A 72089-nucleotide genomic window follows, 5' to 3' on the forward strand; every position below is an offset into this window, starting at 1 on the left:
CGTCTGTCTACATCTGAACCCACCTCAGGACCGGACAAGCGGGACTATAGAACTTGCGACTTTATCTGAGATGGATGCGCGTGCCGTGCTGCATTAATGAAGAGGGGGACATTTTAGTGATGCCAACATCCAGAGAGCATCCGTGTTGTCGTTACAAGCGCGCGTGGTGAAGTTGGATTGCGGATCGCTCATTGTATCGAGCTTGATACAGAATCCGATGTGTTTGGATGTGAAGACATTCTCTTTACATCGAGCGATTCGTTTCTGTTGTCTCTGACACTGTATGGGGATGCGTGTCAATAAATCATCACTGATTGTTTCTATGCATATTTAGCTTATTAGACTGCAGGAGACGGGGATGAATTGATGATACTCGCGTTTGCAACTACGGACTAATTTTACTGAAGATCCTAAGAGGAATAAGAGATCAAATATCGTCAGAAACCATCTCGGTTTTTGGAATAGAGTTCTTCAAACTGTTCTTTTTTTCGCTAATTTGACTAGCCAAATTGTGCTTCGTGTGGACATATGTAACTTAACAGGTTTTATTCAAGTCAGTGTTTGGTTGAATAATTCTGAATAGGTCATATTAAGGGTTAGAAAAATTCTAAAACTTGCTAATACGCTGGAGAAGCGTCAAGAAGATGTTTCATGAATTGTTGTAACTGCTTTCTGGTGTCTACGTCGTGTCATTAGGTCCATGCACCTCCTCATCAAAATCAGCTGACCATCTAAGGGCGTGAAGTTCTTTCAGCCTTCTAAATATCAGCTTCTACTTAATTCAAACAGCATTTCAACTTAAAGAAGCATGGATATTAAAACCGAGTCTGAAGATAACCTGGACTGTGATCGGCCCGTGTCCATTGAAGTGTTCGCCAGCAGGTCCACGCTCCATGGCATCTCACACATGTTCAGTTATGAGCGCCAGTGCATCAAGCGATGCCTCTGGATCATGTTTTTCCTGGGCTCGTTCTCGTTCCTGGTGCTCGTTTGCGTGGACCGCATCAAGTTTTACTTTCAGTACCCCCATGTCACCAGCCTGGACGAGGTCACCGCGCCGATGATGGCGTTTCCGGCCATCACCTTCTGCAACCTGAACGCTTTCCGCTTCAGCCGCGTGACGCGCAACGACCTGTATCACGCGGGAGAGCTGCTCGCGCTGTTAAACGGCAGGTGAGTTGTATGCAAACCTGTAAAACACATTTTTAAATGACTAGGACAGTGACAACGTTTTTTTTAAAGAACAGGACAAACGTCAAGTGAACGCTTGAAATATATTATTTAGTTAGGATGCTTTACATAGTTAGCACGTGAAATAGGCTACACATTAACTAAACGAATATTATTGTAAAGCGTTACAATTGTTATTAAAGTCTATATATAGGCTATTTTCACACAAAAAAAATTAAATATGTTAAATTAAACGGAAAAGCAAGCAAGTGTGCATGATTTAGCGTGCAGCCAATACAAATAATAACTGTTTCCTTACCTAAAATCAGTCTCGGTTGCAGAACCACATATGTGCTTCTGAAATTATCATCTTTTTCTGTTTATTGCAGTAGTCTGTCTGTGCAATATGTGGCCGCTCCCTTTAAATTTATTAAAAGCATGTCACTCATTCATCACGATCTAGCAAGGTTCCAAACACACACACACACACACACACACACACACACACACACACACACACAAATTAAACGATGAAACTTTTCGTTAAAAAGAAGTTAAGAGCATAGAACTTAGCACTGGACAAAACACGGTGACTGCAGTGGTGAGTGTGTGTACTCCAACCTAAACGCATCTGATTGGCCATTGCGTTTTATAAATCATCAAACATGTCTGTGATTGGCTACATTGCTCACCTCTGTGAAAATGCATTATAAAATCATTTGTTTTGTGCTCCTGACACCAAATTGGATATCTTGATGGCGGGACAATAGGCTACTTAACTACTAGCTACATTATATTTTTCTTCTTCTAATTATTATTTTTTTTTTCTGTGTTTGAGGAATTCAGAAAGAGCACCAAGCAACATTAATTGGTTTGAATGAAAGGTGACTTTCAACAGAAATTCACTGTCCACTTTTAATGGTTGACAACCATTGTTTTTTTTTTTTTTTTTTTTTTTTTTGTTGCTATGCTAAAACTGTGGAGTGCTAGAATGCCTTACTTTAATTACTAAATAACTAAAGTTTGTAAATTAGATTCAAGGAACATGTAAACAATTTTTACTAATCCAAATGTTTTACTTTCGTTAAATTCTGTCCTGCTATTGCACCATCTGTATACATTTTTTGTTGACAGCAGTTCCTTTGTTAATTAATTTTTTATTTTATTATTATTATTAATTTATAAAGACCAAGATACAGTATGCTCAAAGTCTGGATTACAATTGTTTGGAGATGTAAAATGTTATAATGTTAATAATATATATATTATAAATTATTATACACACTTTATCATTACACAACATTTAGGGAAGCATATATTTTATATTTGTGAATTAGCTTTGTGGTTCTGTTAAATTTTCACAAAGATTATTTCAAAACTATCTGAGAAAGACCTTTAATTTACTCTTGTTTACATTTGTTTCGTTCCATATTTGAGCTGTTTTTTTATTTTATTTTAGTTAATTCATGAGGTTGATGGCATTGTGAAAGATCCATTTGATTAAATCTTATATTTTGAGTATTACAAAATGAAATATTAGCCTACAAATATTGTTTTGTAAAGCTGTCTTCTAGTGAACACATGAAACAGAAATTATATTTAGTTGTTGACACAGAGGTAAATTAGATCTGTTTTATCTCAAGGTTTACGTCTGTATGATTCTCGAGTCTGGCTGTTGTTTGTCAGAATTGGACTGTCATCAGACACTCTTTGTAATTCAATCCGAATCTGTATTTTAGCTTTGATGGGAGTTGAAAACGTGAGCTGTAAACATTCTGCCTCGTTGAAAATGAGAGGAGAGTTAAAGCGTTGACTAGCCTGTCTGTAAATGAAAAATGATTTCATCCCCTCAGGTGTTGAAAGCCCCGGTGAGGGCTGAAGTGAATTATCATTGATTCGATGTAACTGATCACACCATGTGTTGTGCTCGCGGCGAAAGCGCAGCCATTAGAGAAGCAGAAGTTTAGCTCCGAGTTTGGATTCTTCTCTCAGACGTGTGACTGTCACTCCGTGGTCAGAGACGCTCCAGAACTCATCGAACACATCAGTGTCTCTGTTGGCAGTACAATCGGTCTCATCGCTTTTCAATAACAACACATTTGGCAGGAATGAATAATTGATGCTGGGTTTAAACTTTTATTGAGAAGTCACCCTTTGCTGGATTACTTTTTAGACATATATTGCATTCGAAGGCTTTCTGGTGTGCTTTTTATTCTGAACAGCTCATATGTCAGTTCCAGATCGAAGCTACATGCCTGTTCTTTGACATTTTGGTTTGTTATTATGAGTATTAAGGGGTCTGAAATGAGGAGTGTAGATTTTGGTGTCTTGTGGAGAAACATCTGAAAGGAAGAGGACAACGTCTCCACTTACTCCCCATTTAGACTAACTGTTGTGTAGGAGAAACATTTTAGATATCTTATGTTTCCATCCTGAAATAACTACAGTGTTCTTTGGGTAACTTATAAAGCATATAACAACTTCTAGTTAGAAGAGCATTAGTCTGTCATTTACATCATTTCTTCTATAAAGGCATCGCTAAGGAAACGTGACTACAGATAGAACATAGCAACCAATTGGAACCCAATCACCATGGGAACTGGAAGAGCATCTAGGCAAAGTTTCCACACTTGCAAACACAGCCAACTATCTTACTTAATGACCAAACGGATAACCAATTTGCATACTATATTTCATGAATAGTATACAAGATTAGGGTTAATGCAATCCTAATGTTAGTAGGTCAAATACAATATTGAATGTACTTTTGCTGGATTTTCAAAATGTAAATTTTTGGGATAATATTACAATCCTATTAAAGAGTTTAGCTCCAAGCGTAATCAAACACACCTAAACCAGCTAATCAATGACTTTAAGATCACTTGAATGCTACAGGGAATTGTGTTTGATTAGGGTTGGAGCTAAACTCTGCATGACAGTGACCCTCGAGTCCGAAGTTGCCAAGCCCTGCCATTTAAGAACCATTTTGGGTTCAAAATGACCTTTTACAGTTCTTAAAAGAACAATTACTTTAAGTGAAGACAATTTAATGGAATGGAAAAGATTCCATAGATGTCATATTTTCTTCACAAAACCACTGATGATAGTAAAAAACCATGGTTTTCGAGGTTTACACAGTCACACCTTATTTATAAGTCCAGTTCTAGTTCGCTATTAACAAACCATTAACTATGACTCTTGCCTTAATGAACTCCTAATTTGATGCTTTTCAATAGTTAGGTAAGGTAGTTATTAAGGTTCGGTATTGGGTAGGATAAGGGATGCAGTATATGGTCATGCAAAGATGTCATGTTCTTTATAAGTACTAAGAAACAGCCAGTATGTTAACATGCTAAAAAGCAACTTTAATATTGAGAACGGGTCGCTATACTCAAGTGTTACTCTTTACACGACAACTATGTACTAAATACATAACAATATTGCCAAAATGGTCCAAATGTGAACAAAATATTGTTCATGTGGAACTGCTAAAACAACAAAAAAAAACTGTAATATAATAGCAGAACAGTATTTTGCAATGTCATTTTGTAAAGAAACACTATGCCCCTGCGCACATACCTACAGAACGAACACGTAATACGCATCCACGTGATGTCTCAGTTTCCACAAATTTGATTTTTAATCTAAACGCTGTTGTCTTATAAAGACATGGACAAAACCCATTAAAAGCCATTTTTAGCTGTCGCGTAATCTAGTGCAAGCTGCATTATATTTGGTGAGGAATGTGAAGTATATGACTGTAATGTCATTGCAGTGCTTGTGCTTCTCTTGTAAAGCATGCATTTTTGTTCATAGTGAAGTTGAGTGTGCAGTTTGGGATGCAACCAGCTTAGGAATTTGCAGTATTCATGTTACTGTTTGAAGATCATACACTGCCCGTGATATGGCCTTGAGTAAGATGCAGTGACAGCTCAGGCCGATAGTTACTGTGGCGTGACAGGCAGACCTTTCCTGCTTTATTCTCTCTGGGATTCATCAGCAGATGTCATCACGGCTCTATTGAGTCTATTAAAGAAGTTTCACTGACAGTCACATTCACAAGCTAAGCAAAAGTGATGCCCTTAAATTTAATATGCCCTCAGTCCACCGCGCTTTAGTCTGTCACATCAGAGCCGCATTATATGTTAATGATCCCATATACAGTTTACATAAGAATTGTATGAATATGTGCATGGAAAATGAAGTACTTTAGTTTCAGATCTCTTTCTTGACTCATTATTAGACTGACAACACTAAATGTTTTTTTGGATGCTTACTGCCCTCAAGATATGGTTGTTTTTACCCCTTTAACTATCTATTTGGTGGAATATTTTTTTTTAACAGCCACAGCAGTAAATGTGAGTACTACTAGTAGTGATGCTGTATTTATTAAGCAGTGTAGTGTGAGGTCATGTGATTACTGTGATTATCTTCTAATTGCAGCAATTCTGAAACACTCGTCATTAAATGCTATATACTGCTTTTTTTTTTTTAATGGGAGGAATTGTACACTTTCTCTACTGTGCAGTGCACAGATGACGTGACCTGAAAGAGTCTGGATGTCGGTGAGTGACATTTTAGATCATCTGATTATCATCAGTTCTCTTCTCATCTCACGTTAAGATCTTTTAAAGAGCTTCGTTCTTCTTCTTCAAAGATCGTTGGATCTGTGTGAAATGAGATCAGTTGAGCTGAGTCTCTTTCAGATGTTGTCTCTATTTCAGCTTTGTGTTTGTGTTGAGGTTAAACGCCTGGAGCGTTCGGTCTGTTTATTTATTTTGTTTGCTGTCAACTAGCACCTAAGTTAACTTCTGCCTGTTTCATTGCGTAATCAGTTCTGTTCTTTTCCACCGGGCCAATATTTAACAGGTGAACGATTAATGCTGGCAGCCTTGGAGGAGCGGCTCTGAATATTGAAAAGTTCAGAGAATAAAAGGCAAAAAGAAAATATGAAATGACTAGAGCGTGTAGAGGCAGAAATGGGACAGATTGCACGTTCAAGCTTCGGAGACGGTCTGTGGTCTCGAAGACCTCAAACAGTTCCTGTGCGCGAATGCTGTTAGCTACGCTAGCTCAAAATGCGCGTGATGTTTTGTTTTGAAATGTATTAGAATGCAATTTGTAATTCAACTCAAGTGTGTTGTCATGAGGTACGCAACATTAACATAAACTGTCTTCTTCTACAGTCAGTTTTTCTCTTTCAGCTCAATTATTGTCATGAAAGAGCAACAGTTTCTCCTGCTGAGAATCTCATTGGGAAAGCAATGCTATGAATAATACGTATCGATAATATGTGATGTGACACATCTGTTTTGGCAGCATCTAATGTATTATTTTGTGTGTGTGATTTGGATAAAAAAAAAAAAGTGTTTCATACCATCAACATCTGTTTCTCAGTTGTACTTCGATGCAGGTCTAAAACCTGATGGACAGCAGCAGGACGCATATCGATTCTCTCCAGCAGTCCGAGCTGTCACAGAATGACTTTGCAGTTGTGAATCAGTGTTGCCAAAGATCTGCGTGACGTGAACACATTCACCTGAACACATTCCCACAAACCCATCTATGCACAGAATTCGACTTCACCAGAGAGAAAAAAAAAAGCAATTCCCCATTCTGCTCCGGCGGGATATTTTTGGCCTATCGATCCAGTGTTCTGTTTTGCCTGAAGCTCAGTAAGAGAGAACCGCTGCACAATATATTAGAATGTCACTAGAACAATCTCAATTTTCCAGCACAAGAGTCGCAAGCGCGACCCGTCAGCATGTTCTCGATTACACACAGCTGGGGGCTTTCAAGAACATGGCCTGAGATGTTCTCTTCGACATGTGGCCTTGCTGTTTTTAACATACTACACCATTTCTTTTTCTGGCTCTGTTGATAAATTAATGAATGGATGTTTTAAAGATTGCTTTCAAATACAATTGAATCTATTTAATTAATGAATTCTATAAAGCTTACTGTATTGTGTATATGATATGCAAATTTCCAAAAGCTCGTTCACTCCCAGGATTAAACTATAATGATAAAGATGTTTTACAATCGCTCTGAAGAATAGCAGTCACACCACAACTATAACAATAACAGGACCGATGAATGATATCATTAGAATCACGTTCAGAATGATCTCCTAAAGCTGTTCAATGATGAAAATATTGACAGTCAATCAGAATTTTTCCTGCTTTAAAGAGTTTGAGCATTTAAAGGGGCATCTGACATAACAGCACTTTTAATAAACAAAATATTATCTATGGTATAGACACTAATATAGTTATTATTCTTAGTGATCAAATGTTTGCTGAACAGAAAATCTGTTGGACACTATTTCTTTGCCATCTTCTACATTAAACATAAAATTAAGGCCATGCAGGTAGGACAAATAATATTAACCAATATTAACCAGCCACTTTTCTCGATCCAATCAAATTCCAGATCCAAAAGTCCCGCCCTCCATTATTTCACATTAAATAACATTAAATAATAACTCAAAAGTGCATTGCATTAATAAGTTAAATGTGTTGTGGATGTTGTTATCATTTCATGAATGTTTATTCTGACATTTTAAACCAGTTTTATTTAGCAAATTTTAATTGACTTAAAATTGTAATTAAAAATAATTCACTTTTGGGAAATAAGGCAAGATGATGCAAACTGCTACTTCCAATTTGTTTGACACACTGTAAATGGAATGCCATGTTTAGATCATTTCATTTTTTACATTTAAGAAATTGTTTTATTTATTTATTTTTTATTTTTTGGCAACATCAATGCGAATATGGATGCTGTGCACTTAATTCATTATGCAGAAATATTTTTTTCTCTTAGAATGCAAATAGTCAGAATCTTTTAAATATTTTAATTAGCAAATACCTCTATTCTGATTGGTTGCAGGCTCCTGGCATTTCAAAAGTCCATGCCGTTTGTTTGCAAACATGTGACACAATTCTCCGCAGTGTAACTTCCTGTTGCCATAAGGTGTTGCTGCTGCGGTAAGACACGAGGCATGGCGACCGGGAGCCGAGGGGGCTTCAAAGGGATTGGAGGGCTGACAAGCGGAAGCAATTAACTTGTGTCTCATAAGCCATGTGATAAACAAGGATTTATCCCCATGTAATTAGCACTGTTTGTGAAACCGCACCGGTTGTGTGTTGATATACAGGCCCCGCTGTGCTCACCGGCTCTGTCATTTCGCGCCTTTGCGTCTGGGAAATGCTTCCGTGCTTCTTTGTGCCACTTCACAGCTTGGAAATTGAAGCATTATTGTTGCAAGAGTTTAACAGAGTCGATGGAAGAGCAGAACAGGATGGACTTGTAAATAAAAGTCCCGTTTGTCGAAAATGTATTGTTTCAGAGGGTAAGAGCAGTTAAAGGGACAGTTCACCCAAAAAACTAAATCCTGTCATTGTTTACTCAAAAAGTTGTTTTTCTGAACTGCGAGAAGGTATTTGAATGATCTGTTCCCACATTATTCAAAATATCTTCATGTTTAGAAGAAAGTAATATAAGGAACATCTTGAGGGTGAGTAAATGACAGAATTTTGGGGTGAACGACCCCTTATAAAGTCACATAAAAACTAACCAGGTTGTGTTTTGGAGGCTAGTCTTCATAATGATGGTGTGCAAGTTTCCAAACAGACTTTAACTAGCTAAACCACTAACTTAAGCTTCTAAGATGGTTAAACCAGATGTAATTGGTCTGTCAGCACCAAAACAGTATTTAAATGTGTAGTTCACCCCAAATTAAGCTTTGGTCAACCATCTTTTTTTAGAGTGTGGTTTATACACTGAAAACCCTAATAAGTTGACTGAACTAAATTTATTGAGTAAACTTGTTGCCTCAATTTAATTGAGTAATGGAGTCTCCCAAAACTTACATATTTAAGTTTATTTAACTTGACAGTTTTGTAGACTACCTAAATCCCTCAGAGGTTTAAATGTTGATACATGATTCATTTGAAGTCACCATTGTGGTGGAAAGTGTTTGGTTTAGTTGGGATCTTGGTCCAGTTACTTCTGGGTTAATTTGTCTCTTGCTGCTGTATTGGTGTATTTTAAAATGCTGTTTTTGTGGTGAAAAAAGACAAATTTAAATGAGCTCAGGTGTTATCTGATGTTTATTGTTGATGAGAAAGTCATCACATAATACGTATTTGAGACCATAAAATAAGTTTTGTTTGATATTTTTAACAGGCACCAGAAGTAAAATACTTATTTTAAAGATGGACGAAATGAATGTGTTTGAAATAATTTGAGTAAAAGAATCAATCAAGTTTTCACACACACGGACTTCTAGATGTAGCATATGCATCACAATAATGGTGACAAACAAAAGAGCTCCATAGCACAAACTCATCCTTATTTTCCAGCCTTTTTTGTTCTGATTGTCACCATTGATGTGATACATATCCAAATTCTTGATGTCTGTTTGTGACGACATGATCGGTTTTCTAAAAGTAAGTACATTATCTACAAAGTTTATATCCATAAAAGTATATCCATAGTTGCAGCAATACATTTTATTTTACTATAATTAGTCACCATTAGAAGCAAGATAGTTGTATGTTAGATCTCAACTCTCTTTGCCACAGTAACAGTGTTTTACAACACACAAGTTACAGCAGCAAGAGACAAGCTAACACCAACAAAGAGCTGATAACACCTGAGCTCTTTTAAACTTCATCTTTCTTCGCCACAAAAACAGCATTTTAAAATATACTGTTATAGCAGCAAGAGACAAGCGAACATAAGAAGTATCTGGACCAAGATCCCAACTAAACCAAACATTTTCCACCACAATGGTGACTTCAAATGAATCAAGTATGCACATTTAAACCTCTGTTAATTCTCAATAAGAGCTTATCTAGATGTCTGACAGAAATAAAGTCACAGAACCTTGTAAGGAGGATATGTGAACATCTATATTGGATGTACAGAAGACATAAAAACCTTTAAAAAAGACGTCATAAAAATATTCTCTCCTCAGTGGATGTCTTTTCAATGTCTGCAAAGACATAAAAATACTTTTTTTTTTTTTTACAGTGCAGTGTAGGGTTTACTGTATTTTCATAAATATTGTGACAGTTTGTCAAAAGGTCAAAGTTTAAATATGCTGTTATTTGTTTTAATTCAGTGTGCTGTCAAAAATAAGAACATAATTTTCAGTTAAATTTACATGTTGAGTTAACTTAAATATATAAGTACACTTGAAATTAGAACCAAGTTAAGTGAACATAATTGTTTAAGTACATTAAATAAGCATCAAGTTTGGTGAACTGAGTGATTTAAGTACAATCTACAAAACCGTCAAGTTAAATAAACTTAAATATGTAAGTTTTGGGAGACTCCATTACTCAATTAAATTGAGGCAACGAGTTTACTCAATCAATTTAGTTCAGTCAACTTATTAGGGTTTTCAGTGTACAGTCTACAAAACCGTCAAGTTAAATAAACTTAAATATGTAAGTTTTGGGGGACTCCATTACTCAATCAATTTAGTTCATTCAACTTATTAGGGTTTTCGATCTAACGAGTTAAGCAGTAACTTTAGCTGCCATGTTCTTTCGCTCAAAGGAAAACGATTGGGCCACTTCATAAAATACTTAAGTTGTCGTTTTCAATAATCATCTCAAAATCACGTACCACAAGGATTTAAATTAACATATTTCACCAGTAGAAATCATGCATAACAACTTTATATCTACATAATTTTAGTCACCGAACATAGTACACAAAGAAAAACTTCCTCTTGAATTGTAGTTCAGCAACGAAACAGACCAAAAGGACGAATTTTGTAACCCACCAATCAGTGCTTTTGTTGTCTTGTTGCTAGGCAGAATTTCTCCCATGGCCAATCACATTAAAGGAAGAACAGAGTGACGTTGAGTTTTTCGAAAGGATTACTCATGATTTTGAGCTCACAACACTTGAAATCTTAAGTTTATGCATTTTTAAGGTAAATTAGTTAAATTTACTCATATTTTTAAGTGACAGGGCCAAAATGCAAAATTTTAAGTAATGTTTAGTCAACATTACTTGATTTTTTAAGTCAAGGCAACATTAGGGTTTACAGTGTAACCTGCTTGTGACTCCTTTTGTAATACAAAACATAAAAGAAGATATTTTGAGGAATATCAGTGAAAGTCACTTGCCACATTTCCACTGTTGTCCAAAAGCGGGTGTGCTAGCACATGCGAGGGCCAGTTGCACTTCCACTGTCACTTCCAGGGCTTGTTCATGCCTCATTGGTGCTTCCTCGGGGCCACCAGCCAGTGTTTTTGGCCCAACGAAAATCTTGGGCCAAAGCGGACCAGATGGGGCTAGAGGAGTGTTTACGAACAAAGCCAGAGTTTCTCCATGTCTGGAGAGTATCAGTGCGTTGGATCGTTTCATAAACCTAACAGCTATAACACCAGCATTAAAGACTTAAAATTATTTGAGCTCAAATCTCACTTTTAGACAGCAGAAAGTGTTTGAAATGACGTCTGTTTGAGATCCCATGTGGATTATGATCCCCATAAAAGGCAAAAATATTAATGAGCGATACAAAAGACTATGCACGCTAACCTTTACCACAATAAACATGCTAAAAAATAAGACATCAGCTTCTGATCACAATCGCATATTTATTTTATCTGTCACAAGTCTCGTCTCGAGACTTCAGCTGTGCATATGTCATAAAAAATATAATGGCTTTTGTTCGGGAGCTCCCACTGCTACTCGGGTCATATTTTCGAAGGAAAAAATATAAATGATCCTTCTTTCTAAATGTGATGTATGCTGTGACTACAGATAAACAGAAACAGACTCGACTGAAAGTAGTCTATGTGATCTCTTTCTTTATGAGATAACGGTTCATACGGCTTTATTTATGTTTGACTAATTTAATGCATTAATTTAAATGCATCACTTATTATTGTAAAACATAGATACTTTTGGATTCAAATCTTGAACCAAACATGCAAACAAATGGCTGCTTTTATCATATGTGTTTTGTGATCGCGTTAGTTCCATTGACTTATTTCTTATTAGTTTTCTGATAACTTCTCTTTGTTGGTGAAATGATGGGGTTGCATGATGTTGTTCCTGAAAGACGTGTAAAGGGTGGGTTTTAATGAAGCGCAGCGGAGCTTCTGGCCTGACGGTGGAAACACATCAGGTGCTAAAAGTCTGAGGCTATTAGCCTTTCCCGGCCCATTTAAACCACTGGCTCGCACTGGCCCCACAGTGGAAAAGTGGTTAATAGGGTCCAAAAGCAACACTGGACCCCTTTGGCTTTTCCTGTTTGGAGGGTAGAAAATCATAAGCGTAAATCATGCAGGACTTGCATGGAAATTCAGGTTTCAAAATGGCTTTTATGTAAATGCAGATCCTAATTATGTACATTTGTTTGGTCGGAAAGCACTTTAATATACAAGGTTTAATGCGCTGCATGTGTTTACTACGTTAATGCACAGCCAAACTGCATAATGGGAGAAATCCCTTATCTGCTTTATTTAAAACCAGTTGTTTGCTTCCAGAATGGCAACATTGCGAGGAACCCCGCTCTGCCTACTTTAAATCTCTCGGAAGGCTTTTGAGACTTCCCAAACAGTTCATTCTTGGAGTTAATGCGCAATAACGGCGAATTTGTTGCGGCGTGAAGTTTAATCAAGCCGCGTCACCTCTCTTGTAATCTGAAAATGGCTGTTCGAGGAAAACCACCATGAGAGAGCGATGAGGCAGATGCTCTGTCATTTGTTATTCCATCTTTGGAAAATTAAAGTGCTTATGGCCCATAATCCAATTGCGCCTTTCCCAACCCTGCTTACCGAGCTTCACACTGATTACTTTAGGGAGTTCTGGCAGGGCAATATTAAAACTTTGCACACACATACACAAAGAGAGCAACCGCAGAAGGAGTAGATACAGAAACATCATAACTCAGTTGGTGGAGTTCCTGGCAGCATCTGCTTCCTGTTGGCATCATCAAACCCTGAGTCTGAACGAAGTTATAGAGACTCATAAGAGCAGAAGAAGGTGCAGGGGCCTTAAACAACCAAGTCACAAAGGCAAGACACTGCAACAAAAACAATAGTTTTTCAGTCATCAATTTTGAGTTTTTAAGACTATCTATTTGCATGTGCAGATATCAGTTACTATACGTATTTTAATTAAAAGCAGCATCTCAAAAAAATGTTAGCAGCACTTTCATACTCCAAATTTTGCGATTTTTATTCTTGGCTTTATTGTGAAGGATTTTACCGAGGGATTTGAAACAACATGAGGACGAGTAAATGATGGCAAATTTTAGCTATGTTTTAAAACGTTCCTCTGTGAAAACCTACCTGAGCTCATGACAAAAATGAACCTATGAGAACTTTTTCGCAAAATGCGAAATACGTGACCAATAAGTGCATATCAATGCAGTTTCCAAAAGAAACGAACACTAGAGCTGGTAAAACAGCAAGCACTTGTAATTGTTTTTGTATAAAATTGATAAATTCTTGTGTTTTGTGTCAGATCATGTTTGAATGTACTGAATCTTACATTTTTAGAGGTAACTGACATATATTTGGATCCATTACTTATTGTACAGCTTGAAATATAGCGCAAAATTCAAATTGACTACTTTACAATATTTTAATTTAGCTTTTTATGAAGGTTCCCTTTTTTTAGTTTAGACGAAACATCTTTTGTGTTCAAATCTCGCTTTAAAATGTGCAAAGTTTAGGTATACGAATATCAATAATGCTCAAATAAGAGTACAATGAAGCATGAACTCTTTCATTAGTTGACTGGAAAATAAAGAAATAAACTCTGAGGATCACTTTAAGACCATCTAATAAAGCAGTTTAAATGCTAAACTCTCATTGTTGACGCATATAGTCTCGCTTTGAGCTCACTTTGTCACCCCGCTTTGTAAATAATCATATTCTCAGTCTAACAGAGAGAAATGGCGCTCCACTCACGGTCGCAGGTAGACCTCGCTCGTACAAACGCTAAGCCAACTGCTCCCAGCAGGCATTTAATAAGAGAGCCGTAACAGGCCACCGGTCGAAATTCAATATTCTCTAAAGGTGAATAAATCACGAATCGCAAATCCGTGCCAGATCTCTGTGTGGGCTTACTTTAGAGTGGGAAAATATCCACCCGTCGGAGGTGAGATGGTGAAGCCAGTGGTCTTAAATTGAGTTAACCTTGCGCTGTGGTCAGCCTCGCAGAGCGGTTGTTCTTCTGTGTGGCTATTATTAGCAAATCGAGATATAAAAGGTGAGGTTAGCAGGTTCTCCAGTAAGCACTGGTTAGTCACTCCCCCACACTCGCCGGATGGGCAAAGAAAGGATATTGCCACAAATAACAGTGATATGGACTTTGACCGAAGCAGAGCACCTGTTCTCACATAAATCCTCCTGTTTTGTGAGGTGCTAACAGTGTTTCTGGGAGTACTTGGGAAGAAATCCTCACAGGATCATGTCCGAGGAACAGTTGGAGCTTTTTCAATTTAGCTCTGGCCATTTGCCACCTTTTTTTCTGACAGTAGAGAGAGGACGAGAAACTATTGTGAGCTGGTCACGGTTTTGGCTTTTACATCAAGACAAAATCAAAATTAACTGTTTCCCTTGTCTTATTGTGTGTTTTATCTGTTATTTAAAAGAAAAAAAAATAGTTGTTTTAAAGATTAATTTTTTTTTTTAATAGTTCATTGCAATTAAATAGAAATAACTAGACTTAAGTCAAAATAGCATGATACAAATAGTCATAATTATAATTTACTTGTATATTCACATGTTTTAAAGACAAAACACATTATTTAAAAAAAAGACCATATACTTAAAATAATATATGTCTCTGTTCTTGTTATGTTTATTCTCATATATATATATATATTGGTTAAATTAATATGTTTCTGGTCTTATGGTAAATGTTTTAATAAATTATGGTAAATGTATGCTTAATCTTTCTTACCCTTTTTTAGAAAATATACGCAAATTATATTAATATAGTCAAAATCTAATATATTCTAGTCTTATTTTTCATGTTTCACTTATTTTAAAAAAGAAAAAATTAAACGTGAAAGGAAAAAGTCTTAAAAAAACAAAATCAAGATTTAAGTAAAAACTTTTTTGTTAATAGTCAAAAACAATATTGACCAATTACCTAATATTTGGTCTAGAAATTAACAAACAGAAAGACATTAACACATTATTTTAAATGTTGATTTGAATAAAAAAAATGAAAGCTGTCAAAGTTAAACTGAAATATCGAGTCAAATTAGTATTCCTAATGTAGGCAAAATTTACTATTTACTTTCTACAACATATGTTTAAGGTCCTATTGTGGAAAGTTTCATCTGTTATTTTAACGAAGAAAAAAGGTGTTTGATGTATTCAGAGTTGTTCACAGTGTTCAAGAGATGGATTCTCATGCTAAACATGGCCAAAGTTTGTAAAAATAATTTGAACGAATGATGGAGAATTTCTGCGCTGAATATTTTACTTCCGGGTTGGTACACGTTTCGGCTGTTTTTTTTTTCGATCGTGGGTCTAATGACGTAAACGATAGTGAAACTCTTTATATGAGCATTAGTGATGGGAAGGTCGGTTCTTTTCTGTGAACCGATTCTTTCGGACAGTTCGATTCAAGAAACCAGTGGGAAAAAAATGGTTTACCAATTCCTTTACGCTCGATGTGATGATGTCACTGGCGATGACATAATGGTGTCAAGTCAATCAAACATTCAAATCATAGACTGTATAAAAACAGATTAAAATGTGTAAAATCAGTAATCATAACTTTAGTCAATTGTAAACTTTTCATGATTATGAGGTGTTTAACTAAGTTTTGCAACAACACACCCAAATACAGTTACATCAATAATGTGCTTACGAGGATTTAAATCTTGAAGATATAAAGCAGAAACCATGATCCACTTACTATACATAATCCATTGCGATTTATTTGTTATTAAATAAACGTATGTTTCGCCAGGGGGCTGTACCATGATGGTAGCTAAACAAATTCAGAGTTACAGGATTAGTTGACAAAGTTGACAAATCCGACCCTCTCCAATCTGGCTTTGTTGGTACCATGATTCTGATCCTCAGTTTTCTGTTTTTCATGTATTTCCGAATTATGAAAAAGTAAAAAAAAAAAAAAAAAGCCTAGCCCCTTTTTGTTTTGCTAAACTCTAGCTGCAGTAGTTGTGAAGTGAAACGGCACGTGAATGGAGTTTCAAGTTGATTTGAAATGTGGCTGTCAGATCTGAATTAAAATGATTTAGTCTGAAGGAGAAGATTAACAAACCACTTATGAAATCCCAGCTAATGAGATCTACTTCACGCTCGATGGATTCCACAGCTAATTGAAGTTATTTTTTCAGACTTGTGATGATTAACAGCGAGGGGGCCTCAAACAGGAAGTTCCCCCTGTCATGTGACGCCCCTCCCCTACAATAAACACAACCGATAGCATGTGAAACTCTGATTCTGTGATGAGGAGAAGAAAAGACAAGGTAAACATCTGAATGGGTTTTCTAATGTGATATTAGCTTTCATAGAGATGATGAATGGTAGAAATCAAGGCAATAACGGCCGTGTTGAATCAGATGGCAATGTTAGTGTTGTACTTCAAGATGTTCCCGTCTGCAGTGTGTTTAATTCAGTTTAATGCCAGCAGCTCCGCGGGAGAATGTTTGTTGTAGAGATTAGCCAGCTTAATCGCCACTGAAGATGAGATGTGTCAACTACCTCAGATTATCAAACTCCACATCAGTCGAGCACTGCGGAAATGGCATGCGTTTTTAAACCAATCACAAGAAATATTCTATTTAAGATGTTGCCTTTTATATTGATTTCCAGGTATATGAACGTCATCTCAGATGCTTCTCCTTAAATTTCTTTGGAGGAATATATATATATATATATATATATAATATAGGGTCTATGAGTAGGGCTGGCTTACAATGGGAGCCTGTCAAGTGCTCTTGTTGTGGTCAGTGTGGACTCCGAACTTCCCTGAACTGACAGCGGCGCAGACTAAGAGGATAATGGGCCGGGAGCGAGACGGGGACAGCGCTCTGTGTGTGTGCTGTCATGCCTGCGTTTCGCTGTCTCTCTCGAGCCCGTCCGTCCTTCTGTCTCACCGCCTCCATTAATCTTTCACTTTGTGCTGCAGCAGCGAGAGGAAACCTGCCTGACAGCTCGTCTGTGCGGCGAGAGGTTCGAGGAAAGAGCAACAGAGGGACGCGGAACGGTCTGGCGGAAATGAAACCAGCTCCTTCCAACGGACGCATTCACACCCGTTTGCTCACTAAAACACAGTGTTTCAGAGACTAAAAATAAATAAATCTGGCCAATTGTGTAGTACTATACAATATTGGTGAACTATTCCTAAAAATATGAGATATTTCCAATCTTGTAAATAATATTGCATGTCAGTTATCTGAAAGAGTGATTTTCAGGACAAGATTTATGGAACCCCAGGTCTATCTTTGTATTTGCTAGTGGATTTTATTGTAACGCTGCGGTCATGCCGCTAAGGAAGCCTGACAAATGTCTTAATTGTGAGGGTAATTACTGAAAGTCATGGCTGAGGTGTAGTAAAGCCCCGTGGGATCTTTGGCTGCTGTTTTAGTGAAGATTTAAGAGTATTTTCCTCTTCATCCTTGAGTGTTAGCATTAGGGTTATTGAAGAAAGAATAAACGGGCAACATTGGTTGTGGTTGCCTCTGAACGATTGGTTCATGTTGTGTGTGGCTTCCTTTCATTCTTTGTCTTTCAAAATCTTTTGCGTTCATTCAGAAAACAATGAAAAAAAATGGAGAAGAACTTGCACCAGAGTTTGTGATTTGGCAGGCTTTTGTATTTGCCTATATTACTGTTAAATAACGGCCACGTCTGATATGTGCACTTTATTATACTTATACATATTCCGGCAAGCAACTCCTGAGGTAAATTTGAAAACTCTGCAGCCACCAGTTCCAGCCAAACTTCATAAAGTCTTTTGGCAGGTTTCTTTGTCTACATATTCTATTCACTGTGAAGAAAAGACTTAATTCCTGACCATTACTCTACTGTGAAGTGACATATCAGTTTGCTTCTTATGACATTTGTAGTGTTCTTCGAATTAACAACCATTCTTGTTACGTATGAAGTTTTGAAGTTATTAGGTGATCTTTTAGTTTCTTAAAACAATACCATTGTATTTAAAGAATGTTACAATATTATCAAGATTTAAAACCAGTTTATAATGAATATTTGGCTATTTATATACAGTAGTCTTTTGCTGAACGTCTTCGTATTTGCATTATTTAAACTTTGATGCATACATATTAATTGTCAAGCACTGAAATAATTAATTAGTAACCCACAATAAAAAAAGAAAAGAAAAACTTGTATATTTGTTAACTTTAAGATATGTTGCACTAGAGGTAAAACTTGTATATTAATTGTGATTCACATCCCGTTCTGTCCGTTCTGCAAGTTTTTAAGAAAAAGTCTGTCAGCAGTTTTGACTTTTTCATTTTTTAGCCTTTAATTGTGACTATTGAGGTTAGTCAGGAAATCATGGGTGCATGTCCATTGTACATGATGACTTTACCACGGTAATAAAATACAGTTTTTTTTCTTAAAGAGATTCAGTGTGCTGGACTCAACATGCTTTCCTGATTGCAAACATCTTCTCTTATCAGGTATGAGATCCGGGACACACACTTGGTAGAGGAGAGCGTTATGATGGTCCTGAAGGATAAGGCGGACTTCTCCTCCTTCAAGCCCCGTCCCTTCAACATGCGCGAGTTCTACGACCGAACAGGCCACGACATCAAGGAGATGCTGCTGTCCTGCTACTTCAGAGGAGTCGAATGCAGCCCCGAGGACTTCTCAGTGGTGAGTTTGAATGCAAACTTTGTTTCAGGTGCAGAAGGACGCCATCCGATCGGTGGAGACTGGAATGATGGGGTAATTGGGTTTGTGTTTTTCAGGTACTACTATTTTTTGTTTTTTAAAAGGTCTTCAAGTGTAATTCATAGGTGCACCAGAGACTTTACTGTCAACGTTCCAGAGCGGAGTGGACTTGTGATCTTTAGGTCATGTGTTGAGTTGGTACAGTTGTACTGAAGCGAGCATTGCTGTTCGATTGAGATAGTGAGAGATTATTTTTACCCATGGAGTCATATCGATCTAATCCTCTGATAATACCGTGAAGAGGCCACACTTAAAAGATTCCTTTATTCCCTGCTGATCCACGGATAAGGGATCTGGAATGGGTTTATTCGTCATCATTAAATCAGATACTGTATACATTTTTTTTTTTTTTTTGGAAAGCACAAATGTTGGTTTCCAAACAAGTACAGTTGGTTACATTTGGAGTGTATTTGGCAAAACTTTTAATCGACACTTAGCTAATCGAGCTAATCGAGCTAGTTATTTCAATGAATGCTCAGGCACTGCGATTGCTAGTTTGATTGAAGCTTTAAGACATTATCATCCTGGTTAACGTAAATGGCTCTGATGGAAAGGCTTTTTAAACTGTGCTGTCTCCATCGATTAGTTTAAAGAGCTGTTTGAGAGGACCGTATCGATTGTTAATAATATGCGATTAATTAGCGTTACTCTTACGAGAGATGAACACTGACGGTTTCTGGTGCTGCAGAAGACCTGAACGATATTACGATTGATTTAAAACTACTCCCAGTGCAAAGTCTGAGTTTGTGTTCGATTTATCTCGGCTCTCGACATCTGAAATTTGCCAACTCAGCTTTTTACAGTCATTCATAATTGAATGCTTTGAGAAACCCGTTTTCGTTCCAAGCCAAAATCTCACGTTTTAGGCACTAGAGATATTTGTAAAGTAAAATAACTGCTTTTTTCAATGTATTTAAATATGTTCTGATTAAAACCACTTCCTTTAAATGACTCTCTTTCAATAGAGTGCACTGTTTCAAAACTTTGGGCTCATTATTGGAACCTAAACCTAATCTGCTGACCTCATGCTTGTGAATAATCAGCTCATTATCATGCATACAGTATAAAGCCCAGTTTTAAAAGCATATGCTGAGATGTAAGCAAGCATCTGTGACATTTCCTTTAGTGTCCTGGTGGACCCATAAGCCCCAGCTGCTGTGAGCTCCCTGTGGTGGAGCGCACACGTGTACGAGGGGCGTTGTGCTGATCTGAGTGTGTGTTTGTGCTGATGTTGAACAGCTCAGCAGAGAGCAATCGCGCTGTATGATGAGACACACGTGAGCAGTGAAGCACCTCAACCAGCTTTACATGACACATGTGTGAGGCCTGCTGCTGTGGCTGTATATCTGCTGTCGTTTGCTCCATCTTTCTATATTTCTCTCTATTTTTTTCTTTAGATCAGTCTTTTTTCTAGCATTGGCTGTTCATTCTAGGTCGAATTCATTCAACTGAAGCTCTTGGCCATTGTAGCTGTCGTTCATTCTAGTTCTCATTCTAGCTATCAATTGTTCTAGCTAGCTGTTGTTTGTTCTGGATTTCATTGAAGCTATCTACTGTTTGTTCTATCTTTCTTTCTTTCTAGCATTGTATTTCTGTCTATCGATTGGTTGGTCGATCGTTATCGATAGATAGAAAGCTGTAATTTTAGTTTGTTCTTTCTTTCCATGTTTTTGTTGTACTAAAGATCAGTTCTAGCTATTAGTGATCTGTGCTAGGTATTGGTCAATGATTTTAGCTAGCATTCTAGCTATCTGCTATGTTTTTCTGTCTTTTAGTGTTGTCCTTTTTAGTGCTGTCTATCGATTGTTGTTTGTTCTAGCACTCATTGTAGCGATCAGTCATTCGTTCTAGTTATTTGTTCTATCTAGCATTATCTGCTGTTTTTTGTTATCTATCTTTCTGTGTTTTTTTAGCATTGTCTGTTTTTCTGTGAATTGGTCATTTAGCTCTCATTCTACCTATCATTCATTTTAGCTATCATTCGTTTGTTGTATTGCTCTTTTGTTCTTTCATTTGTTTTGACAAATTTGTTCCATCTGTCATTTCTTTCTATCTTTGTTTGTTCTAAAGTGAATTCATTCCAGCTATTGTTTGTTCTACTGTTCCGTCTAGCATTATCTGTTGATCAATCTGTCCATCTGTCGTTAGTTTGTTCAAGCTTTCTGTCATTCGTTCTGTGATCTGTTATTTTTTTTTATTGCTGTTTTGTTATTATTATTATTATTATTAAGCCACTGTGTTGTTATTATTTAGCTGTTTCTGTCTCCAAGATTGGCTTTTATTTTGCATCGCTCGAAAACCGTCGAGTCATGCATCTCTTGGTAGATGTTGCACCTTTGTGGATAAAAGGGCCAGTGTACTTTAATTACACTCTCATTATATCAAGCCACACATCACCAGAAGGGTCGTTTAGTGTAGGTTCCTTTAGCAAAAGAACACTGCGACCTAAAAACAGCCCCGAGTTCAGTCGGAGTTCAAGCGTCTGTTGATGATTGTGCACATAAATCCATCCGTCTCATCCCGATGCCTCAGTCCACTGCTCCTGTGATGAAGGGTTTGAACTTCCAGAGGAGAGAATTCCCTGTGGAACGCCAGCGGAAAGTCTTTTCAAACTAGAAGTTGCCATGAAAACAAACTTTACTTAATGCTAAACTCCCCCAGGAGGACACATTTCATTGACTTGGATATATCCACCCTGTGCAAACTTAGTATTTTTGCTACACATTACCTTTATCCTAGATGAACAGATTCCAGCAGTTTTACAATGTTACTCTAGCGATTTCTAATGCACCACTAAAACATCTCTTGTGGGTGTTTTAACCTCATGTTGTGGGTTTCTGAAAAAGCTTTGGTTTTTACAGTCCACTGCATGATTGTTATTTTTAATGCATTAGAAGGGCTGTCCATTTTTCAAATCAAACGAATGACTTAATATTCCAGTTATTTACTCAGATTAATTACGTCTATGAATCTGTGCTGAGAGAAGCTGCCAAATGAAGACTTAACAACATTGTTGCTGCTGCCGACTAGAAAATATTAAGTGACATTAACAAATGACAAATACATAGTAATTGTTGGTTTTACACAGCTTAAGTATGAATCAGAGGCATGATTAATTGCTTTTTTTCATGTATATAATTAATAACACAACATGGACAACAGACAGCCCTGTGCAATATATTAACATTGTGTCAAATGACATTTTATTTTTTTAATTGTTACATATCACAGGTTAATTTGCTTTCTGCTAATGAGTGTATTTGATGTTGGTGGTGCTCAGAAAAAAATAACGAGAACATTTGCAATGCGAGTCTAGGCTGGAAATTAGCATTTCTGTTGTGAATTTCCTCCCACCGTGAGTGAAGTGTTTACGAGGGTCTTCAATGTGCTGCTGTCTGCTACTATCCTCCTTTTTTGTATCGTCTTTTTGGAAAGGAGGATGTGTGAATGAGTGAGTGGGTGTATTGGCTCACGGCGTTATGGCTTTAAACCATAGATTCCACTAGTGCTCGCACACACAATAGAGCTCATTTTTTGGTATTCAGCCCAATGTGAGTGCTTCATGTGGGTGTTGCTGTAAAGGTGACATGTTGTGCCGGTCCCTTTAGAGAATTACAACTTGGTGTTCATGAATTCAGTGCTTATTATTAGGTCATGTAGATTCACTGAGGTCTTTTCTGCTCCTCAACACCTTTAGTATTTCTTCTGTGGCTGTGTTTGATAAGTCATGAGTTGATAGTTTTGTTATATAGCATAGCAGAAATGCTACAGGTGACGCGGCAGCTTCAGTATAACAACAGTGAACTGCGGTCAGATGGGATGTCAGGCCATGTGTCAATAAAAACGAATCTCCCTGTCATCTCAGCCGTTAAACTGTGCTCGTAGCATGCACTCTTCAATTGCATGCACAAATACGCCGGCACACACTGTAGACTATATCATTTCATATTTTTGCTCGTGTGAAACTACAAGCGTGCATGTCAGAACTACGTTACATTCGGCAGCAGCAGCTCTTGAAGTAACAGCAAATTAAATTAGTTTTTAATTTTAAATGTTAAAATCGATAGCTCTCAATTATACTGTAATGTTAGTAGTCAACATTGCATATAGTCAATGTTTAAATATTAGGGAAAAAAATAACAATTTCCTGGAGACATCTGTAGTTTTGGCATCAAACTCTCGCCTTCAGTCATAAAAAAGATTCCATTATATATACAAATATATACTGTATTTATGTTGTTTCTACATAAATATGAAGATTCAAGGTGAAGTTATTGCGATCTAAAGGTATATTTAAAAACTTTAATGTAAGGCGGTATTAATCATGATTAATTGCGAATAATTTCTGAAAAATTCGCCATAAATTAGTTTGAAAGCACTAGTTAAAACACACAACCCCCTGGCAGCATAGTAACATCTAAAACACACTAGCAACTGAATAAGAGTGCATTATACCTCCTGGAACACCATAGCGAATGTATACAATGTGTTGAAACACCTTAGCAAAAATTCAGAAAAATAGCAACATCCCTCCATAGCATCGTTGTGGGTTTTTTTTGACATGCAAAAGCTCTATTTTCTTTAGAATTCATAAAATCGACGTGCAGATTAATTTACATAGAGTGACTCTGCTTCCTCTCGCCCCTACAGATGTTACATTCTGACTGATGTATGCTGGTCTTATGAATACGAGATGGGTTTGATGGACAATTCATCAGGGCTCAGCACTTCATGCATATGAGTGTTCCCATTCGATCAAACAGGCCCGTCTTTCTTCAGACCTCTGATTTTTCTTTTGTCTCTCCCTCTCTCGAAGCACTTTGATGTGAACTCCATTGTTCAGTTACCACTACCACACAAAAATACGAAACCGCTCTGACCATATTAACTCTTTTTTTGTAATTCAAGTTTAAGGAAGTTGTGTTTTTTTTTTGTTTGTGTTTTTTTAAGATTATTCTCCCTCGCAAACAGAATCGTAGGATGGGAAATTGGAGGCCCTTTGTGAGTTTAAGTCAAAGCCGATTACTTTCACTTCCAAATAAACAGCATTTGAGACCGGCCCAAATTTGCATTTTTATGCGCGACCGAGTTAAAAGATTCCCTGCTTTGCATAGTCGCCTATTCCATCGTATTATCAGAGCCACTCTCAAGCACAATGCATTTTCATAACCATCCCACAGATTCTTGGACTTCCTGATCCACTAAATAATCTCGTGATGTTATAAAAAAAGATCCACATGAGTTATTCTTGTTTATTGCAAGCAATGAATGCAGCTCTTAAACTGTTTGTGTGCTTTACGAAATCAGAAAGGCATAGCGTACAGTATATACCCTTATTTAAACAAATAGCATGTTTAATAATAAATAATTATTTTGTATTATTCTAATATTTTGTGAATGTTTTTGTTACTTTTGATGGTCTTTTTTTATATATATTTAGAAACAATTTAAAATCATGTAAAGCACATTGCATGAACATGCTTTGTGGGCATGTTTTTCATAATGATCGGACTATAATTTCACAGAATCGTGGCGCGTCTCCCTTTCTCTCATTTGTATGCGGCGGGAGATGGGAGGTGATATTTCATCTTCACTATGTCAGAGGGGAATGGTAACACTGGAGTCTCGTCCAAGAGGTCAGATGGTGATCGTGCATGTTGTTCAGACATGACCCCTGCTGCTCATCAAGCCCATAACCTGCAGCTAACACACACACACACACACACACACACACACACTTTTACTCATCACACACGGCTGAACTACAGATCTGAGCAGGTAAGGATTGACATCAGTGGCCAGTCTGTGGCTAATTTGTGTTTTTATGATAATGATCTCCTTCGGCAAAGCAGATTCAATCAGAACGCAATTATATGCAGTTATAATTAATGAATGTATATTGGCAAACAGTTCAGATGTATTAGAGCCGCTGAGGCTCGTACCACTCAATATGTTTGAACATTATAACAGAGGCCTGTAATTAAGATCCATTTCTATAGTGAATAATTTGTTCATTTGTAATGTACGTTTAGATTTAAGTGACATTTTATTATTCCAATAGGAAGACATCAGGTCCATTTCAAAACCTAGTGAGTAGTGGTATTTTAATATTTGGCTATTGTCTTAGTATTCATTTTGAATGAGCTATTTTCAGTTTTAGTCTTAGTAATTTTCCTGTGTAAAAAAAAAATGCTATGATTACGAATGCGCAACACTTAATTTTTTTAAAGTTTTTTTTTCATAAAATAAAAAAAGTATAGTTCTGTAGCTTAATATTTTTTGTTGAAATTAAGTTAAATTGTCGAAATGAATGTGATTCCTCTAATTATACACCAAAATAATCAAAATAGTTGATTTTAGTCTTTTTATCAACTTTATCAATATTTCTCGTCTGCCATCTTAGAATGTGACTGTAAGAATGTATGTAAGGGTTAAAATCGATCGGTGGTTTGCTTGAAAATCGCAGAAAATACGTACGTTATAAGATCAGTTTTAGAATCGGACTTGTGCAGGAAATCACATGACTGAATATAGATAGTATAAAACAGAGCTGTTCTGAGGTGCATTTCCCAAAACCATCGTTAGCTAACCATGAACGTTATTACTGGTGAACTCTATTGGTAATGATGGAACTTGCGACCATAGTTGCTTTCGGGAACCACACCCCTGGGACGGCAACTAATTCATTCTCAAATGTTACTTTACAACCAGGCATTTTGACAGATCTAATTGGTTAAGCCCTCCCCTCACAGTTTGTAGCCCCGCCCACTCATACTTCCCACCTGAGGTTACTGTTATCGAGCCAGCCAATCCGTTTCTCAATGTCCGTCTCCACATGATTCCAGGAACATTGATAACGGGGCTTGAATCAATGAAATCTATTGGCTTGACACCTGCTGTCGCATGGGCTTCAGATTGTGTCTGGCTGTCTAACTGCTTGAAATTGGATCCAGAATGCACCAGAAACATTTGCACACTTTAGGCCCGTGTCGCTTAAGCGCTTTAGCTGCAGTTTACAAGCTCTTGAAGTTCTCCCTGCGGTGTCTTCATTCTCATTCAGGGCTCATCCGAGACCTCGGTGTTATGATTCCCACAACCCCTTTCCAGGTCAGATCAATCAGTTCTCCATTACTGTAGTGATCAATTAGATCCCAGCTGGTGAATTATAAATGCAGGGCTAATGAAGAACAGGGTCATTAGGGGATAATATGGTCTAATGTTTTACATATGGGTCCTCTGTGGGGTCTAAGCCTGGAGTGACCGCTGTGACAATATGCCAAAGAAAAGAAGTTCAGTGGTTTCGCTTTAGTTTCAGATCTTAAAGTCTTTTAGAAATGTATAATTAAAAGTGGAGAGTGGCTTGAATGAGGAATTCGTTTGTACTGAGATTTTTTACTTCTAATGGAGGCTTTGGTGTAAATCCTGAAGGGAAACATCTGAGAAGTGTGAAACTTCTCCATTTACTGTTTTAAAGAACCATTGAGATACTAAAAAAGGTCTCATGTATGGCTTTTCTTTATTAATAGTGGCTGCGTCTTGTTAGGTTTGAGAGATTGATCTGCTAAGTAACGAGTGGAGCAGATTCGATATTTCTCTATGAAGGCATTGGAGATCCAAAGGATGCAAAGCGTTTTATTAGCATCTAATTATGTGTGACGATCACTTAATAGATCCAACTTAACCGAGATAAATTGTCAACCCAAAAGGTCCATGGGATATTGACTGAATTATGTATTCTGTGTGATTTCAGATTTTCTCTGCAGCCCGTGCAGTTCTGTCAGGACTTGAAGCTTGATTGACTTTTTGTAATCGCTTTTAATAGACTGTGATTTGTTGGCGCATGAAGTACCACCACTGAATTTATATTATGTTTTACTCAATTAGCGGGATTGCAATCTGAATTAAATGTCACAAGAATGTAAATTAGTACGATTAAAAAGGGTCTGTATATAGAAAGCGTTTTTCGGCTTTCCACATTAAATAAAGTTTTTATTTTTAATGATCAGTCTAAAAGTGCTATGACTCAGTTATTGGTAAAAAAAAAAAAAAAGAGAATCATTTGAATAATGATGAAATAATTATGCATTTCATGACTCTTTCTGCAGGTTGCATCATACTGGCAAAAGTATACTGTATAAGTGAGTCATTTGATTCATCCAGTTAATTAGTTCAAAAAGTGATTTAATGACAAATAAAGTGACTGATTAATTCAACCGACTCAAAGACATTCAGCTTGGAGTAAAAAAAAATCAAGAATGAATTTGGTGACTATGAGTTGAAGTTTTATTCAAATTTTATGTTGAGCAACAAATGTATTCAAAAATTTGAAAACAAAAGGACTTATTTTAGAATAAATCAAGTGAATGCCTTTTAACGAGCACATTAATTATTTACTAATTTGTTCAGGAATACACTTAATATATGTTATTTGTGGTGAGTCATTAAATAAACCATTAAACTGGTTTAATCAGTTTCTTTCTGGGATGAATCAAGTGATTATCTTTGACTAAGTGACTATGTTTGTTCAGAAACACTGATTCATTCAAAAACGAATCAAATGACTGTCTATTTGAATGATAATCAGCTCATTAGAAGTGAGCTCCGTTCATGAACTGTGTTCTGACTGACATGGTCTCTACCACTGACTGTAAAAAAGATTACTAATTTACGGCTAATTTTGGACTAGAGTCTGTCTGCACAGTAGAGAGCAAAGTTGAGCTGGGTCCCACTTGCACTCCCACAGAGTCAATAGCAAACACACGCCCCTGACCCTTTTTTAAATTAGCCGGAATGGTCCAATTTTTCTCTGCTGATTGCCATATAAGAGGCTTGTGTTAAAATAGGGTAAATACAACTCCAATCTCTTCCTAAAGATCCCCAAAAAGTCTGTCAGCACCTCATTTTGCTCAGTTGTCAGTTATGACGTCACTCTCCCATTTTTATAGCATCGAATAACTCAAACCAAACTTATTTAAAAAAATGAACACCCTAACTTACATCAGCGTGATATAATCTACATCAAATGACAAATGTCTGAAAAAACAAATAATTTAAGTGAAATCAAATTATTTAACGTGTCTCATGTCTTAGATTACATGGAGGGTAGGGTTTATGACCCATACTGGGCACAGCCACCTGGGGGCAATCGCAATTGAACAGAACGATGGCTTCACTTTTGAGGAAATTAATGTAAATTCATGTCTCACTTCAATGCTCTTTGAATGGAACATATTTGTTCACTTCGAACTGGAGTCATGGCGGAATTATCCTGTGATGTCTACTTCACAGGGCACTTATGTTCGAATAGAACAAACATCTGAAGTGATAAGAGAAACATACAAAATGAGCAGAGCAGGGGGCGCGAGGACTGTGATTGAGAACTACTGCGCTAGGGTACAGGTACTTTAATAAAAAAAAAAAAATGAATTGGTTCAGTATGAGTGAGACATTGAGTCATTCATTCAAATGATTTGTTCAAACACACTGGTTCATTCAGGGGCAAGTGACTGTCTTTTATAAATGATTCATTTATTTTGTTCAACTGATTTGTTAAATTATTTGTTGAATTATTCATTCAAATATGTTAAAAAACCAGCTCATTCAGGAATTAATCAAAATGAAGAGTTTAGTGCATAACATTAAGATATTTCAGCCACTTTTCAGCTGAAATCATCAATAATAAAGAATTATAATCTATAATAAAGAACTATTTTCAACGTTTTAGTTTAGTAACTGTATAGTGCTAATCAAGAAAGAAAGTGTCACATTTACACCTGTTTTCTTCAGGCCGCCCATCACGATTGTGGTAGGAGGTGGTTTGTAGGCTGATGGTTCACATATTTCTGGCGCACCAACAAACAATATAAAGCGTACATCTGCCATCACCAGATGCCTCCTGTATCAGACCCTGATACGATCCATATGGTCAGACCGATTTTTCCTAGATGATTTTCCCCAGTGGGAAGGAGATAAATCCAGTCTACGCTCGCCTTTTAAATGTTGCCAGATCCCTCCTGTGTTACTTGCAACTCTTTGACATTTTTAAATACGCCAAAAACCAGGCGATTCAAAGACAAAATCGATTTAAGGAATCAGTTTAAAGCCATAAATAACGACTTCAGTGCCCGCTGGCCCTCAAAACTCTTGGTTTTTCATTGAAAACGAAGAGGGTTTGAGAATATGGAATGATCCTGAGCAGCTTATCCCTTAAATAATCAATTATGAACGCTTTGGAGAAGATCAGAAGCGCTTGCCCGGCTTTTCAGAGACAGGAAGTGTGCGCTTCAAATAAGGAAGCTGATGTGTGTGCCAGGAACTTATCATCATTGCTTTGAGGAGAGAGAGGGAGAGATGGAAAGAGAGGGGAAGTCAGGAGAGAGCTATGCAGAACATCCCTTGCATGATAAACAGTAATAATCTTCACCATCCAAACCCAAAACCTTTTAGAAAACTCCAGGTCTCCTCTGATGAGACGCTCACGTTCTGGTCTGATGGTCAGAGGTGTTTTTGTTTTCTATTTAAGAAGATGATTATCCAGCGTTATCCGTTAGTCTGGACAATATTTGCATCTATTAGTGATGTGCAAAAGCGATTAGTCAGTGGGTTGTCTTCATGATTAGACAGTGACACGTCAGCTGATTTCTGAAGTCTGGGAAACTCTTGACATTTATTGTTCACGGTGAAGTGATGCTTTGAGTGGAAGTGCTTCCAAGTGGATGGTTTTGACATTGTCTTGAGGATCTTGCAAATGTTGTTTTAAAAGTGACTTTGTAATGCTTGATTTTACTACAATATATTCTTTGAATTTGACATTTGAAAGATATGCTTTTGATAAATAAAAATATATATATATATTTTTTTGATTTGATAAAAAAAAAAAAAATGTATTTGTATTATTTAACATTTTTTATTCACTAATTGTTTCTTTTATTGTTGTTATTTAATATTATTATGACTTAATTATTTATAGTTAAATTACTGCTGGGCAACAATTAATTACAATTAATCACATCCAAAATAAGTTTTTGTTTATATAATATTTGTGTGTCTGTGTACTGTGTGTATTTATTATGTGTATATATAAAGCCACACAGATGCACTATATATTTTTTAAATATTAATATGTATATTCATTATTTTTATTATGTACAGATATATTTCATATGTTAACAATATTATTCTTATAATATATACATAAATATATATATATATATATATATATATATATATATATATATATATATATATATATATATATATATATATATATATATATATATATATATATATATATATATATATGTATATATGTGTGTGTGTATATGTATATGTGTGTGTGTATTTGTAATATATATAATGAATATACAGACTAAACACACACACACACAAACACATAATACACAAAACTTTTATTTTGGATGTGAATAATCGTTGCCCAGCGCTAGTATCATGATTTTAGTTTGAACATATTTTTAGAAATTTGCTGAATACACAATCTCTTATTGTCTAGTTTCTTATTTGTTACTGCAATTACAGTAGTTAAGAAATTCATAATTTTATGCAGAAATGGTGCAATAAATTGATAAAGACGGACAAGAAAGACATTTAAAATGTTCTTTCAGGCTTTCTATTTTGAACCGTTTCAATAATAATAACAATAATAATAATACATGTTTTTTTTTAAGCAGCAAATCAGCATATTAGAATGATTTCAGAAAGATGAACTTTATTTCTATTTAATTCTTCAAAAACCTCATCCAGTGATCTTTCTCTTAAGTGTTTTATCATTTATTGTCTAGTTGTTTAAGTTTAAGTGATATAATCTCAAGTTGTTCAGGTCTGCACAGATTCGTGAAGAGTCTGGCTTTGCTCCTAATGATGGTGATAGTTTGTTCTCTCAGTTTTGTTTGGCTCTCCTCTCTATTTTTCCCGTCCTCCGATCTAAAACACTCACGTCTTTCAGTCGTTTCCTCTTGTTCTCGGAGCAAACTTTATGCGTCGCACTCGGTGGGTGGTTTGAATAACCTTTGCTCAAGTACTCCGTGCCAGAACGGTTTTTGGCAACCGTGAAAAGACATCTCAAGGCTGTACATTTAGCGTGCAACACCTTTATTGTGTTTTCTCTGTGAACACCAGTCTACTTGTTATATATTTCTGAAATATTAAACTAATGGAGCTGAATTAAATTTATTGAATTCAACCTTGAACATGTCACAGAGGGCAAAGGCTGTAATGTTGTGTCGCTTTGGTCAGTGGATGCAGTGCTTGAAACACTTTCATCATTCTGTATGATACGTTCACATCCACAGTGGTATTCTCCCATTTCTCTGGGCTACAGGCGCTGCTTGTGCTGGATACAGGGTGGTGGTTCTGGCTGACAGTGCTGCTAATGGATCGCCCCCCCATCCGTCCTGCACGCCTTGATCCAGCGGTGTGACCCCGGACCGCCTGCAGCGCTCAGGCTGCCGCTAGAGATTTCTGAATTCAGTCTGAGGAAACGGTGCTCGCTCATCCAGAACCACACGACCACTGCTGACAGAATATGACTGACGTCGGGCAGGATTTGATTCAGTCTCGACTTGTACTCAACTACATTACACACCACTGTAGAACTGAAGCTTACAGGCTGAGAACACTTGGATTAGAGGCAGAAACATATACCATTTATTACTTTTATTACCATTTATACCATTTTTATTACTTTTTAAGTTGTCATTATTACTGGATATTTTATTTTATTTACGGTAAGCAAATATAATCAGATGTGTATTATCCTAACATCTTTGTATCATATCACATTTATCAATTGTTAATTGCATAAAAGTTTTATTTTAAAGATTTGTTTTTACACTTTACAGTTTCAAAGAACAATTCCATGCTTATTAAATATTCAATAACACATATTTAAAGCTGCGGTAGGGAACTTTTGACGCTCTAGCGGTTAATAAACAGAACTGCTTGCGTCTTGCGGAAGAACATCGTAGCCGGAGCTACTTCTCTCTGTTTATGTCTATGAAGAATCACAAAGGTACTGGGTTACTCCACCGCGGTATCCCTGAAGCAATCTAAAATAGTCTGAATATAAACATTTATTATAGGTGCACCCTAGTGATTCAGGACAAGCTAAAAACACGGTTTGGAAAATGGATTCATGGTGTACTTGCTTATTATATACATTTTGTATACTTTGAACACAAAAAAAAGTTACGAACCGCAGCTCTGATTGGTTATTTTTTACCGGGAGCGGTAAAAGAAACAACCAATCAGAGCTGCGGTCCGTAACTTTTTTTTTACTCTAGCAGTTCTGTTTATTAACCGCTAGAGCGTCAAAAGGTACCGACTGCAGCTTTAAGAAGTATATTGGAACATTTTGAGCACAACAAAATTTTTTTATTTAAATGTAATGTTGATCTACTTACCCCCATTGCATCTAATATATAAGTGATTTTGCAGATAAACAGATAAACATCAAATTAAAAAAAAAACTTTTGATTCACATATATATATATATATATATATATATATATATATATATATATATATGTGTGTGTGTGTGATAATTTTATTCCTTTTTAACACTTTCAAAGATCAGTTTAAATATTTTATAGCACAGTTTCAGCATAGCAGCATTTATGTACATATGATTTATATTAAACAAAATAAATTAAGTCACTATATTTATATAATATACTTCTATGTATATTTTATATCTGCTTTAGACATTTTTATTATGTTTTTTACTCTTTTTAATATTTAAGATGGTTTTCAGATTCAGTTTCCTGAGTCTATTTTTTAGCCTTTTCCACTGTTCTGTCAAAAAAGCACACAAAAAATCTAAAGCAGAAGAGAGGCGCTAGCTAACTCGTCTGAGAGTGAGCTCAGTAGATAGTGTCAGTGTGACAGTGTAGCTCTGCAGCTTTGTTAGAGCTCAAATCCAGCGCTAGCGCTCCACATTAGCTCTTTACTGCATGCACCTGCAGTTAAAAGTGCTGGGAGCTTTACTCTCGTGGATCGCTGAAGCGGCTCAGCTCCGAACAGACACCAGGCTACTAATTAGGGCCCGAACATGGTTGCCATAGCACCTCGTTGCCATGGAGGCACGGAGGGATGGCTCTGTGATGACAGTGCTTTCTGATGTACGGCTCCGTGATGCAATGGAAATATCAAAACGGATCCGAACCAAACCGCCGCTTAAAAGCTGCGTGCCACCCGATGAAAGAAACGGCGGCTAATTGGCTCTTGAGGCGGACACTAGAGGCAGTTATTAAGCTCATGGAGTCGCCTTTTGAAGACATGAACAACACGGGATCGGCTTTGTCCCGCAGGATGGGGGAGCCTGGCAAATAGTGCTTTCCGCTTTCCTGCATCAGCTTCTACTTTTGTTTTTGTTGTTATTAAAGTTAGTGCAATTCTGGAGTACAGCTTCATTAGCGTTTGGACCTCAAATGCATTTGCATTCATTATTTCTTTTTGTGAATTTTGCTAAACAGTGAATTTGGGCTTTTGGACCCCCCCCCCACACCAAGTCATCGCAATGGCAATAAGTGTCCCACTTTACCTAAATGGATTCAGCTATTTTTTGCACCATGTTGTATTTTCACTTTTAGCTATATTTGACATTTAAAGTTGTAGCAGAACATTGTTTCAAGTCTGTAAGTGCGAGACCTAACATGATAACACTATAGATTTTACATGAAAACATCATTTCACTTATTTAGCTTAGTTCATAAAGTGTTTTTATTATTTGTAATGCAGTTTTTTTTCTGCATAGGACGTTCATAGTTATATATAAGTGTGTATGTACATAGCTTTTTCTGCATATGAAGATACGTTTTTTCATTTAGTTATTCTGCTTATGAGGTTTAAAATATTATTTTATTTAGCTTCTTCTTAGGACGCTGTTGTTGATGATGATGTTATTAATATTATTTAGCTTATAGGCAGTTCTTAAAGTGCAATATATGTTATTCTGCATTGTAAAATCTTTATTTTTATCAGTTTTTTTTTCTAATTTGGTTATTCAGCATATTCAGTTTTTAACTTAATCTGCTTAGGAAGTTCATATATTATTGTATTATTATTATTAATATTATAGCTTATAGCTGGGTCATATATTGTTTTTATTTTACTATAACAAGTTAAATAATTTTATTAATGTTTATAATTTTAGTACTCTGTATAGGAAATTCATAAGGTGTGTTGTATATTTTTTATGTTCTAATTAATTTATTATTATATTATTATTTATTTTATTTTATTTTATTTTACAAAAACTATTTATGTATATTTAGTTGTCAGCATTGTCTCTTGTGTTCCTCTTTTGCCCCCCGATCCCTCCACGTGGTCCCGGTCCTGTTATGCTCCTCAATTTGCTTGAGACCTGAAACAAATGACAGTGGCCTTAAACAAATGATCCCCGCATCATTGCGTCTCTGATGCCTGTCACCCACTCCACTAGTGGTAAAATTGCTATACTGCTTGACTAATTTAAATAAATGAGATGCGTTACATCCATACGTTAAGTCTCACACCTCCAATAAACCAAACCGCCAATAAAAGACTAAAAGCTAATTTCATTTAAAACATAGAATTTATTTGTTTTACGGTAACCATCAAATTGAAACTTCTTGTAAATACAGTTTCTCAATTGTTTCATTGAAAACGTTGCATTATGGCAACAAAAGTCGCGAACAAGCATTTTGTCGTACATGACCTGAGTTATACAGCTGGTTTCTCCTCCAGTCTACACACTTTTGTCCTCTCAGAAGTCACATTTCTGGCTAATCAAATTAATGTTTGTAGTGATAAAGTGTCTTTTATTCAACCGCTGCTACTTTTCAACTCTCTCACCCCATGAAGCTTAGCGTCTGCATCTCTTCGGCTTTCTTCTGCTCTTATCTCTGCTCTCCACGGATATTTGTGAGCACAGAGCGAGAACAGAAATGTAAAGGCCCCAGAAATCACTTAAGTGCCTGCTTTCATACCCGCCGCTCTTAATTTGGGGACACGGTTTGCAGTGACTCTGGTCCTGGAGTCACATAAATGACTTTATTTACCGTCTGCACAATTGTGGGCGACAGAAATGAAAACGTAATATACAGGGCCGGAGGAAAAACGCTGACCCGCTGCTAACTCAGGACTGAACCTCTCAGTTTTCTGCTATCTCTCCCGTCCCCTAACTGTTTCTAGGTTTACTAGCCTGTGAGGGTAAATAGCCTTTTTAGTCTGTTCAGTTCAGGCCAAATTAGCTATTTCAGAGCGGCTAATAAGTTGTTTCGTGTGTTCTCATCCCTGAAGTGCTCCGTTGTGAACACATGGTGTTTGTAGAGCGAAGCAAAACATTTGTTTTTATTAGCAGGGGGAAAACGTCCAGACGCCTGCACCAAACAATACTTCACTTTTTCTTGTTTTTCTTTTTAATTAAAAAATACTGTGTAGTGCAGGAAAACTCGTAGACGGTGTATGCATATCTTTAACTCATGAACGTAGTGAAAGTAGTGAAACAGATTAAAGATGTAAATGAGCAGTTCTAACATTGATTTCACTGTGTGTTGTTTATAGTAATAAATAGTTCAATATAATTATGTAAAATTATCCACCAAACAAAAAACAATAGTAGCTTTTCTAACTTTTCTTTTTATTAATAATAATAATAATAATAAACTAATAGATTTTGTGTATTTTATACCTTATTTGTTGTAACTTGGTGATTGTTACACCGTTTTCAAAACGTAAACACAGTTTAATTTATAATAATTAAATTGAATTGTGTAATATACGTCATACATCATTGCTGTACAAAGTAATAGATAAATAAATAGATTAATAAATAAATGAATAAATAAATCATGTTTTGATAATTGTGTAAAAGTTTATACATCACTGTAATATTTCCAGCTTAAATTTAATATAATACAAACATAATCGTAAATAAAGATATAGTGTAATATAATTGTGTATATATATTATAGTTTACATTATAATTATATAAAATTATAGTTTATACATTTTAGTCTGTTGTATTGTTATTTTAAGCTGAAAATAATTGATAATTAACTAAAATTATAATTCTGATAATAAAAAATAACTGATCATTCTAAATATATTAAATATATTTCTAGCTTTAACCATATATTATAGTCTATACTAAATATGTTGTTGTGAATTGTATGAAAATAATACAAAATTATTATTATAATTTATTATAACATATTCTAGTTAATATATCATTGTAGTATGTTGTACTGAATAAAATTTAGGCTAAAATAATACTCGCATTTGAACATTTAGTTTTCTGCTTTAAAAAGGCAGCAATGTTCAATCTAATCTAAATGTTGCTTGATTTAGAGAGTGATGATTTAGTCATAGCTGACATATATTTAGTCGAACAGCTGTGCTTTAAAAGTTTTAATCAAATCTATTAGTCATTGATGTCAGTCAGTTTGATTTCTCATCATTTGATCTAAATAAAACACGACAGAGCATGGCTTTTATTCATAACTCCTAGATGTTGTAGCGAACATCGCCTGTGTGTTTGCGATGGATGCCGGATATTTGATCTTTCGGTGGTCTCAGCAGCTCTGCGAGAGGAGGACGAGCGTTGACTCTCCACAGCGGGTGCCGTTGACGTTATTTGCATTTCAGCCGGAAACGGACGTGTGAAATTGGTCGCGGGCGGACGTCTCGCGGTGAGGGACTGACTACTCAAGCGCAGCCAAGGACGAAGCTCTGAGTCTACTGAGGGAAGCTTGCGGCTGTTTGTTCAGTAAACATGCGGCCTCTTGTTTAAAACCATACAGAGGTTTTAAACCCTGTCAATTCATCCTCAGTCTGTAAAGAGCTGCTTTTAAAGGTGAAGGACGCTGCTGGTCAAACTCGCAGAGAAAAATGTTTTGTGCTGCTCCAGAGTATTGGTAAAAAACTGAAACGGGGTTAGAGGTTTGATTAGCAATGAAACCAGAAAAATACAGAGTGTATATGATGTTTCAAAGGGTAAAATTGACAAAAAAAACATGTCTGGGTCATGTAAAATATATATTCTATAAGGCCTTTGAAGGTTTATTTTTCATAATTAAGCACATTTTTCCATCAAGTTCTCATTAAAGTAATACAAGAAATCATATAATGTATTTAAATGGTAAAGAAGCACATGTTGAGTGGAGCTTGGACCAATGAAATGTCTCTGTGGGCGGAGCTAGCTTGAGTGACATGCCATAAATGATCCAAAATATGGCCGAAACAAAACATCCAGTCGCTCATCTACAGGGAGCGTCTCTATTTCGTCTCGCCTCAAAGCAATCTGCATTGATTTCCTTCATCCGTGACTGTTGATTTGCACTCTGACCTCGGCAGAGCAGAATAAGAACCCAGACGGCATAGAAGACGAGACGAAATGATGCCAAGACACATATTTAGTCCATTTCACCAACGCGCCCGTGTTTTCACACACAGTATATCAAACAATCAGAGTCATGGCCTTTCAAGACCTTTATCTGCAGCAGCGATAGAGGAAACGCGCGTGGATGTGTCATGGACTCGTTTGGAGATCATGAATATATTTGCATATGACATTCAGATCAGTCGTGATCGTCTGGAGGAGTCAGAATCCAGCTGCATTTATCGAACATGGCTAATTAATCTCAACAACAATCTGATAAATGAACCTCCATAGTTGAGGAATATACGTTGATTTGATATTATGCGAACGTTGATGTCAGAGTGAATACTTGGAGTTCTAGATTAAATATGCACGTCATGCAGCCGTTTAGAGTTTTTATGGGGCTGGATGACGGGTTGCATGACAAGCATAAGATGGAAATGAGGCCCATCTGAATGGACGGGCAAAGGCACATTGATGACAGATCTGTGTTCTCTGGCACAGGTTTTCTTCAGGTTTTTCACATCAAATTTAAGCCTTTTAAAGACCATTTTAAAGGGAAGGTTCAATCAAAAACTGAAAATGAACGGTTAATGAACTGACCTTCAGGCAGAAAAAGATGTAGGTGACTTTTAGATCACTTTAGTAGAAAAGTTAAGAAGCTGAAAGTGTGGTTTTTGTTGATTCACAAAATGCAAGTCAATGGCTACCGTCACTTTGGGAGTCAAAAATCAGGCAAAGCAAAATTACTTGACTCCTGATGATATATTGCGTTCTTATGAAGTGAAATGATCAGTCTGTGCAAGAAACTGAACATTGTTTATTACCTGTAATCCAGAGCCTCAGCCAAACGGTGCAAGGTGATGTCTAGTTTATGAATTAATCATTTTTTTGAACCAGTTCTTTTTGGTGAGCTAGTTGAAATGGTTCACTAAATCGAACTGAACTGTGTGAAACAGTTCATGGCTCAAACAGCACAGATCTACAAGTTACTCAATGAAAACTCTTGGATACCTGACCAAACTTTTGGAAGCCTGACAGTCCCTCTGACTCAAAAGGAGCCAAAATACCGGCTTGTATGATCCTATGATAAACAAACTCATCCTGCGCTCCAGTTCCTCAAACAGTCACTGAACTGAGAAAACCGTTAGGACTCAGATCAACTCTGATGAGCCGCTGGTATGCACATATATGAGCTCATCACTTGAATGAAGGGGCCTAATAGAAGTGTTTATGGTTTTTGCAAAAAGTTGAGCTGATGAAAACGAAAATAGTTGATAGTAGAATATAGTTTATTCGCTTAATATGCTTCAGATGTGTAAAACTGCCACGTTTCACATCATTATTGGGTACTTTGATAATGCAGTTGTGTATACAGTATGTTATATCATTGCATGGTTACGCAAATGAACTGGTGAATCGGACCATTTGAACCAGTTCATTGCAACAAAATGTCTGAAAATAATTAGATTAACCTGTTTGCCTGAAGCTCTAGACTACAGGTAATAATCTTTAAATAATGTTCAATTTCTTGCACAGATCAATCATTTCGCTTCATAAGACCTCAATATATTGTCAGGCACAGTGGGTATTAATTTTGTCTTGCCTATATATGCTTTTTTGATTTTAAGTGCTGGAAGATTGCAACCATCTACTGCATCTTTGCTTTGATTATTATACTGAACTGCTTTACACAATCTGTTGTTAAAAGCAATAATAAAGGTGATTTGACTAATATTTGATAAAAACTATGTTTTCTTAGCGTTTTACTCATGGTTGCTTTTTTATGAAACCTACATTCCTACATTCATACAGACCTACATTCAAGTGTTGATAGAAAAGAATGTTTGAATCTAGAATAAAACAGATTTTATTGTTTAAGGTTAAGAGACTTTCTTTATTTTTATGTAATGCATGTTCAGATATTCATACAACAATATATTCCAGGTGCCATGAAATATTTGCGAAAATCATCAAAAATATTTGCGGTGGCTGGCTATTTATTGAAGGCTTTTTATGGCCTTAAATTTGATCAAACCAAATTAAAGACTTTAAGGAGAAGCAGAAACCCTGCTGACAATACTTGCATTTCAAGATTAACGCTCAGGTGTACCTTGTGTTCCCGCTCAGGTTCGTTACTCATTGTTCCTCAAAAGTAAGTTGTAATGTCAACAAGAATTTGCAAGCCTCATGTGTTGCGCGAAACCAAAACCATTTCAAAACCTCATGTGTTGAACCAAACCATTTCTTCCCCCATCTCAATCCGAAAATATCACAGAGAGCAGATCCAGGCTGTTCCTGCGGCACTCTGACTCGCTCCTGAGGCGTCGTACTTTTGTAAACACAGATAAAGTGAGCTCGCCACAATCCCTCTGCATCAGAAGCGCCAACACCTCCCATGGGACACATTCACTGCAGGACATGCTTTAGATCTGCTCTCGGAGAGGCTATATTCCAGCACGGAGCATCCGAGAGATGATGAGCAGACTCTTGTTGGCATAACTGACACTTACATTTGTGCTTACAGCAGGAACATATGCTAAAAACATAGCTGAAGTAACGTTAACTAATGTGCTCAGCAAGATTCTCGAAAAAAACTCATCATTCGGCCAGACCATAGTTTTTTTCTAAAATTGGAAATATATTCCTGCATGCATATGTATATATAGTACATAATTAAATCAAACATGCACAAAATATTCTGATTCTGGAGTAATACAGATACAAAAACTGACTCTGCACTGCTTCTCCCTTAAATTAACTATCGTCTCCATTTCCACCCCTTTTGTTTCTTCAATCTTTTTCCCGCCAACAATACAGATTTCTCACTTCTGAGATTAGCTCGTACGGAAATAAACCTGTCAGACCATCATCGTCTGCTTTCCATAGATAAACAAATACACATATTGTCATTAGACGTGGTGTCGGAGAGCGATATGTGAGAACCCAACGAGAAGTAGAAGTCATTTTATTTGAGAGCGTGGGTCTGTGCCGCCCACTCTCTCGCAGTGATTTGTAACCTCGCCGAGGAACATCTATTGTGACTGTCAGGCCAACTTTAATACAGCATTACTTTCCTATATTAGAAAAACTCTCGCGCACACACACATGTCAGAGCTACTGCCGCTCTGGTTCAAGCATGAAATATAATACAACCTATCAGCCATTCGGCCGTCTGTAGAGAAACAGACAACAGGGCACAGATAACCAGATAAACTTGCTATTTTATAACCAAGATACAATTATGAGAGAAAAACAGCTTAAGTTGTGAGCTTGTGAATTGTATTTGAAGAGAAAAGGGCACCATGGCAGATTTTTATCAACATTACTTTTATATTGTTACATAAAAACGAAGGTAGCACAAAATGTGGTCCAAATTGTTTTTTTTTTTATTAATCAGTTGAAATGATTGGTGATTTATCAAGCACAGGAGTCTTTGATCAGAATCAGGGTCTGAATCAGCCACTAATTCACTAAACTGATGGGGAAGGTTTACAATTAAGCACTGCTGTTGTTGGATGGATATCACAGGGATCTGAGGGTTTAACTGGCTGAGGTTATAAAAATGTTCTGTGCATGTCATGACTGTAAATGCAGTGAAGGCACGAAGGCCTGAGGTGGAACGTGAGAGTAGTGCGACTGAGTGCAGTAACGGCGAACTGACCCGTGATAAACGGCCTGCAGTTTGTTTGGGCTAACAACGTTTAGTAGCTCCCCAAGGAAATTAGAATACGGTTTTGTTTTTGTGTTTATACCAGGTAAAAAATTATTCAGACAAACTATTGTAGCTGTAGAGATGCTGCAGGACACAACGAGATGCTAACTAAGATGAAACGAGATTAAATCTTGTTTACATTTTGTCTTATGATGTTGGGATTGCTTAACGTTATGGAATTAATGTCTTTAACTTCAGATAAAGGCCAACTTTAATCCAGGTTAATGCGACATTTTCAGTTTTTCACTTCGAATGGTGGTTAGCATCACTTAGCATTAAGCCATTGTAATGATTGTTGTCGTTTGGGAAATTAAGACACATAATGTCCTATTTTACCTCATCTAGTGTACTGATTTAATTGTAGCTTTTTATGCAAATAAATTATCAAAGAATTATTCTCTTTCTAGATTATGAAAAGTGGTAAAACAAACAAATTCTAACAGTGAAATGATGTGTGGGCTGATAGACACTTTCATTTTGGTGGCTAAAATCCAACACGTTTGTTGCTGTTTTCAGAACATCGACAGCGGTTCTTCCACAGTGAGGAGCGAGCATGTGCGCATGGTTGCCAGATTGCGTAAAATAAGCAAAACACTGGCCAGAAAATGAATGCTTGTAACAGCGAGTGAAGTTCTGGTTCAGGGGTTTGAACTCTTCATATCTGGCAACCGGACACTTCAAAGCTCACGTAGTAGGGGTTTACTGCAGTGCGCAGTAACATTTCGTCTTTTTTGACGCAAATAAAATGAGTTTTTTGGTAAAGTTTTAATTTCTTAAATACATTTCAGTCTCGTCTTATTTCGTCAACTAAATTTCATTTTGAAATAGTTATCATTTATTGACCTTGGTGTCATTTTGTCTTCGTCTCGTTTGAGTCAAGGGGAAAAATCTTGTCATCGATCCATTTTCGTCATAGTTTCCGTTAACAAAATGAACACTAATGCACACTATAGTTTTATAAGCCTGATATGTTTACTATATTTGTAAAAAACTAAGCAGTTTCATCCTACTGCTTTAGGTGTTTGTTGCATAATACTACTATTTATATTACATAATAAGGTATTATTTCTGAACATATCCACAGAGTTTTTCCTAGCCTCAGGTGGTCCCATCTATCGTAGGACTTGTAGATGGTGGGTTGGCTTGAGTTTAGTGGGTTCATGCTTCACTTTGGTTTGCTTTTCCTAGTAATGAGCTCCACCACTGTATCAGAAGCCCATCCAGCACCATGAACTCCCAGATGAGAAGGTGCAGCTCCCATCAACCAGAGTGTATCATTACTGCAAAATTACATGACATCTTCCCTGTATGACCGTTTCCCACGTGGGCGGCTCTGTTTGTTCTAAAGGCTTTTGATGTTAATAATCTTCATTCACAAGACCCGAGAAACTGGGTCGACGTGTAATCACGGCAGATCTGCACTCTCGTCTCGTTGTATTCAGAGTCTCTTTGTACTCGTTCTGCACCTGTTGTGAGGACCACGCCGAGCACATTCAGTTAGCGGCTAGCTTTTCTTTTTAATCAATCAAAGCAGTAGGTTTCTTCACAATGAGCTGTAGTTCATTCCACTTTAAGTGTGACGGATTTCAGGGAGACTGAATCATTTGGTTTTTACGGTGCACATTGCGGGTCTACTCTTCAAGTGTCCCGATTAAAGGTCAAGCTATATTTAAACTAAAAATACTTTAGACTTTATACCAGGCACTTGCTCATAAGTGTGCAGTATAAATACAGTTCGCTTCGCAGCACTCAATGTCATGATTAGGTGAGAATTAACATGCTGGTTTTCCTCCTTACGACTTCTTTTATCGCTTCCGAATTATAATTATACGCAGCCGAGACGTCAAGAACCGGAGACCGACCCAACTTCCTTTCCCCGCAGCGTGATACTATCTACGGCTCTCCGCATGCACATCGCGGGCCTTACAATGTCCTTTCGTGTCACTCGGGCCAGACGGGCGTAGAGATAGAGACTCTGCTGCCCCGGTGTTAATTAATCAGAGCAACGAGATGACCGAAAGTGGCACATGTATTTACGACATTCATATTCACTCCACCCCAATTTCCTGTTTAATATGGATAGAGGGATTTAGAGAAAGTTTCACGGCCCTCGAGTTGATGAGTGCTCGCGAGGAGATAAAACATGCGGCGGTACATAAATTAGAGTCACTGACTCCCTGCTAAGCCTCTGGCTTTGCCCCTCCTAAATCAGAGAGCAGCTGAGGACCTTCGGCGCTTGATCATGCGCGAGATGCGTCCGTGATAATATCCAGGCTATCAGTCTTGTTCTGCCGACCTCATTATTGCCAAAGGGCCCTCTGATGTCTTAGTTGTCCGTCAAGCGGGCACTTTGATATTCATGCATCGGGACGCGATTGGCATGCGGCGGACGGCGCCAGGTTGAGGTCCTTCGTTTCTCATTTAGCTCGAGCCGACATTGCTAACCTCCTTCATCCGCCTTGGTACCTCTTGGACGGGGTGGCGAGACTAATAATTTATTCCTTTCATGTCGACCTGGTGAGAAGAAGGTGCTTGGCTTTCTGCTTTCATCTGCACAAGTGTCTTGCACAAACGACTGGCATTCCTCCCATTTTAGTCGGCCTTTTAGTGGCCAGTGAGGGCTTTTGTCTCAGTTTGAAATGCTGGCGATGTAGGCACATGCCTTGTAAATGCAGGGAGGATCCTGCTCTGAAAGCCATATGGAGATTCCCGATAACTTGTCATTTGTTGTTGCTTGGGTATTTGGGATGGTTGCTTGGCTGCTATGCAAGTTTTACTTTAGAGTGTCCTTTTGTCTTTTGGATGGTTGATTGGGTATTATTTGTGGTTGCTACGGTGCTATAAAATCCATATTTTAGCATTTCGCTAGGGTGCCCCTTGTTGTTGCTAATATATTTTGGGTGATTGCCAGGTTTAATGTGTTCAAAGTATTCTGGTATGTTTTAGGGTGTTTAGGAATCAGTCGTTTTAATTGCATTTATGCATTAGGTTCAGAAGGGGAGCATTTTTGTTCCAAGGAAACATTTCTTTTTTTTTTCTTTTTTTTTTCTATGCCCAAGTCCTGGGCCGTTGTCACCCAGAGTTCCTGATTTACTTCACTTGGCTCCTTAAGTGCATGCTAGTCATGTGGATGTAAGAGGTTTCTGCCCTGCTTAACACCACGGGAGAGTCTGTGTCCATAAAGCATACAGCCGACTTCTGCAGCAGGAAATGAAGACGGCCTGTCTCTGTCTTATAGCCTCGGGGCGCTGGTTTAAAGACATGTGGAGATACAATTAAAAATTTATTACACCAAAAAATAGTACTAGATCATTAGCATTCACACTTTTAGCTTCCATAATTAGACACATTTCTGAGTGAATGAGTACTACTGACTGTATAAATATTGAGCAAAGCATTATGGGTGTTGTAGTTCCAGCCGACAATGGGGAAACCAGGGTGGTTTAATTAAAAAATACATTTTCTTTCTTTCATTTTTTTTTTTGTTTTTTTGTGTGTGATAGTTTTGCAGACTGCTTGTGTGATTTATGTTGCCGAGACTGAATTGAATTTCACACATGACTTTACTGGGGCACACGGGGCGTAATTACTCACCTAATCGCCTGTGAACGTGAAACGCGGTAGCAGGGAAAACTGCGAACGACTGAAAATGTGGTGAACAAGCCATTGCTACCGTCCCAGAGGACGCTGGTGAAATACAGACTGGTAACTAGTGTGTGAGAGAAAATGAGTTATACACACAGAAGGGTGAAGATGGCTTCAGTTTGGCTGAAGTGCTTATTTCCAGGGAAAGTGTGTTGGCTGAGGACATGCTCAGCTGAAAAGGGGATTCGGCGTCTCAGAGAGTTGTACAAAGCTTCATATCCTTCCAAACCCATAATCAGACTGAATGTGTCAATCAATTGGCCAATCCAGACACATTTTCTTGATCGTTTCTAAAGGAGGCAGAACAATTTTTTTTTTTAATTGATATATTTTGATAGACAGATATTGTCAATACTGATAGCCAGATTTAGCAAAAAAATATATCTATGTTTAAAATCACCACCACTGTGCAGATATGTATGAGTGTTTTTTTTAACACATTGATATCCAGTTGTCTGGGGTGTTTTGTGTGGCTGCAAGGCTGCTATGGGGTTGCTAAGGTGTTGGTGGTGTTTTTTGCTTTATATTTATATTAGTTTTAAGCATTTTTTTTTACTTTAGGATAGGACAGTGTAGAAGTGACAGGGAGTGGAAGAGAAAGAGGGGGGCAGGATTTGGAAAGGTCCTCAAGCCAGGACTCGAACTCGGGATGCCCATAGCACAGTGGTGATGTATGTTGGCACGCTACCCACAAGGCTATCAGGGCCAACTTGTTGTTTTTAGCATTGTGTTTTAAGAAAGTTTGTATGTAATGTAGCTGCTATTACGTTTGTTAGCAGGCTGTATGGGGTGTTCTTGATGTTTTCTTGTGTTCTTGATAAGCCGCCTCCAAAGGTGTTTCAGAGAATTTGGCAGTACACCAGCTCAGGACCTCCACATCCAGTATCTTCCCCTCCAAGATCGTCTGAGACCAGCCACCTGGACAGTTGCTGTAACAGTCGGTTTGCATAACCAAAGAATTGCACAAACTTAGAAACCATCTCATGGAAGCTCATCTGCCTGCTCGTCATCCTCAACGGGGTCTCAAACCGGACTGCAGTTTCATCGTCGTAACCGACTTGAGTGGGCAAACATTCCACAGGCCACAATCAACAACCTGATCAACTTTATGCGAAGGAGATGTGATGCTCTGCTTGAGGCAAATGGTGGTCACACCAGATACTGACTGACCCCCCAGATCCCCCTCCTGTGCAATAATCATGCTGTCTAATCAGCATCTTTATATGCCACACCTGTGGATGGATTATCTCTGCAAAGTAGAAGTGCTCACTAACACAGATTTAGACAGATTTATGAACAATATTTGAGAGAAACAGGCCTTTTGTGTACATAGTACATAGTTTAGCTCATGAAAAATGGGGGCAAAAACAAAAGTGTTGCGTTTATAATTTTGTTCAGTGTATATATACATCTGCCACTGTCACAGCCCTAGTCGCAGGCTTCTAATTTTTTTGCTAATGTGTTTTAAATGGTTTTTAGAAGTTAGCAGGTATGATATGGGCCTGATAAGGGTTTTATAGTATGCTAATATATGGTTTCTGGGGACTTCTGGGTGATTGCCAGTCTGAAATTGGATGTTTCCAGAGTGTTTTTAGCATGTTGTTTTTTGGTTCCTAAAAACCAGGTGGTTGCCAGGTTTCTAGGAGGTTGCTAAGGTTTTTAGCACTTTGCTATTCTTTAATGTTTGCTCTGAGACAATCAAATTCATAACCAGAAGTCGGGTACAGTAAACAAAGGTGTATTTCATCTCAATGGTACCATAGAGAGTGCGTTTTATGTTTATTGTCCCATACTTTCAGTGCCCTGATATCAGCGACGATGTTATCTTCATAATGGCCCTAAAAAAGATTGGTCATTATCATCTGAGCACAGAGGCTCATTAAAATGAGAGAGCGGGATGATGATGGCATCACAGAGGGTCTTCAAGAAACACAATCACGACTCGTTCAGCTGCTCGTCCCTGCTGACGGTAATTGAAGTGACCTATGATGGCATGTAGATAGCGCTCTCTTCACTGAGGGTTTGTGTAGATGAGATTGTTGTTATATCTTCTCGAGTGCTCGTCTGGAGGGTGGACCGCATCACTACAGGCTCTTATTTCTGCTGTAATATTTCAGTGACTCACCCATCTTTGCCATAATAGCATCTGTGTTTTTCTTGCCTAGATGATGATTGTAGAAGAACAAGACCATTTGTGCATATCCATATTGACTAAAAAAAAAAAATTCTCATGTGAAGTTTCAATTTGGATGTGTGTGTTTATATGACCTCAAAGAGATTTGCTACCCAAGCTTTGTTTTTATTCATGGCGGTTTGTTGCTTGGCCAGAACAGATGGATGTGTTTGTTTTATTAGGTTTGAATGTGGACACAATAAATGACTCACAAGCAACAGTCTTCAATTCAGTATGTCAAACCAACAACTGTTACCATGTAGTGAACACATGGCCCGTTAGGTTTGTTCATGACAACATGTAGGTGCTCAGCGTTGCTCATTCACAACAGATTTCTAATAACTTAATGGAGTTTAATTAAAAACATTTTACATTTAAAAAGTATTAAAGATATACTAAACTATAAGTGTTAAAATACTAAACATTGAATTAAACCGTTTGAATATTTGATTATTATTATTATAATTAAACTGTTAATTAAGTTTGCTATGTGTTTGCTAGACTTTTTTTGTAGTCAAGTAGGTGGTTACTAGAGTGTGAAAATACTTGTTTATGAATTAAAAGTTAATAAAATACTAGACATTTTATTTTTAGAGGTTGCTATGTAGTTTTGTGTGGTTATTTGGTGGTTGTTAGGGTATTCTGGGTGGTTATCAGACTGCTATGTAGTTTCTAGGGTGCTCGTTGTGGTTGTTAGGAGTGTTCTGTGTTGTTTGCTGGTTGTCAGGGTATACATGGTGGTTGCTAGGGTATTCTGGGTGGTTGTCAGGCCGTTATGTGGTTTCTAGGGTATTCTGTTGTTACTAGGTGATTGTTAGGAGTTTTCTGTGTCATTACCATGGAATTTTGGGCGGGTGTCAGCCTACAATATGGTTTCTAGGGTGTTATCAGTTGTTATTTGGTGTTTGTTACAAGTGTTCAGTGTCATTGTTAAGATATTTTAAATGGTGTCAGGCTGCTATGTGGTTTCTAGTGTGTTGTGTTGTTGTTACTAAGTGGTTGTTCGGGTATCGTGGGTGGTTGTCAGGCTGCTATGTGGTTTCTAGGGTGTTGTGTTGTTGTTACTAGGTGGTTGTTAGGGTATCGTGGGTGGTTGTCAGGCTGCTGTGTCGATTCTAGGCTGTTGTGTTGTTACTAGGTGGTTGTTCGGGTATCGTGGGTGGTTGTCAGGCTGCTATGTGGTTTCTAGGGTGTTGTGGTGTTGTTACTAGGTGGTTGTTAGGATATCGTGGGTGGTTGTCAGGCTGCTATTTGGTTTCTAGGGTGTTGTGTTGTTACTAAATGATTGTTAGGGTATCGTGGGTGGTTGTCAGGCTGCTATGTGGTTTCTAGGGTGTTGTGGTGTTGTTACTAGGTGGTTGTTAGGGTATCGTGGGTGGTTGTCAGGCTGTTGTGTTGTTACAAAGTGGTTGTTAGGGTATTGTGGGTGGTTATCAGGCTGCTATGTGGTTTCCAGTGTGTTTTTTGTTGTTACTAGGTGTTAGTTAGGAGTGTTTTGTGTGGTTATCAGGATACTATGTGGTGGTATGTTGCGTTATGTTTCCCCTGTAGCAGGAACTAAACATTTTAGTTTAGTTAGTCTTTGTTTACTGTAAACTCATACTGTATGTCCTGTGTGACTCTGATCTGTCAGGACCGCAGGCGAATGATATCACAGGCCTTTCAGGAAGTGACATCAGCCGCTAATGACCCACAAAGGGCTCTGGAAGTGCAGTGTCATGTTGTTGAGACACGCTGACTGTAAGCGCTTTTATTCACAGGCATATTAAAGTGATATCGATCTTACAGATATTTAATATATTGAAATTTGACAGAGTGGCTGTTCTGCTCTGACAGGTTAGGAAACCATCTCCGTTTGGTGGATTAAACGGGGACAGAGTTGGCATAACCTGTGGGAGCGCTAAACGCTGACCGCAGCACTTTAAACTAGATTTACGATCTTCTTTACAGTGCGCTGATTTCGTTAGCATCCGCAGGACTCTTCCCTTTAGTGGAGGAGCTTTAGAAACCACAGATTAGATGTGAACAATCACTCTCCGTCCGTCAGATGTTATTTACACTTGGATAAAAAAAAGAAGAGACACTCGACGCAGAACAATTGTGCTAAAGTCCGGCGTGGATGACACAATGCACAGAGCGCAGCACTTGCTCTTTGTCTCTGATTTAATTGTGATCCTTGTGCAGTTTGACTCTCCATGAGAAGGAAAGTTGTCAGCTTGACCTTTACTAGCAACAATCGTTACGCCACAGCTGAGTGATGGTGCGGTGGTTTCAGCACACTTGTTAAGCAAACACCTCTGTGTCGTTAGTGGTGTTCTGACTGTAAGTGAAGGTCATATTCATAATGAAGGATAAATAAAAACTATGAAAAAAAACTCACTGTGAATCAATTGTTATTTTTAGCATTGTTAAAATTCATCAATTATATTTGTAAAAAATATTAGCTGCTGCACAGTTATTTTATTTAAATAATTAAGGAAATACTGTTATTAATTCATACTTGTATTAATTGTAAATGTCACCATTAAAAGTAATCATAAAAATAGCAATAACAAAAAAAATAAATAAAAAAAAATATAATATAAAATTAAATGTTTATAATTACCTTTTGCATTATGAGATTTTTATGTAAGATTTTTATATAATTGTACTTTTGGTTTCTTTTGTATATGACATTTGTGCATTATAACTGCATTGTAAATTCATTATAATTGCATTATAAATGTATTAATTATTGATGACAAATCAACCAATTTAATGTCAAAGATTGCCACTAAGACAGCATTTATGCACTACAAACATATACTGAACAAAATTATAAACGCAACACTTTTGTTTTTGCCCCCATTTTTCATGAGCTGAACTCAAAGATCTAATACTTTTTCTATGTACAAAAACGGCCCGTTTCTCTCAAATATTGTTCACAAATCTGTCTAAATCTGTGTTAATGAGCACTTCTACTTTTACGAGATAATCCATCCACCTCACAGGTGTGGCATATCAAGATGCAGATTAGACAGCATGATTATTGCACAGGTGTGCCTTATTTTATGTTCTATTTTTAATAGTTTTAGTTGATGATAAGCCTGTGACTAGTTGCATAAACATCTAATACTTCTATAGAAGTCATTATTATTGAGCTCTATTCTATTCTATTCTATTCAGTCTCTCTGGCTGTGTGGTGTGTGTTTGTCAGTGATGGATGACGCTGAAGCGTCTGCTTGTTTGCAGTGTGGGGGTCAGTGATCTGCAGAAGGTTCTAGATCAGCAGTCTGGATCTGTATTTCCGTTCTCTGAGGGTCTGTTGGGGCTGTGTGGGTTTGGTCATTGCTTCCATCATCTTTCCCTATAGTCCTTGTGTGTGTGTGTGTGTGTGTTTCAGCATGTGTCCTTTGGGATGAATCCTTGTGGGCATTTTACATTAAAGTACGGTAGATTGCAGCAGCCCGCCGCACGCACATACCCCTGCATCATCTATTTCTTGCCTTCGCTCCTTCCTGTCAAAACGCAGTGTCCCACGGGGAAAAGAAAAGAAAGATTAAACAGAGTGAGGAAATAATTGAGAAAAAAAATAAGGTTGTGCTGGAGAAAGAAATAGTAGAAGTTATTATATTAAAACATGAAAGGGAAATGAAAAAGAGGGGAAGCGCTGAATTCTGGAATGAATTTCACAGCCGGGCTAGACTGATCATCTTGAGAACTTCATTCAGAGAAACACATGTGAAATACTCATATTTAGCAAATATGCTAAAAAAAGCTGCAAAAAATTGGTATGGAACAAAAATGTCTTAACTAGTCAGAATTCATCCAGCATTGGCAGGTGTTTAATTTGATTCAGTGTTATTTAAGTATTATCTAAACATAATTAAGTATTATTTATTTATTTATTTATTTTTACTTGCATACCTACACATACATTAATTTAGTCATTTTGGTGCTCTAACCTAAACTTAGTTTATTTAGACGTCACATTAATGGCAACATTTTCTCAGTTTTGTCTAGGTACAAATTTGAAGCTTATTTTACTTTTATTTCAGCTATATTTCATTTAGCAAGAATTCTTTTTTTTTTTATATAGTTTTATTCAACGGTAATAAACTTCTGGCTGGTTGCATTAACGTCTTGAAATGAGTTAAGACTAGTTTTTAAAGTTACTCATCTCTACAATGTTTTATTTTATTTTCATTTTAGTTACTTGAAATAAAAATAAATGTTCGCGGAATAATAATAAAGTCATAAACATTTATTTCAGGCAACATATTAACCTGATGTTCTGAAGAAAAAAAAAATCTAAAACTGTACAGACATTAATAATAATAATAATAATGATAATAATAAACAAAAGAAAATGAACATCACTTATTATACTTCAAATGAAAACAGAAGTGTGAAAAAAATAATAATAATAATAAAAAACAATATACTTTATTTATTATTATTATTATTATTATTATTATTATTATTATTATCATATATATATATATATATATATATATATTTTTTTTTTTTTTTAATGTCAGTTGTTTATGCAACTGGCTCCTGGTTTAATTATCCTAGAATGGCTCTGCTTTGCTTCAGGCCTCTTGAAATGTTTACCGTCAGAGAGTACCTCGGTTCAACAAAACGCCAGATTCCCTCACCGGATCCGAATATCGTCAGTGTTTAAACCTGGAATTGCTTGTTCAGCCTGAAGTGACAACAAAATCCCTTTAAGAGAGGTCAAAGTTCACGGAGGGGGATGTAAAAGCGCTCTGATGCCATTTATTTTAACATTATGCTTGGTTTTAGTGTATCTGTGTAAAAAAGCGGAGAAAACAAAACGGCAGAAATCTTACAGACGTGCAAGGAACGCAAGAAGGCAGGGTTCACCGGCGGACGAGCGAGGTGCCTGTCCTCTCTATGAAGCGTAATTGTCCCTGAGTGTCCTGAAATCACACGTTCATGTCTAAACCGTTATTTTCACTTGTGTCTCAGACTCTCATCGCCACCTGAACGCCTGTAATTATGGGCAGCTCTGCAAATCAAAATACTTTTCTACACACAGAAATCCAGAAATTATAAACTTGATCCAAGACGAGGAGAAACTAAAATAAGTACAAAACAGTGACTGTGACACATTTTACGTTTCCTCTTTAAATCCTTCCACTGAACGAAATGTAGTATAAAACTAGATGCACATTAGACATACCTTATATTCAAGTGGGAGTAAGATTATTATTTAAATAAATAAATATATTCTTTTATCTTTCTTTAAATATCTAGCATCAGTAATTCACATTTTCAAGGTTTTTAAGAAAAGCTTAGGCTCCCCAAGGCAGCATTTATTTGATAAATATAGTTAAAACTATTTTACAATTAAAATTTTTATTAAAATATCTTCTATTGTAGTCAATATTTTTGTCAAGTCTTCAGAGTCACATGATCCTTCTGAAATTATTCCAATATGATGGTTTGCAGCTCAAGAAAATTCTTTATCGAAATTGAAACGAACGAATGAATGTCTTATCACTGTAAAATATCACTATTAAACAGCAGTATTAAACATTTCTTTTGTAATATCTTGCCATGTTTCTAATAAGCTGATTTTCTGCTAAAAAAAAATATAATCATTGTTGAAACAAACAAATACATAAGCAACCAAAGAAATAAATAAATAAATATAAATATACAAACCTTTTGCCTCATTGAAGAGCAGTATTTTTTTTCAATTTCAAATAAATGCTGTTCATTTGAGATCAAAGAATTCGGAAATAAAAGTTTATGCAAAAAACATGAAGCACAAAAGCACAACTGTTTTTATCATTGACAATAATCATAAATGTTTCTTGAGCAGCAAATCATCACATTAGACTGATTTCTGAAGGATTCACATCATAATAATAATAAATTACATTTTACCATATATTCATTTAGAAAACTGATATTTTAAATTATAGTAACATTATTTAATTTGACAGTATTTTTTACTCAAGTAAATGCAGACAGGGTGAGCATAAAAGACCTCTTTAAAAACATGAAGGAAAAAATAAAAATAGTTTTTCAGACATTTGGCCCGTAGTGTATCTGGATTTGGTTTGCCCACGAACAATGGCTCTGTATTTTGCGTCTGATATCCCGGAGCGCAGCGATCCGTTCAAGAGCTCATCTAAAACCTCGCAAGGTCCTTTCTCATTTCCCAACAAGAGCAATAGCACAGTCCTCGTTCAGAGCCCGAGAAGTCAAAGCTCTGTTCAATAACCTCATATTCTCCAAACAAGCGGATTACACGCGGCAGCGGCTTCTTTCCCCGCTACAGATACATCTTCATTTCCAGCTTCCAGCTAGTTTCACCCGTCCTCGGCTCCCGCTTATGCACTCGCCGTTGGATCCCTGTACAATTACTCTCGTCTGAAGGATTGTGGCCATGGCTTATTGCTTTTTAAGCATTGAGGAATGTGCGGGGATGAGGCTTCGCGCGGGAATAGAGGTCTAGACGGAGGCCTCACCTCTCATATTGCATACTTATATTGTCATCAGTGCCTCGCGTTATCAAACGCCAACAAGAAAGACTTCAGCCACCCGAGAGGAAGTAGACGGCGTATTTAATTTGAGGAGATGAAAACAAGACCGTGGAGGGGCGGAAGCGTAGTTCGTTCAATATGCTGGACTATTTTAAGATCCTGAGGACCAGTTGAAATCATAACGGTGACTGCTCATGACTGTAGTTTTAAATAGTTTTCTTCCTATAATAGACAAAGGTATTGGGCAAATGTGAAAATAAAGTTACCCTAGAGTCCTTAGCATAAGCTGCCTCATTTTGCAGCATTTTGTTATGGTACTTGTTGTTTCGTAAAATGTTCCTGTTGGGAAGTCTAGTTCATTTTGGGGAAACAGATCATTCAGTTTGTAGGTCATTTGAATAAATGATTCAAACTACTTAATACAACTGAATGGTTTGTAAATTAAATGTATGGTTTTAGGATCAAATAAACACATTTCAAATGTGGTTTCCCTTTCTCTAAATGTATTTTCTGTTAATAAATCACACATTTCTAAAAGGGTTTGGGTTGACTAGATCTGGAAAATCTGAATCGTTTTAGGGAATCAGTTCATTCGGTTTGAATGATTTGAATCAAGTTAATGGTTTGCAATTTAAGCGAATGGTTCAAGAATCAAAGTAATGCTTTTCAAATCAAATAAATGGTGCACTGATTTGATCATTTGTTTTATTTTCTACATTATTTTGTGTTAATCAGTCACACTTTGGGTTGACTAGATGTGGGAAATCTGAATCGTTTTAGGGAATCGGTTTATTCATTTTGTAAGTTATGTATATAAATGATTTGAATTACCTGATTCTTGAATCGCTTATTTGATTTTCAGATCATTGAGTTGATTCAGATAACTTGCGAATGAAAATTAGTCATCATTAAGAATTTATATATATTATATATTTGGTGTAAATTTCAGCCTTTAGCATTTTTTGTTTAATTTAATTTTTTGGTGCACTAAAAGGTAGTAACATTGAAGCTGTTGTATTTTATGCTGTAAATTTTAATAATTGAATATGTAATATTTTATATAACAAAAAAAATTGAATATCATGTCAAATATTTTACTAATTTACAAATATTTTAATAAATATTTTGCAGTGTGTAATATTATACTATAAATATCTATTTTTTTTGTTATGAATGGTTTGTGTACACACACACACACACACACAATAAAATACCAATTTGTATACTTTATAACTAAATATAGCTATATAAAGTTGTCCCTGTTACACATTGCAAGTATAATTACTATTATAATAATAATAAATTATGCATAATTACATGCACGCAACCCTAACCATATAGCAAGTACACATTTACATTTATTCATTTAGCTGACGCTTAAAGCGACTTACAATTGCTATATGTGTCAGAGGTCGCACGCCTCTGGAGCAACTAGAGGTTAAGTGTCTTGCTCAGGACACATTGGTGTCTCACAGTGGATTCGAACCCAGGTCTCTCCGACCCATGGCATGCGTCTTATCCACTGCGCTATCACCACCCACCACATAATTAATATTATTCAAATAAAGTGTAACCAACATTTGTATAATATCTAATGTAACGACATCGATTGTGTAAATATTAAAACATTTAAAATCGTGGATATTCTGAAAATGTATATTGCGTTTACTTTGCTTATACTTTTTTGTTTATTTTAATAAATGTATTTATTCATAATTATACATGTTTTTATTATTAATTTCCTTAATATCATACATTTTTCATTCATATTTACATATTTTCTTCTTAATTAATATATGTGACTTGTATATATGACTATCTTCTAGTGCAGCTAAGTGTGTCCTCTCTTTTCTACAATCGTGATGGTGCTTTTACTCCTTTAATTTAGGAGTAGCTTAGAGCTCGGTAAACAAGAGACTCCGAGCACTTCCCAGCACAGGTTTGTGCTCAAACGACTCGAATCCTCCGTGAGGTGACGCCTGGAGGACTTTAAGAGGGTCGTTAAGGAGAAGAGGAGGTGCACACTAATGAATGAAGATGTGTTTTAATTAGCTACTTCCCAGCTCAGGGCTGAAAACGAGAGGTACGTTTCTGTTCCCAAGAGTCCTCAGACAGAGCTGCTGTGAATCCTGATGGATGCTCTCGATGTGTGATGCGCCAGATCTCTCCGTCCTTGCCATCCGTGCTTCTGGCCAGCTTTATCTTCAGTTCCTCTGGAGCGCTGGGGAGATGGACGAGGGCCAGAGAAACACATTGTGGCCTGAACAAATGGAAGTGAGCAGGAAGAGAGGCTGTGGATGACGGGATGTTTTCTCTTTCAGTTTGTCTTCTGCCGTCCTCCGTGTCTCTCGCGCTCCATTCATCCATCAAGGCCGCTGGAGAAAAATGGATGCAATCTCTTTCTTGCTCTATTTCTCAATGCTTCCTTCCATCAACTTCACAGATCTGACAGAGCGCTCATCTCACATCTACAGAAACCAGAAAGAGGAAAAATCTGTAATCCACCATTGTTTAGTTGACCTGAACGACGTCTGACGTTTCACACTCTAAATACATGTTAAATTAATATTATATTACAGTTTTGAGATATTTATCACATTATATTATATTATATTATATTATATTATATTATATTATATTGTATTATATTATATTATATTATATTATATTATGAATGACAATAAATGTCAATATATTAGTAGAAAACTTGTATATAATTGAATATACTAATATATCGGTAATATAAACTAATATAATTATTATAAATATTATAAATACCATAAAATGTACTAATACGTGAAAATAATGTATTATTGTTAATTATTATTATTATTATTAATGATAATAATACAAACATATAATAACTGTATTATATAGAGTAAAAAATAAATGATCTATTAGATTTAATGTTATTGTTGTTATTATTATTATTTATAATATTTTTAAATACTATATGAATAAAACTAATGTAGAATGTAATATACTAATACAACTATTATATATTTTATAAATGCAATAAAATGTACTAATATACAGTAAAGATTATTATTGTTATTAACACATACACTCTTAATGTATTCTATTGATAAAAAATTCTATGAACTATTAAATTGAATATAATCTAATAAAGCATCATTATCAATATTATTATTGTATGATCATAACATGTGGAATGTAATATACTAGTAAATATTTATAAATTATATACTAATATATTTATAATTGTTGTTATTATTACATAAACTTGTAACTGTTATATAAATTAAAAATGTAAGAACTAGTAAAAAAATATAAAATATACTAACATTTATAATTGTTGTTATTATTATTACATAAACTTGTAACTATTATATAAATTAAAAATGTAAGAACTATTATATTTAATATACTGAAGTAATAATAATAATAATAATAATAGCTTTTATTTTTTGAAATACTATACATATAAAACTCATGTTTAATAACATATTATAAAAATGTATATGTTATAAATACCAATTAATAATAAAATGTACTAATATAAATAATAATAATAATAATATACAGAAACATAAAATATGAATAATATTACTGATAAAATTGGAGCTATTATTTAATTTAAAATAACAATTTAAGCAATCATATTACCATAAATAATAATAAAATGAAGAATATTATTATTATTATTATTATTATTATTATTATTATTATTATTAAATGCTGTACTAATAACTATATTGTATATAGACTATAAATGATGTAAAATTAACTAATGTTATATATTATAATTTAATATTGATTTTATCATTTAAATAACATATAATTGAATGTGTTTATAATGCTGTATTTACTAATCGAGTGTTCTTGGTTTTAAAGCTTTTTACATTTTTATTATTACTTTGCAGTTGCAAGGTATTTGTTGCTGTAGTGTTCTGGTGGTTGCTCGGGTGTTTCTGAGGGTTTTAGTCTGTGGTTGAACTGAAGTGTATGAAGCAGACAGGACGAGTTACACACTGAACGTCAGCATCACTAGTACTGCTGTTCATAGTGAGCTGATCAAACACCTACTGTAATGAGCGCAAGTAGAAGAGATGTTTGATTTAAAAAACACTTGTTTGAAACTGAGAAAAGGTTTCGACTTCATATGTGTCAAAATCGAATTCAGAGCGACCGCTGGAAAATCTCTTGCTCAGGTCATGTACATTTTTAACCAGACGGCTGATGAAACGCGATGAAAAACCGGCCACTTCATTTTCCACTTAACGCAGTTTGACATGGATGAGCGCTGCTCCGTGCGGGAAACTTTGAAGATCATGTCAAGTGTCTTGAGAAAACTTTCTCCTTTCTTCCTAATCATCTGCTTTATTCCCTCCAGCCTTTTTACATTCCTTGAAAATGAATGAAAAGTGTTTCTCTTCTGATCAGCTTGAAAATATAGATTTCACTGTCTAAAATCCAGCTTAAAATCCAGTATAACTGTACTGGACATCAGAGCAATGAAATAAAAATAGGGAATATTTAATAACCCATAATATTTTACTAATTAAAAATTACATTTAACATTTTTCAATATTAATAAACATTTGTTACTTTTGATATTTTGATGATTAGCAGTGGCAATCCACCTGTCACTCAAGTGGCCACGCTCTTAATTATGCGGAACTTTAAGGCTATTAACGGATGAGTTATAAAAAAAAAGAATTCACCCATTCACAGAATGGTAAAGAGCATAATCATTCTTTTTTTTTGTACCAGGCTGAAAAAAAATTTTTTTCTACTGTAAAGTTGGGCATTTTGCGTCCCTTTTGGAGCCAGCCTCGAGCAGCTAGTCAGTGAATTGCAGTTTTTTAGTCACTCAAAACATAATCTTCGTCTTAAGTATCAATGTGTGTTTGGCAAGACCATCTTGTGCTTGAGGGCAACCAAGTTGTGTTTTACTATAACTTCAGCAGCTCCAGGCACAAAAGTGCCAATCGCATTGGTCGGCCAGTTTTATATGCGGCACGTCAAACCAAAAAAATGATTACAGATGATTAAAAATGACACTTTTACACCTGGCATTTTGTGCGTTGGTGTGCACACTCACCTTGGCACCCTTTGTTTAGTCACAAGGAATTAAACGTTGGCGATAATCATGCGTGATAATCGTCCCGGTGTGTACAACCTTAATGTTGCATATCTCTCTTGCTTGAGCTGCTAGAGTTAGACACACACACACACACACACACACACACATGACTGCGAGAAGTATTTTTAATTTAATTTGATGGTGGCAGATGGAAATATTTCAGAGTGGCGCAGTGACTGTAACCGGTTTCTCGCGCCCGCTGCACCTCAGCGCTCCTCTGATGATCTGCCGCTTTCAGCCGAGAGAGGGGAACTTTATGAACTGCTGGGAAGGTGCGATGAATAGTCCAGACGCTCCTTAATTCTCAACTTCACGAGCCTTTCCTTATCACACCTGGAAAGAGTGCTCACACACACTCACACACACACACACACACACACACAGACCTGTGCGCTAGGCCGGTGTTTAATGGAGTCTTAGCAGGACAGTGCGTGCAGCTGTGTTAAAGCGATAACGGGATGCTGACCCCGACATAGTCCATCTAACCCAGTCCAGTAATTCACAGAGACCCTGAAAGAGAGACTGAGGACAAGACATTTACATTTAGTCATTTTGCAGATGCTTTTATCCAGAGCTTATTACAGTTGGGGAATACATAAAGCGATTCTTCTTAAAGAGGCAAACAGACAAAGTGCTCGTAATACCAAGTTTTAGGCATTGTTCAAATAAGTACAAGCTAGAAAGGGAAGGAATAAATAGAGACAAATTATTAATATGTTTTTGTACATTTAGGATGAAGTAAAGTAGGTGAAGAAAGAGTTTTCATTAAGTTGCCAAATGGTCAAGCCAGAAATGGTGAACGAGAATGTTCTGGGAAGTTATTTTGAGCCTCTCAAGGCATCGCTCAATAGCGGACCTCAGACTTCTGGAGGGGATGTAGATTCGTAGTAGTTAGTCGAAGGAGGTGGATGTTGAGCCTGCGGCAGTTCTATACGCAAGCATCAATGTCTTGAACTTGATGTGAGCTGTAACCTGTAGCCAGTGCGCGGAGGTAAAGAGAGGTGGGCTCTTTCGGGCTTGTTGACTCATTTGTAGAGGTTTGTTTGTGCTTGAAGGAAGTCCAGCTATAAGAGCATTGCAGTAGTCCTGCCTAGAAATGACAAGGGCCCGGACAAGAATTTGTACAGCATGTTCCATCAGAAAGAGCCTGATCTTTCTGACGTTATGCAGTGCAAACCTGCAAGATTGAGCAGTCTTTGTAATGTAGTCTTTGGAGGTCAGCGGGTCATCAAAGATTAAAACAAGATTTCTGACCAAAGTCGATGGGGTGATTGTAGAAGAACCCAGCTTGATGGTGTTATCGTGCTGTAGAGTTGGAGTGGCAGGGAAGACAAGAAGCTCAGTCTTGGCCAGGTTGAGTTGTAGGTAGGGCTGGGCGATAATTCTGTAACAATAATTAGCGCAATATAATTTTCCTCGATAAAATTATATAAAGAGTTTGTTAAATGTTTAATATAATGTTTATGCGCCAAAAGTGGAACAAAATTGCACAACTCATTTGAATCGCACCACACAGACCATTTATTCGCTCGAATCAAAGTTCAAACTGCCCCGCAGCGCCTATAGCACATGTTTACTCTGCATTAAGCATCGCTGTGAGACCCAGTGCTTGAATTCAGCAACGAACACAAATTACTCTGTGATTAAAACTAGTTTAAAGCCAAACAGGAGAAGTTTCATGCTGAATTTTATTACAGAAGTAATGGTAATTATAGTATGTATTTGTGATTAAGCTATAGCATGTGCGGATTTATAATGAATGTTTTTAGATCTTCATACAAATAGGCTACCTAAAAACCAAATATTTATATTTTTAATGTGGTATATTGGGGTGCTATACAGTATGTGCAGTTTTTCTTTTCTCATTGTTTAAATGTATGCTACCATGTATAAAATAAAATTAAGGACCTTCGTCAGAATAAATTTAACCGTATAAAACGGGTTGCTAAAATATTTTACAGATCTTATTTTGATAATGAACAAAAATTTACCTCTGTATCCTAACTCAAGCTAATATCAAATGTGCATTTCTAAGAGACAAAAAGTGATATTATTAATAATATTATCATTCATGAGATCTGTGCAGCTACCGTTGGATCATCTGGTTGAAATGAAAGATGGAGCTGTTTGTCACCAACATAGCAATGGTAGAAGAAGCCATGTACCAGTATGCTGGGACCCAGTGTAGTAGTGTATATGTTGAAGAGGAGAGGTCCAAGAACTGATCCCTGTGGAACCCCAGTGACCAGTTGATGTGCTCCGGATACCTTCCCTCCCCAGGTCATCCTGAAAGAGGTTACAGTGAGTTTGAGGATTCAAACCAGTGAATTGGATGCCCAGTGATGAGAGGGCAGAGAGAAGGATTTGTAGGCAGGAAATGCCAGCGCGGCTAATAACGCTAATTGCTCCGTCGCCCCAGCTGTCATTCTGAAGACAGATGAGTTCATTCATCAGCGTTCATAATAGCATTAGCTGCAGCAGTGAGTGAGTGTGTGAGAGAAAAAGAGCTGGAGACATCAGTCAACACGCACACGCAGCTGAGCGGATCGTCAGATGTGCATCACACCGATGGTTTTGAACCTTGTCTACTTTTAAGCTTCTTCTGCCACAGTTGCTGTATTTGGAAGACGCTTCAAGTAAAAAATGTGTTCGTAGTTTTATTCTGTTACTTTCACTTGTGCTTCTGTTGATTCATCCTTGTTACTTTCATTCATTCTTTGTTCAATCATCCTTTAATTTCTTTCTTTTGATCGGTCATCAATGTTTCATTTTAGTTCTTATTTAGCTTATTGTTATTTTTATTTTAATTAAGTTTTGTCTTTATTCTTAGTACTTTTTGTTATTTTGTTTTAATTAGTTCTTTGCTCCTTTCATTCCTGTTAATTTACTTGGTCTTTTCTAATTCTACTTTTCTTTTTTCTGAATTAGTTTTTGTTGTTTCTCTTGCACTTACTTTTGCTTACTTTTTATTCGCTCTCCTTTTTCAGTTGCTTGTTCATTTATTCTACTTTCTTTTATTCACTTTTCTCTATTTCCTTTATCTCTACTGTCACACATTATTTTCATCTTTTGTTAGTCCCTTCTTTATTTTTCTTGCATTCCTTCTTTACAGTAACAATAGTGTCAGTCAATAGAAGAACAAACATCCCATCATGTTCGGCTCGCTCAGTTCATTTGCCCTTTGCTGACTCATCCTCTTCCAGATAGCGAGGGAGTGAAAAGAAAGCAAGAGAGGAAGATGAAGGGGAGAGAAGTGCTAGCAGGTCAGCGCAAAACTCGTTAAAAAACAGGCTAAGTTTCCTAACGTGTACAGATGACAGCGAGGAGAGCGAGATGGCCAGTGGCACAGCCCACAATCATCACAATAAATAACAACAACAGCAGAGGGAAACGAGTCCGGAAACTAACTTGATAAAAGGAATAGGTGTGTATGTGTATGTGTGAGCCACGGTGTTTAAGTGCAGCTTTCCTGCGATCACGCCTCGCGGCACGGTGCTGTTGCGGCTGATGGATGCTGCTTTTACCTGATTCACTTCAACAGGCTGAAGATCACTCCAGTACACACGCAAACACAAGTTTAGAGTGGCTCTCGACACACACACACACACACATCGGTGGGATTCCATCAGGTCATCCAATTAGCATCAGTCATTAGATCCGTTTAAGTCCATCATCAGTCGTTCTGTTGTTCACCGTGAGCTGATTAAACATCTGAGTGTTAATCGGCATTGAGGAACTCATCCTGACTCTCTTGACACAGAACACCCTACGTGTTATTCACATTTAAACCGAGAATGCATTTTTCATTTTCAATTCTCCACAAACTAAACTCTTTGAAATTGAATTTAGTTTAGATAGAGATGGTAAACAGCTCGCAGCACAGAATTAAAATAGAAGGAAGTGGAATTAAAATTATTTGAAATGTTTATTTCAAGAATGTTTATTTAACTGGTAACTCTGTAGCATTAAAGTCTCATGTCCATTTTTAGTGCAGTTTTCCAGGTTTTAAGGAAGCTAAAGTGACAACAAAAATTACGAATCAAACATCTTGTTCAGTAGATATAGAGTTTTTTTTTTATTGGTATTAAAATGCAGCGCTGGTGGAGATTTGACTTTATTGCTCTGCTAAGCTCAACTCGTTCTAATGAGAGTTTAAAAAAAAAAGGAAAAAGTGCGAGACGCGAAGCAGCTTTTATCTGCTGCTCGGCAAACGATTGGAAATTTGCTCATTATGCAGCTCCTCAAATAAGGAAGTGGAACATGTAGCTATAATTATACATGAGAGAGGGATGGCGAGTTATTACCTTGGCTGCTTGAAAAAACGGCAATGTTTCTAATCTCAGCGATTTTCCATCCTCATTGTCAGGCGGTTTGGTGATGGAGCATTGATGGATTGACGAATCAAGCCGCCGGAAAACTGTTGATTTAGAGCTTCTGTCTGTTTGGGCAGAATTTAATTGACACACTTGTTTATCTTCAGTTCTTCGTTCTAATGGTTTTCCTGACGTTGTCTCAAACTCTCTTTTCACACTTTACTGTTTTGCTCCATATCTCTTGTTTGGCCCTCGGGAAGGAGTTCATAGCGGCTAACGCACTACAGCAAATAAAATTAACTCATTTATTCGCAATCGGGATTACATGGACGGGGACATTGGTTGAAATTACCGCAGATCTGATTAAAGCCACGAGGCAGGACAATCTAATGGTCTCGTCAGCACTAACACCTCCCTACAATCTTGAAAACGTATTACCTTGAAGAAAACATAACGGTGTCCAGCTTACCCGATCAATGCGCTCTGGGAAACACAGCAGTCGATGACAATAACATCACGGGAAATGAGCGTGTGAGTGTTGTCTAGTTCTTACAGCTCAGCGGGGCGATGGATGTAGAGCGTCTGAATTGAACGGTGGCTCATTTGCCTCATGACGCACTTGTTAGGTTAGATGATGGCTAATATTCCCGGACGTTTTCCAAACATGCATGTGTTTGCCTCCTGAGGCCCACAAGAAACTTTTATTGCTCAGCTCTTTCTCACTCATCCCTTAGGGGAAACTCACGGTTTTGTTACCAAATAATAACTTCTACAGTACGTTTATGTAGCCGGTAGCTTGGTTAAAGAAACGTTCTCTCAATCAAACCATTAGCACTAAACTAGCCATTATAAAACCTTAGCAACTACCCTGCACTCCATAATATCTGCATAGAAACTCTTCAGATCACCCTAGGAACTGCATAGCGTCTGCTTAGATCACTAGATAGAGCTACATATGAGACTTTATTCTTTTATTAGAGAACTTTTAATAGTCTCTGTTTCATTCATTGGAGATCTTTCTTTCTGATGGGATCACTCAGAAATAGGGTGTTTATGGACAAAATGTTCAACTCAGAATTGGCTTTTATTTACATGACCGCTGAATTTTGGCGGCCTGAAAACACAGACTTTGGTAAACAGGGTTCAAAGTGCAAATTTATTATGCGAAAGTTATTCTGCTATCATCCCTGTGTAAACTATGTTAATGTGTGAAATAGGTGATGTCGTGCATGCGAATTACGTATTAGGGCTCTTAACTATAACTAAAACGGTCGCATTTGTGACCAAGAATAATAAATTGTGAGTGAAGTTTTTGCTGAGGTCACCACTGGTGACTAGGCCTATGTGTTTACATGTTATAACTAAACAAATTGCATGTAATGTGTTTTTTCCTGATTGTTTCACAAAAAAAAAAAAAAACGAGTTTCAAACAGTCCTCATCTCTGCCGCGCAGCAGTGCTGACACTCACCTGAGAGAGAGATTGAAATGAACTTGCACAAACTACAACAGGTAAAGCTGTCAGCTGTGTGGATATTGGCACTATCGTTAACATTTCTTGTTTCTAATCATTAATAATATAGTTTCTTCTTAACAAGATCTTAGGTCTATGCTGTGTTCTGTTAATGAATGAACGTCATTATTTGAAGCGCACTTGCCATCCGGTAATCACAAAAAGCTTTGTTACTTTTTAATGAACAAAATATCAGCTTTAAAATTATTCAAAATTAATAACGAAATACAAACAATAAAAACAGTTTTGGCATTCTTTAATGCGGCAGGCACAATCGCTTTAGTGTCTCAGTTCAAGCAGCAAGTAAACCATTTAATCTTTCTCTTTACTACTATAGTACATAATAAAAATGAATTAACATCAGAAGGAAGGCTGTTTAATAAGAGAGCATACAGTACAACTTACTGAAACGCCTTTAAAATTGCATTTTACTGATTAAGAAAAACAGACTGAAAGTGTGAAAGACATACACTCTTAAAAATGAAGATGTTTAAAAGGTTCTTCACAGTTTTCACTATTACAGTTTTGTTTGTATTGAAAAAGTTTAAAGACCTTGAATAAAGCTTTATTTAGTCTCAGTGTAATCTCACTGCTGTTTGTGGGAAACATTTGAGACTGTAGAGATCTCATCTGAGACTTTTCTGTCCTACAAGGTCACGCCATTCCCAGACTGAGACTGTGACACTGCAAACAAACAATTACTTGAACACCCTAGCAACTGCAAAGAACCACCTGTGAGGTTTTGTTTGTTTGTTTGTTTGTCGTAAAGTAAACAAAGTCTGCATTTAATCACACTGCTGTCTTGGAGAGACATTTGTGCATATTCATTTCAACAGGTGCGTATTATGCGCCTGTTTTAGACCGTAGCACATCAGACATAAACATGCAAGCTAGCAACCACAGCCAAACTGTTGCTCTTTCATAAGATCCAGTTCATCTAAATTTTTCTCCTGTTTTTCTCCACCCGTCTCTTAAGAGCCTCATGTGGCGCATTTGTCCGTCAGGTCCATTATAATCTGCAGGCGGCAGGCGGCCTGATAAAATGTCTAGTAATTACCATCAGCCACCCAGAGCATGTGTCGCCAGCTTATCTGAGGCTCTCACGCTCCGCTGCCGCTCTGCTCCGTTTTCCAGAACCCCATCAGATATCCCGGGATGCTGGACAGTGCCATGCCGTGGATAATGACCCCTGAGACTGGACGACTTCGGCTCTTGTCTGTGAGTCACGGCTTCCATTGCTAACACTATCGCCAGCCTCCGTCAATGTCCGATTTCTTTAACCGTCCATCGAGCGAAACAAAGTCAGATTAAGGAGAGCACCGTATGAATTCACCAGAGGTTTCCACACCAAGACCTTGATTAGCCTCAATCTAGGATTTAATTGCTCGCTGCCCCGTCCAACTACAAACCATTAAGAGAACACGAAGACCTTGTGATTAAACAGTCACTTGTCTCTGTCCCTTTACCTCATAGATTTTCCCATAATGCTTTGAGGTGAAATTAACCGCATTCTTTTTTCCACATTAAAAGGAAGAGCTCGTTAGGCTCGTTATTCAAAAGAATACCCCCTACCCCCATCTCTCATTCTTTATTCACGGTACTCAGGTTGTCCCAAAACTTTTCTTTAGTCAGAAACACAGAGAGAAAGTGTGAAACGTGCACCGTGTTTCAAGTCTTCAAGAATCAGTTTTGACGTCAGTAGTGCTGTATAGCATGAAGTCACATGACTAATGAAAAGCACGCAGCATCCTATGACTTCAGATGCTCTGGAAACAACATACCATTAATATGAACTTAAATTGAACCAATTTATCAACATTTCTATTGTCATACAGTTTAGAATAATTATCCATCCATCCATCCATCCAGCCATATTTATTATTATTATTAGCCAACATTCGATGACTGACTGGTTGTTAATGACCACATGTAGTTAAAGATTTGTCAGTATTAATTTGTTAATTTTAAATATTAAAATAATAAATATATTGTATTTAATAATTAAATAATTATTTAATTATTAGTTATTTATTTGTTACATTAATTTAAAATCTCATTTGACAGTGTAATGGCTATTTCACTTATTATTAATATTAAATGAAGTTATATTATAGATATATACTTAAAAATGTTTTATTTTATTTTTAGATAATTTTGAATATTTTTAAAGTTAGATTATACATTTTATACATTTAGTTTACACATTTACATTTAGTGCACATTTATATTAAACATTTAAACATAAAGTAATTTTTTTTGCTTTTTAATAAAGTTATTATTACTATTATCATCATTATTTGTTTATTATATAATGAAAATGAACAACAGATTACATTTACATATACAGTAATTATTATTCATTTATTCATAGGTAGGGAGAGCAATAGAGACCAATGGAATTGCATTTTTCCCCGATGTTTTCCATTTAATGGAGCCTGTAATGAACTCCCTATTCCCCCGTCCTGTCTAATGTGCTGGTGCATTGTGGTCACTGTGTGCTTTATGGTCACGATAACATTCTTCAAAATGTCTCCTTTTGTGTTCGACAGAATAAAATCAGTCATACATCTTTGGAAAGACATATTTCACTCTAATCAGGTGCTCAGACACCTCAAAAGTGTTTGAGAAACTGCTCAAGCGCTCAGAACAAATTTCCCATCATCTCGAGGCTGAAATTAACACATCTCAGACGCACACGCGTAATTCGTCACCGCTGATCTGTGACAAAGCGTTTAACACGACTGCAAATGTTTGAAATAATTTGACTGTGACACTTTCTAATACAAGAAATATCCTCCGAGCTCCCGGGAAAGCGCTTATAATTATAAAGACATAACAACCGCGATCACAGCAGGAAGTTTGCATAAAAAGTCCTACTGAAAGGCCCACTTAATTTGTGGAATGGAGGCGGAGAAACCCATGTGGTATTTAAAGCACTAAATGTCAATTACATGGATCCTTAACATTTAGGATGTGCTGGCCTTTCTAATACTGGAGTTTCCTGCCCCAAACGCCTCCTCGCATCTATACATAGTAAACTTTCACTCAAGCACCGTTACACTAGAAACAAGTGTGTTTGAAAACAGACACCGCAGGTATTAAGTGCAGAATGCAGAGCAAGGAGGGAAACTGTTCCTTTAGTAAACCAGCAGGGAATGTTGTTAAAACCTCTCTAGAAGTTAGGGAAAGTTGTGTCGTGGCCAATCAGGACTGACTTGCGATGTTAGCGCCTACATCCGGCTGGACCGTATGGAACGATGCTAATGCTAAATTCACTTTTGAACAGATGCAAAATTTGAATAAAAGTATAATAATTAGAGCTGGACAATGATCGATTCTTTTTTTAAATCACGATTAATCGCGTGATTTTCTGCAATTAATCGCGATTTATCACGTTATGCATACAATTCTACAATTAATTCATAAGTAGTGTATTGTGCACTTTTTCTGCATTTAAAAGTTCTGCTATATGAACAAAAGTTAATATAACATTTGGTTTATAATATTATGTTTTATTAGATACACAAGTCTTTGAGATGCGTCAGTGAGTAATTTGCTCTTGATTCATTCATCTGATTTGCACAAATTTATTCAGGAAAAAACGGACTGTCTTTAGAAGTACATCACTGATTTGTTTACTCTTCGATTTTTTTCAGAAAGGCCATTATTTTGCTTTAGTTTTGTACTTTTAACTGGAAAACCAATGTTGTTTAAAATGTTATTTAGATCTGACAGGAATCAAAGTGAGAGAGAGAGAGAGAGAGAGAGAGAGAGAGAGAGAGAGAGAGAGAGTGTGGGGGTGGGTTTGGGAAAAGTCTTTGAGTTGGGCTTCGAATTTGGGACGCCCGTGTTGCAATGACAATGTCGGTACACTGCCCATGAGACTACCGGCACTTTTAGATTACTTGTGACTTAACAGGTTTATCGCTTTGATTTAATTCAGATAATATTGTACCATTGATGTAAACCGAAAGAGAATGAAAATATGTAATTTGTTTTTAACAGCGTAAAGTGTATTAAATTTATTACATTAAGGTTTCTTAAACTGAGGGTTATGAAGCAACTGCTGGTAATTAGTGAGTTTAATGAAAAGCAAATAATTAAATCATAAAAATATAAAAAAAATTACAACTTAACTAGGCTTTTTTTTTTTCGTTTACCTGTAAGCCATGTGTCCATTAACACCAACATCATAATTGCATTTTCACAGTGTATGTGCAAATGTTGTTAACTTATTACTATTAGTAAATATATTAGGAGAAAGATATTCACTTGACAAAAAAAAAACTGTTTTCAGATAGCAATATTTGATTTTTAAAATCATGTTTTATATTTGATTTTTAATCAGCTCCACTGTGATAGTGAGTTTTCTTCACTAAGTGCAAATAGGCTGCCTGGTTGGCTGAGGCTGTTTACACTAACTCCGCCCACCAACATGTGATTGGTGTAGTCAACACTACAAAAGACGACTGTCAGTCATCAGCGCCAGTGGTGTAGGTGTTTATTAAGTGTGTACCGTATATTCTTGGGCGTGATCAATTTCAGTTTGAATCCACCTTTTTCTCCATTTTCAAATCTCATATCACATTGGAAAGGGATTTATCTTTTATAATGTACCACAATACCAAGTTGCAGATAATAGCCACCATTTGCAGTAAGTAGTATAAATAGCAGAAAATCATGCTATTTTAACACAGTGTAAATGGAGTCTATAGCTACTGTATTTGCACATAGTGAGAATAGAATATATCACTGAAAATCCTGTTACTTTTACTTTGTGTAAATAGAATCCATCTCTTTTTACACGTAGTGTGAATAGCATCTAATTGATGGAAGTAGCTACAGAGCAAACAGCCACTGCCAATGCAGACAGGAAGTGTGTAAAATACATGTTAATATGCTAATATTGATTCACAAACAGGCGGTAGACGGGTCACTCTCACTACAGACGAGGTTTGAGCCGCACTTTCATTCTTCATGTGCAGCACCGAGAGGAAACCAGCCAAAACCTCCTAAACCTGGATATTCCAGCGAGCCCCGCGAGACTAATTGTGTGAAAGAAGATGTAAGAGTCGAGATGAAAAGAAAAAGTGTATGTGTGGGCATATTTGTGCATTGAAGAGTTGGAAATGAAAATAGACTAGGGATGTGCTGACAGATTCTTGTGCAAAAATAGAGGCACAGAGCAATGGTTTGTAACTTTTTGATAACACTTGTGGCCTTAAAATCACGATGCTTGTGGTGGAACGGTCAAACATATAGCATAAGATGTGTTTAAACGCATATAAACAAGCTTTTCTGAGATGGTTTGGTATTTTAACCATTGTCTAACAGCTAGTAAACTAGTCAAAATACTAAATGTCTGGTGTGCTGTTGGAATATTAGTGGACCATTGTAAACTGTGAAAAAAAACTGATAAACTGTAGTCAAAAGTGTATAGACAATTATGGATAGTAAATGTAAGTGCTAGTTTGGAGTAACTCTTCATTTAGTTTTAGATAGCATTCTCATTTTCTTCATCTTTCATTATAAATGCTACTGCTGAATATGTCACTAATGTTAATCAAACAACACAATAGCTAAAACAAAGATTCATCTAAATTTTATTTAGATAGTGAACACAATGCATTGTCATTTCTGTCCCAGAAAACTACTGTTTATTTGTGTTTTTACTGTTCAATTGCCTTTAATCATGTTTGAACTTTCTCAGACTATAGGTTTTGCTGTGGAATATGAAGAAGTACTTAGTTTATTATAAAAAATAAAGTCACAACGATATAAAATTAGTGTCATTCATTTTTTATCAATTTTTTTGTGTAAGTTAAAATTGTTAAAATGATGTTTTCTGGTGACATTACTTTTTATTTACTGCTAAAACAATGCTGGTCACTTCCAGAAGTTGTAGTGATTCTTTATTTTCCAAGGACGAATGTGTAAAACATTTTTTATATTTTAAAATATAATTTAAATATATTTTTCACACTTTAAGGAATAGCATATCGCATTTTAAATATCTCAAGGAATTTTTGTCAATATCGCACAGCCCTAGTTAAAACTAATTAAAATCAAATATTATTGGTATATTTAATTATTAGCATTCTATTTAAGTTATTATATTACAGATTATTTTATTATTTAAAGAGTCACTCATTTCAATAATTAGTATTTTTTTATCATTTACTGTTTTTTTATTATTATTATTATTATTATTATTATTATTATTTAGATTAGTTTATATTATGGATCTTTTCTTAGTTTTATTTTTTATAACTAACTATTATTATTATTATTATTATTATTATTATATTTAGATAATATTACCATTGTGTATCATTTTATAGAAATGTATTTATTTGAATATTTCATTTTGTTGTTAATTTAACTTTTCTTTACCTGTACATTTAGTACCATTGCTTTTATGAGGACCCCCTCCCCCCCCAAGGTTTATTCAACAATGTGGTCACAAAACAGTCATGCCAATGTAATTCTTGAAAAAGTGAATCCGAGAGAGTAACAAGTCTAAAATAAGCAACTCGTCACAATAATACAGCTCTTTCCCAGTGAGCTTTCAAAAGGACCAGTAAAGATCCTCCTGGTGTGTTTGACTGTCCCACTTTCCCCCAGAGAGCCGCTGAACTCCGCGAGCGCATCAGCCGAGCGCCGGATCCGTCAATCTGCTATCTCGTAGGCATCAGTCAGCACAGTTAATGGCCGCCGGTCTCCTTACATCTGCACAACTGCCGAAATAGATTCTAGTTTCTATCTGACAACGCCGACCATCTCCTGTCACATCCGCCAAACGCAGCCGTCTCATTTACATACGTCCAACAGCCACTTACCATTCGTCTGAGCATGAACGTGGAGGTGAATTACTGCGACATGATTTACAATGACTTCTCAATTAGAGAGCAAACTGTGAATGTGAACAATATGAGAGCAGCAGATGTTGATTGCTGTTATGCAGGAGTCAAATCTCGAGCGACTCCGTGAGCATCTGCTGCGACATACCTGAGCTCGATGTGAACGCCATTCATGTCCGTGCTGTAGGAGACAAACCACTCGCACGTCTCTGGGTGACAGTAACTCAAGTACTGCACTGTATGCTAATCTGAGCAGGCTTTGCTAGTGCCACGTTTGCAGATTTATAGTCAGTGAATTGACACGTCAGTCGAGTACAGTAGTGCACTATGGTTCTGATTTGCCTCATGATTCTGACTCGTTATCAAGAAGCATTGGTGTCTAATAATATACTAAATAAAAATAGTAAACTATTTTTGATTCATGTTTTGCTTTTTTTTATTTTACAGGAAAAGATGTTTAGTAATTGTGCTTCAAGGGGTCATACAGTAGGTGGACAACCTAAATGGGGATAACTGTAATTCAGTCGCGTGTTAAAATCATTCGCGATTTATGACGTTGCTTAAAAGAACATTATTTTGTGTAGTTGGTGTAATGAAATTTGTTTGGTTTAAGGTTAAAAAAAATAATTTTCTACATACTGTACATTATTGTTTCTCCTCTATGCCCCGCCTTCTGAAACATGTCATGTTTTTTTACAAAGCTCATCGATCTAAAAAGCGAGGTGTGCTCTGATTAGCCAGCTATCTGTGCTTGGCCGAATGCCTCAAGTATGTGAC

General features: G+C 36.6%; 1 protein-coding gene across 1 annotated transcript; it reads left to right on the forward strand.

Moving 5' to 3' along the window:
• The first annotated feature begins 764 nt into the window (after positions 1–764).
• Positions 765–20319, forward strand: LOC113083504 (acid-sensing ion channel 1-like). Its single transcript, XM_026254558.1, has 3 exons — positions 765–1173; positions 18839–19034; positions 20239–20319. Exons 1-3 carry the CDS (start codon positions 809–811, stop codon positions 20317–20319), a joined length of 642 nt encoding a protein of 213 aa, XP_026110343.1. The 5' UTR covers positions 765–808.
• The last annotated feature ends 51770 nt before the right edge of the window (positions 20320–72089 follow it).

This window comes from Carassius auratus, unplaced genomic scaffold (genome assembly GCF_003368295.1).
Source record: "Carassius auratus strain Wakin unplaced genomic scaffold, ASM336829v1 scaf_tig00038470, whole genome shotgun sequence".
Classification (NCBI taxonomy): Eukaryota; Metazoa; Chordata; class Actinopteri; order Cypriniformes; family Cyprinidae; genus Carassius; species Carassius auratus.

Coding starts and splice junctions, on each gene's coding strand:
- LOC113083504 (XM_026254558.1), top strand. CDS start 809: ATGGATATTAAAACCGAGTCTGAAGATAACCTGGACTGTGATCGGCCC. Junction 1,174..18,838: donor CTCGCGCTGTTAAACGGCAG/GTGAGTTGTATG, acceptor TTCTCTTATCAG/GTATGAGATCCGGGACACAC. Junction 19,035..20,238: donor GCCCCGAGGACTTCTCAGTG/GTGAGTTTGAAT, acceptor CATTTCCTTTAG/TGTCCTGGTGGACCCATAAG.